Here is a 72089-nt window from a genome sequence, read left to right as displayed (position 1 = left end):
TGTTCCAATTTCAATTCTCAGTTCACTTCCGTTCGTACTGAGTCAGCGTTTAAGTCACACCAGTTCATAATTCAAAGCAGCTAAGGCAGCGAATACCAGCTGTTAACGATAGTTTCTGGAGGAGGAGAAAAGATTCGAATACTGCCCCATATAAACACTATTTTTAACCTCTCACCAATTGCTACATGACCCCTTCCAAAATTACTTAGACTTAAACGCCCACTTGGACTACAGAGTTGGACTATCCGATAAAGTTGATTCAGTTCTCGAGCACTGAACAGATTCAAAGCAACAATTCATTTTATTTAGCGAATTTATCCCAATTCCAAGAAATGGAATTGTAAATATTTTATAGAGATCTATAAAATATCTATATTATCTTTTTATCACAGAGAGCTCTTTTTGAAAGGGTACCAGGAATAGAAATCTATTTGTTGCCGAACTGAATCATTTTAACTTGGGAGTTAACTTGTGATTGGCGAAAAGAAAAAGGAACTCTTGCTGGAAGCTCGCCAGGAAAGTTCGATTTCCATTTTAGGGGAAAAAATGTTTGTCTTCTCATGGTAAAAGTGAGTTCAATTTCTATCATTTTCTAGCTTTTTCAAAAATTGTATTTTAGAATTTTATTAGTAGTTCTGAGCAGAAAGGAACTTTTAGTGTATCTCAAAATTACAGGAAAATAAATCAATTTTGTGAGTCAGTGTCTGATTGAGTCAATCATTTCTATTCCATTCACGTTCGATTCTTTTCGCTCCAGCTTCTCTAACCAGTCCCTATATCGGCAAACCTGCGAGTCTTTCCGCTTCATTCTCGCTAACCGCTTCTGATTCACTCATCGTTCGGGATCTTTTTCATCAAGGTTATTGTTAGTAATCGGTAAGTCATAAGAAAGAACCTATTAATTTCAGTGAGCGATCCGTTCTGATATGATCCCAGAAAACAGTGGTTTTGTTCATCACTGTTTGGCTACTTTTAGGCCCGCTAGTGAGGGGCACCGCTCACTTAAGAATTAGTGATATAAAGCAATGTTTCTCAAAGTTTTTCAAGAGAGGAGCACTTCACACTCGCCCCTTTCGAAAGTAAATTTTTAGATATATTGCTATCAGTACACTTATATTTTAAAAGAAAAAGTAATTAAAATCCGTTTGATTTTGTATTAGTATTTAGTAACTAAGATAATAAGAAAATGTGTATTTGTTTTAACAATTGAAAGCTATTGGTGTTTGAATAATCTTATTAAGTAAAAATCAAATAAATATTGATAGTTGCATTAATGCGGTGGATGAGCCTGCCAACGTTTGAATAGCTGTCCTATGGTTGAATATATATACTAGCATCACACAAAACTAGAGCAATAGGTCCGTAGGTAGGGTAACCGGTAATGCATTTCACGAAATATCAGACTCTGTTGAAAACTTGATAGACATAGATGCCATGTATAATTTTCAAACTGTGAGATTTTTCAGCTATAGCTGTTATTTGAATTTGATTTTTTTTTTAAATCTGAAATCACAAGAGCAGGCTTAGAAGACCATCTGTTGTCCGCGAAGCATAAACTGGGAATATTTTCACTTTTATTTATTTTATGCTTGCATAGAAATAAATCTAATTCCATTTACGTAATGAAGATATAAAACTGAAAATAGGTTTTATGTCTTATTTCTAAGAATAAAAGTGAAGGATCAAAAAGAAATTCATATTGAAATATTTCTACTTGAAACTTCTCCAGAATCATTTGCCTTAAATTTTCATTTCAGACATTTTAAAAGCCAACAATTAAATACAACTAATAATCAAATTTTATTGTATTTATTCATAAAAGCTTCGTTTAGAACCATTATTTTCATCTGAAACTATTTGACATCTCAGATTTTAGGGAACAGACTAACGTGTTTAAAAATTATTTGCTTGAAAATGCTTTAACGTATTAAGTGTTTTTAAAGAATTTACAGAAAAAGGACAAATTTTTCAGCAAAAGAACATGTGCGGTAAAAGAGTGGATCCGAGAAACTGTATGCGCATGTGTTCAGAATGTTCCACTGAATCCGAGGTATAAAAGTGCTGCAATACTGACACTAAATGCAGGCTTTAGAGCAAGCATAATGATTTTATTTTGTTTATAATTTGTTGTTATGCTTCAATAAATATTTAGTTGGAGTTCAGACCATCTATCACGTATTAAAAGAAATACCCATTCTTCTTGATAATAAACGCAGATAATAAACATAATAAACGCATCTCAAATGTACATTTGAACCAGAGAAAGTTCCTCATAATACCCTACTTGCTCAAAAGACGATTCATAGTTGAGTATTAATATTTAACTATGAAACAATTTACAGTGCTTGCACCAGTGTGCCATATTTCGCTACGATGTTTATGATGAACTACAAATTACTATATTATAAATGCTTCTCGACTGTCATGTTGATCAGCTTAAAGGCTTTTTCATTAAAATGAGTTTTTCCTCAAGCACTGGGTTTTCTGAATCATAACGCAAAGCACTGGTGAGCAATACGATCTAAGATATTTTCGTAAAGAAAATTAACGGTTTGTCCGAAAAAAGTCATTCTGAATTATTGAACTGACAAAAAAAACTTAGTGATCAATAACAATCAAGTTATAGTTGATACAAATTATCAAATATAAAAATACAACTTTAAGCAAACAAAAGAATCGTCCACAAAAGAACTGGACGAAAATATTTTACTGAAAAAGTGGGGATTTGTACTTAAATATAACGATGTATAGTCCAAACATCGATACAATCAAACACTTGAGGATTTAGTTCGCAAGAAGAGAAATGATAGTTATGTGTTTCTGCACTAAAGTTAATGAGGCTCTGAATCAAACTCCAATGGACCTTTATAAAGATAAAAATCTGGTCTTTCAGGCTAAGAATGTGAAAAATACTTCATGACAAGTGAAGTGAAAAAATTTTTGATAAATTTGAAACTATATTATTTCGCAAAACGAAAGAAAATAAAAGGATTGCGAAAGTTTTTTTCTACTAAAAATAAAAAAAGCAAGTTCTCCAGCAGCCGTTCTAAAAGGTTTACGGCAATAGCGAATGATTTTTCTTTCAAACATAGTAAAGATATGATAGCTTTTATCTCGTTTATAATGTATTAGGAGAAAAATTCATTATTATAAAGATAGGATTAGCTCCGATGATTCTAGAGATGAGAGGAAATTCTATAATTTTTAAGATGCGATGATATAAAGATTTGTTATTGATTACTTAAAATATACCCATAGGGTATGAGACTAATAGATAAACTGACGAATGTGCATGGATATTTCAGAATGTTTTTTTTAATTCTAAGAAGCTTTATTCTTTGAAATATTTTTAAGGAAAAGCAGATATTTCCTACAGCAGATATAACGAAAATGCATTAATATTTGAGAACTGATTTTTTTACAAAGCCTAAAAGCTTTCATTCTTTAACATATTTTTGATCATATTAGTATTTCAAATAAAATTCTGCTACAATAGAAACAAAAAGTTAATTCTGAATGAAAAAAATAGCTTGGATATTATGTTTCTTTAGACAAGGAAACACTCCATTCATATTCTATTTAATATTCTTAGATTATATTTTGGGTGTGGGTAATACTAATAAATAAGTCAAATATTACTCTGTCCATTAATTGCCGTAAATTTCGTATGACAGCACTTAATAATATGATGCACTACCGGAATCATATTAAACGTCAAAACTAACGTAACGCAATTAACACAAATTTATATGTGTTAACGCAAACCAGACAAAGAAAGGGAATACTTATGACCGTTGAGTGGCTCGATTTAAAGGTTAAGTGCGTAATTAGCCTAGATGGTTTCATTACTATTGGTAAAGTTCAATAACGAACAAAAAAAAAGGAAGAAAGTCTAAAAGTATTCAAATTTTCGGAATCGCCTAAAAGGGTTCTTTCAAAGTTTAATCTGGTTTATCAGTAGATATTATCGACAGAGATAGCCTGGGTAGAATAGGAAATCATTCGATAATAATGTTAAATGAATATATGTAGACTAAAATGGGAACATTATATATCTTCTGTATATTTAAAAAGTGAAAATATACGTGTTATGATCCTATAAAAATGCATAATATTTTTAATTAGGTATACCATGAATTAAATGCATTTTTATTTAAAACAACGAGATTAAAATGCAAAAGAAATAATACTCTTACGAATTTCATGTATTAATTTTAAAGGGTTTAGTTTGCTAATTAATAAAGGTAAATTTAATATAAAATAAAGTAAATGAAAAGTCAAACAATACATGAAAGTAAAGCAACGCAAAATCATGTTTCGAGACTAATAGCCCTTCTGGACATTTTTTTTTTTTTTTTTTTTTTTTTAAGTAAATCAAAAGGAATTCAGATTTTAAATTAGCACCAGAGAAATTTTTTAAGTACTTTTATGCTGTCGCTGAGCATCGCATGTTACCAATCTGATCACTCCTAATAACACAATGTTCTTATCTTTTTAACTGTAAGTGTCGCTTTCTTCGCACTTAAGCCACATAAAATTTAAGAGCAAAATCACAAAATATTTCAAACCAGCGTTAACAATCACCTTTAGAATTCCCGATAGAATGTTAAGGGTTGCCATACAGTTTTTCTTTTAAATATTCCCTGTATTATTTCTTAGCCGATCGAGTGGCAAGCCGCTTAAGAGATTTACTACAAAAAAGAAAAATGTTTATAATGATTTTGATAAGTTTAAATAGTGTCATTTCATAAAAATATTGAATACTTTTAATTTCATATCATATGATTTAAATGCACTTTTATTTAAATAAGTCGGATTAAAAAGTAATAAAATAAGAAACGCTTTTATTGCTTTTCAGCCACTTTGTTTTCTACTCAATAACAGAAAGGTTAAATTTGAAATTTAAATATCTTTAACTAGTAACAAGGTATTGGCGGGATAATTTTACATGTTATTTTATTCTGAAAAAAGCTGTAACTGTAGGGAAAAATAGTATCCAAGGTGAATACAAACACTGCCTGTTTGAAACCAACCCTTGACGAGCAGGGGTCCTCAAAGCTTCCTTACGACAGCAAATAATGCGTTGATATTGTTTCAGATTCGAAAGGTTAATTCAACAAACCCTTCGAAGATTTCAGGAGGATTTCAGTTGTTGCACAGAATGTCAAATCGCCTTGATGATGCTGTCAAATCGTCTTGATGATGCTGTCAATTCGCCTTGAATGATACTGAAGAGCTCTGTGCTTGTATCATGGAACAGTTTGAATTTCAAAAAGACAGTACTGCAGTGGAGTTGGAACCGATTGATTTTCAAAATGATTTATCTACAAAATGTCTTTCCTCAAGTTCTGAAAGTATTTGGCCTCTTGTTCCTAAAGAAAAGTAACCAATTTTTGTCCAGGTTTGTCTCAAAGTTTGTAGGGTTTATATTTATTTTAACTAACATTTATTTTAAGTTTAAACTATCTTTCCTGTCAAGCCTTACTTTCCCCTGGAATTACAATGCCAGAGTATGTAAATTTTAGTAGAACGCGCAAAGTATTCAAAATAGTCAGCGGAAGTATTCTGAGTTAAATAGAAGGGAAACGAGTTCGATAGTGTGCTTTCTTGCTTCACGAGCGTGGAGGTGGCTAGTTAAAAATTGATGAACCACGCGTTTCGGCCTGTGTGCTTGCCTCGGTAGATAGTTAAATCTTTCAACGTAATATTCAGAAGTTTGCTGAATTGTCAGCAGTATCTTAGAACGCGGTTAGGTTAGTTACGCTTTAGAACCGGGTCAGCGTAGTTTGTGAGCGTCAAGAGCACGCATCTGTAATTTCTAAAGTTGAATAAAAAGGGACTTAAACCCTTCTCAAGACTCTGTCTAATTTCCAGTTTCAGCAGTCACCACTTGGTTGCGTGCAGGTTGGAGGCGCGCAACTTTACATTGGCGCCCGAACACTTGTCGAACTGAAATGACCGAAAGTCGGGTGGAAGCTGCTGGACAACAACAAGAAATGGCAAGCCAATTGGAAGGATTTGGATACCTGGTCCAAACGATGAGAGCGTCAATCAAGCCAAATGTCAATTTCGACGGATAAAATTCGGTGGCGATATTTCTAGAAAGCCTCGAAAATCACTTCCAGCTCTACCCTGTGCCTGAAAGCCAAAAAGTTGCCATCGCCACATCTGCACTAAGAGGACAGGCCTCGCTATGGTGGAAGAATATAGGCAAATTTTTATTAGGGGAATTCGGAGGCCAGACATATACATTTGAAAATTTCAAAAAATCATTATTAAAGGCCTTCCCCATAGTGAAAGACCGAGCAAGGCTAGAAGCCGAACTATATAGTTTTTATCAACGGGATATAGAAGAGTTGACGCACTTTATTCTGCGAAAAATTAAGCTGACGGATATGCTGTATGGGAAGAAACCAGACGCGGAGATTATTGAAATAATCTTACCAAGATTGTTACCTGCTGTTCAAGACTACTTTGAAATTAGAAACCCAAGCACATTGCAGGAGCTCTTCGAATTAGCGGTCAAATTTCAAAATCGCATAACAGCGGAAAAAGCTAGAGGGGCATCGTATTCTCAAAGTACCCGAAGGCAATCTTCAAATGAGCAGACCAGAAATGCAAACCGCTCTTATGGGGGAAAGAGCTATCAAGCTAACTCATCGAAGCTCGAAGGTCAAGGCCCAAAAAGGAAATTTGAAAACAACCGTCCGCGTACCCAGAAGGTCCAGACCCCGGAAGTTTTGAAAAACCCTCAAGAAGATACTTAAATACGGTCATCCTAAAAAACTCACACTTACCAATTATACAAGTCTTGGTTGGCGATGTACCAGTAAAAGCCCTCATCGATACAGAAGCAGAAGGTAATTTTATGAGTGATATTTTTTTTAAGAAGAATTTTAATAGGTTACGATTATTTAAAAATAAAAACACAGAAATCATAGCAGCGCAAGGACAAACTTGTCACTGTATTGGAAAACTATCTTTAAAAATACAGGTTCAAAACGAAAGCCTTAAAGTATTAATTTTTGTAGTAAAAAATTGCAAAGTCCATTTATTTTAGGTATGGAGTTTTTAAAAGCCGCGAAGGCCAAACTGAATTTTCAGGAAAGTTCTATCGTGCTGGAGATGATCGGAGGGTGGTGGAACCAGTGGAACAACCGCAAGTCGAACTTAGCCATTTAAATGACCATGAAAGTCAAGCCATCCAGCAAGTGGTGAGTACTTTTTCAAACTTGCTTTCAGAACGGCCTGGTAATTGTCAAATAGTTACGCATAAGATACAGTTAACTGCCGACAAACCCTGTAGGACTAAACCTTACCGCTGTGATAAACAGAAAGAGCAAATCATAGAAGAACACATTCAGGAAATGTTAAAGAACCAAATAATAACGCCCATAAATAGTGAGTACGCGAGTCCAGTCGTACTATGTAGGAAAAAGAACGACTTCCCTCCTTCGGATAAAAGGGCTTGGAGGTTTGCTATCGATTACAGGAAACTTAATGGTGTTACTAAATTCCCAGTTTACCCTTTGCCGGTTATAGAGGAAATTATTAGAAAGATTAAATCTACAAGATACATGACTACGTTGGACTTAACGTCTGGCTACTATCAAATAGCTATGAGACCCGAAGACATACATAAAACCGCGTTTATAACAAAATCGGGCACTTATGCATTTTTACGCATGCCCTTTGGGTTGTGTGGGGCCCCATCAACATTCCAGAGAGCTATGGACATTGTTCTAAAGCCTGTCCTAGGAAAATCGACTTTAATCTATCTAGATGATATAATTATAACGAGTAGTACGTTGGAAGAACATATTAAAGACCTAGAAGAAGTTTTTAAATTATTAAAAGAGGCCGGTCTTACAATTAACACCTCAAAATGCAAGTTCGCAACTAAAGAACTTAAATATTTGGGTTATAAAATTTCGCAAAAGGGTATAGTAACTCAAGATTCAAAAATAAAATAAACGAGTCTTAGTTAAATTTTTCGTAATTAAAAAAAGGAATTTTAAAAAGAGTCGCAGTTTCATATCTGCCACAGAAACTGGTTGTATCCTCTAGGTTTGGGAAAATCAGATAATTATACAGTCATGACTTAAGTATCCAATAAGAAAGTGATAAGTCATACATTAAAACTGCTATAAAATTATACCAAATATTGAAAAATCTCGAGCACGTTAGTTACAGTTTCGCGTCAGGTAAAGTGTAGGGAATGCAATTCCTTTACATATGTAATCGAAATTTATTGGTAAACATATATTTTTTGTATTTTAACAACTCAATATTTTCTAGTAAATTCATGCCATGATTATTATGAAGGTGAGAAATTTTGATTCAGTTCTCATACCTCTGGTTTGTTAAGCTAAAACTTTAAAGATGTTCTAAAATTAATAGTGCGAAGTACGCGTGAGGTCCACCAGGTTTTGGGAACTGCTGTGACAGCCACATGTTACTCTACTCTCTCCCTGAATATCAAAAGAACGATAGTAACGTTTGTATAAAGTAATTTTACACAGATAGCTGAACCGCTGTTAAAGTTAAAAAGAGAAAAAAGGTCAGCTGAGACTAATTCGGAGTTTGAAGAGTTAAAAATTGGGTTGATATAAGCGCGAATATTAAAATTTTCTGAAGGGAACGAAAATTTTTAAATATCAGTTTATGCTTCAGATTACGCTGTAGGCTCAATTTTGATGCACTGTCAGCCCATCGCTTAGTTTAGCAATACACGCCACAGAGAGGAAAACGTTGTCTATGCTTTTATGAGTATATATCGGCCAGGCACCGATGACTATTTTCACCGATAATTATTTCAGCTTCTTTTCACGCTGCTGTGTGTCGTTTGTACTCTGGGAAAAACTTATCGCCAAGGCTTATTATATGGGCATTAAAACTACAAAAATACAATTTAACAATTAAGCATACGCTAAGCAAAGAAAATGTTGTGCCTTTATGATGAATAAAATTAGACAAATATAGAATTTATTTATCTGTATCAAGGTCATTAAAAGACCTTTTATTGACAGTAATTAAATTTTAGCCGGGAAAGATGTATATTACTTTTCTAATATTTGTTTACTTTTTTTATCCTTTTTCGTCATTTTTGTTTCTTTTGTCTTTCCTCGCCAGGATGTAAATGAGTTAGTGTGAACTAAAGTGTGTTTCCACTGAAGAGGATAAAGGTTAGTTAGAACATGTTTCGCTATGGGGTGCGCATGTTGTTGTTTCTACCAGCTGTTTGAATTCTGAATCTCAACTTCGCATTCTTGCCGCCAAACGTTAATATAACAATCGTGTAGGTTCCTCAGTCAACTGCTAGGTTAAATTAGTTTGAACTACCAGCTTATCTTTAAATTTAGTTTACCATTATTTTTAGTTTTATCGCCGCAAGTGGATGGTGGGTTTATAAGCCCAAAAGCTGTGACGTCTGTAAATAACTTAAGTTCAGTTAAAAGGGCCTTTTACACCTGTTTTGTTGTGTTTATCTTCTAGTCTTAGTGATAAGTCGATTACAGACTTTCAATTAAATAGGTCTAATAGCAGTTTATGCTAGCAACAAGCCTATATCTCCCAATTTTCTTTTATTTTTATACTGTACCAAAGCTAGAAACTGATAGAATAAGGATAAAAATGGACAAATAAAACATCTAAAGCGGGAAGGTTAAAAAACTATCTGTTTAGTTCGGAATCCTGGGTCCATCTGAAAATAAAATGGGGATTTCGTATGACGAAATCCGAGTATCTGTGATAAAGGGAGTAAATCAATAAATCGAGCCTGAAGAATAGAGTTCCCCAAGCCTGAAGGATAGAGGCAGAGCTTTTCATTCTCTATCTGTCTTTCTCTCTCTCCATTGAGTAGTTTCACAGAATGTCTGAACTCTGTGCAGATTTTCCTGGGATATATTTTTTATATTTGCATGTCTCAGAATTTTAGAAGAAGAAAGAAAACATTTCATCGGTAACGGCAGAATAAAAATTCCTGAGAATTCAATAACAGAACGTGGGGCTTTCACCTAAGCTTCTAGGCCAACAAATGCATATGCACATAGATATGTCCGCTTTCAACCCAGTTCAGTGTGAAATCACCCACGCTGCATAAATCGGAAGTCAGGTACAGCTATTTTTTACGCTACATTCTGATTTTTGCAGTAAATAAAGTAATTTTGACTTCTGCCAGCATTCCAATTTTGGCATTACTTTTAAATTTAATCAAATAGCTTTATTATCTTGATTATTCGGTAATTTTTTCTAAATCTTCAATCTGAAATAAAGTTGAAATTTATTCTGAAATTTACAGAATTTCAAGTCTTTTTTTTTTCTTTTTTGATATTCTACTTCTGTTAACTCTCACATAACATCATATTAGTCCTTTTAAGACCTTTTCAGTTTTTGTTAGATTATTTGTTCTTCCTTACTAGATTCAGCAATCATCTGGCTTGTGCATTAGAAAACGAAATTTTTAACTCTCATATGGTTTTACAAAATTTTATTCTTAACAGAATCATTTTCATGTCAGACTGCTGTAAATCTAAAGAAAGTAAATAAACCAAAAGGTGCTTATTCCGAAGCCAGAAACAGATCTTTCATCAATCTCACTGGCTCAGAAAGGCTGTTTTGCCAAAAGTCTAATTTTCTCTTTTAGATGTTCGAAGCAATAAAAAAAAGCTCTTAGGTTGAAATTGCTTAGCACTTTTACTAGTCTTTCCCCAACTCAAATCTCCATTTTATTGGAAGAAAACTATGTTTTTCTGCATATTTGCATATTCCTTTCGAAGCCCAGTCACTTCATTTCTCTGGTTTGAAGAAGCGAAAAATATCCCTCATTACAGACATTTACCTTCTGTATTTATTCCCTGCAATGCCATATTGTTTTACTACTCCGGCTTGAATAAATGCGGAAAAACGTGTCATCATAGATTTGAATTAGCTCAAAGCCATTGATTATCCAGCTAGGTTTAAAGTTATACCTTTATATAACGGTCTTGTTTAATTAGGGAAGATTTTAAGAAAGGTCTAAACAAATGTTGTTAAAACAAATGCTTCTTATGATAAGATCGTACTGTACCACGTAATATTTCAAGAAACTACTCAGTTAATTCAGTTTTAAGAATGTAGAATTTTTAAAATGTATCAAGTTTTAATTCTTACAGAAATTTTTCTTTGTTCATTATTGTCTCTAATTGTTTAAAAACAAATGTGTGAATAAACATTAACGATTAAAGGAATAGTTAATGTTTATATCTTTGAATTATTAAAGGAATAGTTAATGTTTATATCTTTAATTTTGTTAATGAAATATATCTTTGAATCCATGTTACTCGAAGTTACAATTAAAGAATGGAAACCTTTATGTGGTGACAAAATATAAAAAATAATATCAGTATAATATCAGTCTAGACATTTGCGTATAATTCTAAGTTTTGTAATAAAAAGCAAAAGCTTAAAAAATATATAATAATACTTTAATTTGCTTAGGTATGAAGCTCGAAACAATTATATACGCACACTATATATTGGCGTTCTTAAGCATCTAAACTACGGTTAATTTCAATATTTCAAAGTTATACTCATTAACACCCTTTAATCTTTCACGATGAAGTCGCTCGTCACGCCCATGCATTCAGACATCTGCACGTCGTTCGAACGCTTACCTCCATTTTCTATCTGATGCTCCCCCCCCCATCGCATTGGTGCATGGCTCATTGGTCTCGCTAGTTGTTAATGAAATGCCAATCATTCTTTGAAGCGATTTTTCTCTTCAGCGTGAATGTTTAACTTTTGATCCTCGTACTTGCACTCATGCCCTAAGAGGATTACACAGGTATACAGTGGGTAAAACACACGAAGGTTCCCAAGAGAGAAGTAATCACTCCACTTAAGTAGGTTATTGGTAAAGCTGTAGCATTTGGCAGGGGAAGGTGGATATCCCTTTCAGCAGAAGTTATTATACATGAGCGTTTTAGATGTTTGAAGTGAATAGATTTTGGCCTCCCTCCATGCGAAAGAGTTAAAATTCTAGTTGCTGCAATTCTTTGAACAGTGTTTTTTTCTGTAGTTATGGTAATAATAATAATAATAATAATAATAATAATAATAATGTTTGTCTAGCATGCTCAGCCAATCGTCACTACACGAACCGGCCCCAATTGAGCAGCCCCATACTAAACAGGGAATGGGTTCCCCAAGATGTGAAATGTACGCTAATCATGCTACTGTTCCGGAACCCTAATCCGAGGAAGCAGACTTAAAAGTTTCTCTGTAACCGCTGCTACCTCTTGGGATCCAAGATTCACCACTCCCGGTTCACACATTTCACAGAGGCGGGGAACATACAAGCCTGAAGAGCTGACTGGTTGTCAAAACTTTTACCCGATAGTACTAAAGGGATACCTTATCCCCGCCTTGGGTCTAACACAGGCCTTACTCCAACTTTGGTCTGTGGGCCAGTCGAGTTAAGTCGAAGTCAGGATTACTTGCTTATAACCTACACCAGGTAACGGGAAGCCGCAGTCTCTTAATTTTTAGTCCCCCGTGACAAAGACTGCCTAGGTACAGATCCTAGTTAGTAGCGTCAGAGATTTCCCTAAGTCAAACCCTCCTTAGGGGTTAGTTGTGGTAAGAAATGTAATAGCAAAAATTAATTGTTAACTTTTTCTACATGTAATTGTATTTCAAATTATAAGTATTTTTCTTATTATTTCACCAATGGAATATGGAAAATAAGTTCTTAAATCTTTGATCATGACTATGTACCTATAATCATTCGTAATTATTTTTTAACCTTTCGTTTCGGATAAAAATCTATGAATATAATTTCGCTTCTTAAGTATTCATATTAAGAATTAGATTTATGCAGTAAATAAAAAAATTTTTATTTTTAACTTTTTCCAGCAATCTAAATTTCTGGCATAAATTTAAATTAGGAGTTTCGGTATTTTTCTAAAATTTCAATACTAAAGATTTTACAAGGTTTTGACAATATACATTGTAAGGAAGACCTTACAATGTATATTGTCAAAACTCCTTCATAAAAGTGACGAGAAAGCATTTATTCAAACATGTCTAAGAATAATTCTTCTTTGTCAATAGTCCCAAAACATGACACCTGAAAATCGAAAAAGAAATCACGCCTTTCGCAAATATAAGTTCTGCCTGCCGTTGAGGAAATAAAATGGAAAATAGACACCATTTTATTTGCCATTGCGTACTCGAATAGATCTGAAAAATGTTTTCCAAAATTCGATAACAACTTTACTGTTAAAATAGTTCCCATACTTGTGCTTGGCTCACCTGTCGCTGTATCTTTTTGATAACTTTACTTCAGTATTCACTTTAAACTGTACATTGAGCGCATAACATACAGGAAGGGGTTTAAAATTTCATCAAGAATTCCATTTCTATGCCAGATTTACATGCACTTTTCTAAACATTGTTTTTACATATTCTCCAGATCCAAGAAAAAATATATATCCGAAAAATTTTATAGTTTAAATATTATCATAAAATATCTTACACTTGATATTACACTATATATTACTGAATAAAATATGCAAAATATGAATATGTTATTTCTAACAAAAATATATGAAAAAAGGCTTCTAACTGAAAGATTGATATAATAATTAACATTATTCTACGTACTTTGCTCAAAAAAAATAGGACAGTGCTATATCTCCCGTTCTACTGGGCCGATTGACAAAATTCAAACTGTGTTTTTCGTCTCGAAAGCGCAATTTAGGATATATATTAGATTTATATATAGCACTATTCTTCCATATGTATTTTGACACAAAATCGGACTTTTTCTGAAATAACATACCAATTTTTTTCCATATTTCGATTCTACGACTCAAATTATGCCAGAATGCCAAGTTTTGTAAAAGTCGTACAAAAAGTTTTTAAAATATCAGCTCTCTAAATTTTAGCTCCTGAATATTAATTAATCAAAATTTTAGCTCCTCAATGTTGGCAAATATTTATTAATATATCTTTTTTCATTAAACTTTTTTGATTTTGCCTTTCACATTTCGAAATTTAGGTTCATTCCAAATAAAATTTACCTATTTTTTGTGTTTTATTTTTTAAATTTCTATTTTTAAGTAATTTTTATAAATTTTCCGAAAAATATTTTGAATTATAACCTATAAAACTTTTACCGGCATCTTAAAGTAGGTGTATTTCTAAGAATACGTGCAAAAAATTAGACTGTTTTATTCAAAATTTTCTAAGATATACACGAATTTACATATTTTCGCGTTTTGAAATTTGGCATCCTTTTTTTTTGAGCGGTAATAACGCCAAATGTGATTTATGGATTTTTCTTACAGTGAAGTGCCACAGCTATTTTTAAATTTAAATTTCAAATAAAATTTTACGGAGAATTAAATATATGAAATTTTTTCCCTCAATGAGGCGTAATAAATAGTTATTAATACTATATGAAAAGCTACTTTTTAAAATTATGGATGATATTATTCAAATTTTTAACTATTTTTTAAAATTTCTCTCTATTTTCCTTTTTTTAAAAAAAATACTTGTAAGAGTAAATTTTTATCTTCCGCAGATTATCGTCTGCTACTTTACTTTAACTTCGTTTAAATCGAATTGTCTAAAACTGAGAACTTTTGTTTGATGTTTATTTGAATTTTATGAAAATATTTTATGACATTAACTGCATAATTAATTTCTAAACAAGCTGTTGCTTACGAAGGGGTTGAAAGAGCGGCGGATACTATCATTCATATTTTTAAAGCACAGTATAATTTTATATAAACATAAGATTTAGAATAATCATTTTTATAAAGTCAAATTATGATATAAACATACAACCCTCTAGAGACCGAATTAATGGAAGTTCAATGGTTATGTAGAAATGATCTGCAGTTACTTAATGGCTGGATAAGTCAGCAGATTCTGTGGACAAGTAAGAATAATTATATAAACGACACCCAACATTCTGGATTCAATTAATAACGAGGGTACCATGTTTATTAAATGAATTTAAGATGTTATTAAACATAAAAAATCAACTCAATTTTTATCCTAAAATGTATTTTTATGTGTAGCGTATTTTCATTATATCCTTAAAATTATAATTTAAAATGTAATTCTCAAGAAGTGAATTCTAATCACCAGTAATATAATATGTGTGTGTGTGATTATGGCAAAGCCTCGAAGGCTATCTGCCTAAGGGGAGGGATGCCTTCGTGGAGGACTTTCTAAGGGGAACTGGGGAAACACATGGGGAAAGCCACGAAAACGCCCATGCAGCCAGCCCGTTCGCGGGATTCGAACCTCGGACCGAACTACCAGTGTTCAGCGACTTTACCGCTCGGCCGCTGGTGGGCCCAGTAATATAATAAGTAATTATTACAGTTATTAATAAATCCTTCTTATAAAGTAATTGCAAATATTTCAAAAAAACTTTCTGTCTGAATGCAAATATTTTTCTATGCAGTTTTTTCTAATTTTATATTAATCAAGATTGCACACGATATTATTTATTTGCACTTCAATTCTTACCGTCAGCTCTAGCAGAAGTTACAAATCAATTATATTTAATCAGGGAATGTCCATCTAAGTTTAGAAACAGCGTACCGTAACAGGAATTCAATTATTGGCCCCGTATCTTTCATGTTACTCCCGATTGCCAAGCTACATGATTTTTAATGAATATTCGGGTTTTGCTAGCTACTTAACTTGGAAATCGCGCTTAAACTAGGTTAATTGGTTATTTGAACACAGGAAGAACATGGGAGCTATTTGGTTAAGATGCTTTCATAGAGAACCTTTGTAAAGAGAACCTAGAAAACTACGAAAACCAAGCATGTAACCTGGGCTAGATTTCGCAACGAACAATTAGTATTTAACAATCTTCAAATGCTAGGCAACTGGTGAGGCTCCAATTAAATCTCCAATTTAATATTTTATTTGTAAATATTTAAAATATTGTTGTATTGTTAGACACAAAAAGCAGAATTTTTGTTATCTCAGTAGTAAACTGCAAGCCGTAGTGCAAATGAATATTCAATTTCTTTTGCAATAATTGTATTCACTAAATATTCTTGGAATATGAGCTAAAGAAGGAATGTTCTCGGAAGATTAAAGAAGTGTTTAAATCCAGTGATATTAGATTTCTCTTACAAGCTCAGGATCAAAACGATTCTGCAATTGCCCGAGTAGTTGACTTGTAAATGGCTGTGAATTAAGCAGATGACTTTTAATCTTACGTTATTCAGTCAAAAAACGTGTTCCAAATGTTTTGTATTGCATGACAATGCATCTTTACATTATTCAATAACCAATCGGAGAACCGCTTGAGTTCCGAAAATAAGTATGTGTACTCAATCGTCCTGCATGTTCTTCAAATTTGTCATCTTGTGATTCTTTTTCTTTTTCAAAAACTAAAGTTGCCTCTCAAAGGAAAGTATTTTTACATTAAAGAGACAAACGGAGTATGATTTTTTTTAGAGGCATGTCAAAAACAGACCTTAACAAGCTTTTTCTTCCATTACGCGTTGTGCATTCAGACAAAAAGTTGCATCAGCGTAAATTCTATAATATATTTTTATTACACTCTGATTACTTTATTAACATACAGTGAATATATACTAAACCTTTTACTTCTTCAGTAATTCGGAATTTTTGACGGAATTGTTGTCGGAACTAGGACTTAGAAGATAAGTCAATTTGAATATTTCAATAATCCAATAAATTCAAGTTCGAAGTTTCAACATTTTATTTTCGGAGGGAAAGGAATTTTTTTCCGTTTTGGTCCATTATCCTAAGTATATTTGCTTCGATTCTTTATTTTTTCCGTACAAGCTAAAATCTTACGCATGGTATACATATAACGCATAGCTTCAAATTAAAATTTAATAATATACAGGGTGGTTTTAATTAAAGTTCCACTTTGAAACGGTCATAAAAGGATCAAATGTTATCAAACTTGGTAACCGTGTAAAGGAGGTCATGGGAATTTATTTTCCGCGAAAAAAAGAAAGTTCGAAACCTTACCACCAGGGGGGAAATGGTGCTGTATGTTGTTATATATATGTAAAATATGGGTCGGAATCTAACTTAACCTTTTGTTACACGGGTTTAATATGTTGTATACCCTTAAGAAACTTTGAAGTAAGCAAATTACCTTTTAAAGGCGTTAAATTCGATAAATGTCGATTGCGCCATCCGTGTAAGGGAGAAATTCGTCAGTGAAGACCACAAATTAGCAATTAGAAAAATGTGAGATCGTAAATCACTCGCATAAGTGCGTACAATATGGAAATCGTTTTCTTACAGATCGCTAATTTGTAATTTTTGAAGCCTGAATTCGGTCCTAAAACATGAAGATACTGATTCGAAACGCGTTTAATCGATTTGAGCCAAAGAAATCCCTCATGTTATCTACCTAGTTCCATTGCATTATCCTACTGCATTCGATTGCATAGCAGTGGAATGGACCATAACTGAACCATTTTTCTCTGAGGAGCAGTCGACAGCTGGACCACTGTGATTGCAACTCGCTTAGATTTTGCTTGTATTTTATAGTGATTATTTTTTTTGATTTATTTTAAGTTCTGTATAAGATTTTTTTTATTTACTGCTAATTTAATTTATTAGCCCAAAGCGGCGGTAGCCTAGAAAGGCTGTTAGTTTCGAAGCGGCATTTTGCGCTGTTTTACTATAAATGTCCGTGTTTCCTTGCAAATTGTTGTTACCAAATAGTATCGCCCTATATTATATTTAAAGAAATTAAATAATGAAGAATCTGCATTAATGCATGTATGTTTCTCGCACTGTGACAAAAACGACAGTATCTAGAGCCATCAAATTTTGAATAATGTAATCCTCCACCCGAACATGGGCATCTGAACGGTCGAATTCGAATTTGTTTTAATCTATTTCATATTTTGTAAAATGTTAACGAATATTTGATTAACAAACTCAACGAATTCAGAGCTAGCACTGTACGGAAAATAACAGTTTTATCTCCAGTGCGGAAATTCTAAAGATATGCTGTTTTCAAATGTATGTGGTTTACGGGCGAAGAACATGATATTCAATAAACATAGGTAACATACAAACCTTTAAAAAAATGTTCCTTTTGGACGTAATATAAAATGAGTGCTTCTAGATTTTATTTTATCTTTTTTCTTCCTTGTACGATGTAAAAAGGAAGTATTGTAATCGCGAAAAGCTTCAGGCAGCATATTTCAACGAAAGTATCCACTTTGACCGCTTTCGAATGCAATTTAACGATCTTTTTGCGTAATAGTTTTTGCGTAATATCTATACGTAAGGACAGAATAAAAGACTCTTTTCCTCCAAAAAAACTAAAAAACTGCTTTAAAATGAATTCTGAAGAGAATTTTTCTTGGCGTCTGTACGAACGTATGTACGTAAGTGCGTGCGTACGTACGTATCTCGCATAACTCAAAAACGAGCAGCCTCAGAACGTTGAAATTTTGTATATAAGACTACTATAACATGTAGATGTGCACATGTAGATGATAACATGTAGATGTGCACCTCGTATTTTGGTTTCAATCGGCCGCGCCAAACGTATATAAATATATTTATAAATATATCCACTCTGTTACCCGGCTCAGTAAGCTCAGTTTCTTTACTCTTACATATTTGTAAATTGTACATTTTTTGCTTTAAAAATGATTGAATTATGTTGTTTTTATCTTCCGGTTAAAATTTTTATGCCTCTCGTAATTCTGGAAGCAATATTTGTACCATTATCAACAATTTAAAAGCTGTTTAAGTGCAGTTAAGTTTTAAATAGGAGAATAGCATTTGAAACAGCAGAATTGTAGATTTGTTGCCAATCTAGAGAGACTAAGCTTCGCAACACAAAAATAACGCCTTCATTTATTATTGCGAATTAAATCGTGCTTAATCCTTTCTGGAATTTTTTCGAGGAAATAAGTATTTAAGTTTTACTTCGTAATTTTTAATACAGATATTTTGACTTTTTATGTATTTTTGCCTTGTCACGAAGTGAAAACTGAATTAATTGAATGAGAAATACTCAATCGTCTGTGAAAAACTGTTTCTTTTTCGTTTTGTTTGCTTAATTTCTTTTATACATCGTTCTAGCTTTGTTATAGTATTTGAATAGAACATGTAGCAACGATTAGATAATTCTTTAAATGATATAAATATTGAGCATTCTGAGTTATAATATGAACGAAATATAATACTCTTAAGTAAACCTAGTGCCAGAGTGTCGCTATGGTAAACAAAGTGAATTTTAAAGAATGTATTTATTCTATTGTGGTTTATACGCTGTCGGCGAAGTAGGTTTAATTCAATCTAATAAGTTAAATGAAATGCAAGAAAAAATGCGTATAATTTAATATTCTGTACAAGGAAGTCATGTGGTGTACACATCAGATTTTTTCTTTTCCTGCATTACGCTCAGAAAATTTTATGCTCCGAAATTTATGAATTATTAAAATAACTAATCCACTTTAATGTTAATAATTTAATTATCATATAGTCAAATAAATATGATCGTTTCGTAATGTTATTATAGTTTGGAAAATCACTGCCTGAAAATGTTTATTAAATTTTTTAAAAAAATTATCAGATCTTGTTTAATATTACCTATTTATTTCAAAGCATCACGTACTATCAATCTTATTTAATTTTACTTTATTTTTACGCAAAATTAAATTCATAAATTGTGTGCTTCATAAATTTTGACGTTTTACCAAACTAAAGATGTTTGTACAAGAATTACAGGTGAAAAAAATGTGCGAAATTCAGTAAAAAGTGCTTTAATGAGATATATTAAATCCTATTTGGAAAAAACTGTGGCTTTCATAATCTCATCACTATACAACTTATCACATTTAATAATTAAAAAGAGTTATGTGATACAAACGCCATAGGTTTCAATGTTAAAGTGAACCAGATCGTCCCTACTCTTTCTTGCCGACATGTCGGTGACGCGCGACCCTCCCACTGGGTTAGTCTATCTCTTATAAGTTCCATAGTATTCTCTATAGATATAGAAATAAGTATAATAAATATTTTAAGTTATAATAATGCAGTAAGTTAATTGTACCAGTTATTATAACGGTAAACAACGTCGCAGTCTCTCATATTTGTATTTCATACAGCTTCAGTATTTTCAAAGATTTTTAAGCTTTAGAAGTTATACAAATAAAAAAAGATTTTTATTATTAAATTTATTGCGGCAATTATATCAGAATGTTGCAAATTATTGCGTGTCTTTTAAATAAAATAGTATATACTCCAATTTGAGTTAAATCTATTAATATAAGGGCTTAATACATTTCAAAACTTACCCCTTTGATGATTTTTTTTTATGCTGGAATATATTCCGGATGGCTACTAGAAAAATACTAACTTCTTCTTTTTTGAATGATTCAACGTAAAATAAATCATACACATGATTTTGATTTTTTTGGGGTGTTTATATTGACATAATATTATTTACGTTTTTAGTTTAAAAGGATAATCATTTAAAGAACAATATCCGATTACAGCCGATTCAAAAACTACCAAAAATCGAGTTCAAATTCTAAAAAAAAAATGCTCGTTCTACGGTTTTCGTCTGGTTTCCCTCTGTTGCCAATACGCTCAAATCAAAAACTATTTCCCTCTTTTTTTTTTTTTTTTTTTTTTTTTTTTTTTTTTTTTTAACCGGAGTAGTTGCCAACAAATTTAAATTTATACTATCGAACATTTTAATCTTATCAGTTTTACAAATTACCTTGTTGCTACGTAACGACACAATCCCTTAGGATAAGTAGACAATCTTCATTAATTAAAAATTCTTCATAATAAAAAATCTTCATAATCTAAAAATTTTAAACTATACATTAATAAAAAAATAAAAAATATTTTATTGCAGATCAACATCATACACAGCTTTCATATCACTCTTTCTTAAATTCTTAAATCACGTCATATTCTATAGTCATACTAAATTCTATACATTCTACAAATAAAATAAAAAAATATAATTTCTCACAATGAAAGAAAATAAACAAAAGCAATACTTCATGCACACACACACATATTATCAATGAACTCATATTATTAAGTGCAATTGCGATAGCAAATACTACGTATTAAAATAAAAAAAAGTATAAGTTATTATTAGGGTCAAAGTTAACACTTTTGCTACTATTGAGTAGATCGTCGGATTATCGATATTTTTCGGAAAGCATTATCAACATATCAAAAACAAACAATTAAAACAAAATGTCTAAAGTATAACTTGCAATTAAAACAACAATGGAAATTTAAAATACACAAATGACACATTAAACATTGCATATAAAATACGTTACATTACAGCTCGGTATAACATACAGCCTCGCTTTGTCCATGTGCACAACGATCTGTATTTGCTCGAAAAACATCAATAAATTGCAAAAACTCGGTTTCGATGTACATATTATTCTATTTCCATAAAAAAAAAAAAAACAGAGAATCGCACAAACTTGGCATTGCGCACTGCCTTGGCTTTGTCCATGTGCAAGGTCGATCTATTTTTACTTAGAAAACATTAGAGAATTGCACAAACTCGGCATTGCGCGCTACATTGGCTTTTTCCATCTGCACATCGATCTATTTTCACTTAAAAAAACATCAGAAAATTGCACAAACTCGGCATCGCGCACAACCTCGGCATTGCGCACTGCATTGCCTTTTTCCATGTACACATCGATCTATTTGCACTTAAAAAACATCAGATAATTGCACAAACTCGGCATCGCGCACAACTTCGGCATTGCGCACTACATCACATAGATTTATTTTCACTTAAAAAAACATCAGAGAAGTGCACAAACTCGGCATTGCGCCCTACATTGGCTTTGCCCATGTACATATCGATCTATTTTCACTTAAAAAACATCAGAGAATTGCACAATATCAGCTTTTCCTACCTTCTAGAATTGAACCAAAAAGAAATGCAAAATATTAAAAATAAGCAACTTTAAAACGAAGCATACAAGAAATTTTTTTTCCTTTTCAGGAAAAATGTAAAGTCTTTTTGAGGGGTTTTTATATATGTATATTGAATTTATCTCAGGGTGAAACCCTTTCGGAACCCCCCTCATCTTTAAATAAATTTAATAACGTTTTATATGCCGTTTCCGTAATACCCACAGGGGGAAAAAACATTCGATTAAAAAAGGAACCACCACATAAGAACATTCAAACCGCAACAGAATTAACTGCTCAAATTAACAAATAAAAATTTCAAAAAAAAAAAAAAAAAAAAAAAAAACTTTGAGATTTTAAATTACGGTTTTTTTTAATGTTTTGTGTGTTATTTTTCTTTATCAAATATCTTTACACTTAAACCATAAATTTCAGTTTAACAGCAATATCGCAAAGTAATTTTAAAATGAACATAGCTTTAAATTTCCGATACACAGTTTTGCGCTCTGCACATAAAAAGTTTTTTTTCCTCATACTGTTTTGCCGTTGCTCGCTTTGAAATCTTTGAGTTTGTTAATCAAAAATTCGTTCAAGTTTTACAAAATGTGAATCATATGATAAAAAAATTCCAAGTTTAGGCTTCCAGATGCCCATATTAGATTGGAAACGTACGTTATTCGAAATTTGATGGCTCTATGTACCGTTTTTTAATCACAATGCGAGAAACATTTATGCAGATTTTTCAATATTTAATTTCTTTAAATATAACGCAGAGCGATAACATTTATTGGCAACAGAATAACAACACAGCTTCAAAGCATCGGGTTAGCCACGTTGGCGCGTTTATTGCCCATTGAAAAACAATCGCCAAGCAGTGGGCGAAACCGCATTTCAACTGATGCTATTTCAAAAATAAAATATTTGACTAAAATATGAATAACATTTTAAGAAACCAAATGTAGGATAAAATTGTGCAAAGCAATGGGCACAATATTTAAACTGTTTAAAGCAGTGTATGCAAGTCATCCTAAGTTACAATGTCGCTTATGCATCACTCTTATTCATATATATTTTTTTCTGAACGGAACATTGAAATGCGTCTTAACTGTGCTTTAATGTATTTTCTCTTTTAATATATGCAGTGTTTAAATGCATCGTAGTCTGGGTTACAAAATATTCTTCCGAAAGAAACGCAGTTCAAATAAATAAAAACAAATTCTGGAATATTTATATTAATAAATATATTGTTGCGTTCGTACGGGTTCGTTACGAAATGAATGCACAAATCCGATGAAAAAGGAACAAAATTTATTATTATCACAACAAATAATGCTTAAATTTTCTCAGATATTCGTGCAGTATTACAAAATCTCACAATAGTTATCTTTTAACTACTCAAACGTTCAAAAGCACTTAATTCAAAACAGCTAAAGAAAGCTAATCCGCGAAGTCGCTACAATCAACTAGAATCGAACTATGTAAAAGAGACATAGAACAGTTTTCTAAATAAACTCTTAAAACAACAACAAACTAACTAAAATCACTACGAACTGAGAGGTTTTCCTCCTTTTATAAGATTTTAAATCGCGCGCAAGAATTTTCTTGAACTTTCTCGAAATCAAAACGAAAGATTTATTTATTAAATGTTAAGTGCACGTACTGTTGTATTTTTAATTCTCCGGCTTAGCTTTCCTATAATATTCGTCTCACGCTACACTGCACGGGGAATAAAACAATTTAATTTATAATTCAACTAATATTAGCTATTTAAATACCAAATCCGTAACACTGCCCCCTTCCCAAGGAATGTACGTCCCGGGCAGTACAATTCCTTTACAGGATGCCAAACGTACAACTAAGGCATAAATACAATAATAAGCATTACATTACAATAACAAACAACATGAACAATAAATGCAATAAATAAAACAAATCAAATACAAAATACAAATAAATACAAAATACAAATAAAATACAAAATACGAATCAAATACTAAATACACATTTAGAAACAAAAAAGACCATGGTCTTACATTATTTACAATTAGTTACACTACGTACTATGTCCATAGTAATGAGCTAAATTGTCGTAATGAACGACTTTAGGTTTAGAGTTCAAAGACTTACGGATCCGAACCACGACGTCATTCAGCCTGTTTAGGACTGTGTACGGATCATCCCAAGGTGACTGTAATTTCGGACAGAGTCCCTTCCGTCGAGTCGGATTCCACAACCACACCTTGTCTCCTTCGTGGAATTGATGTTCAGTAGCTCTTGTGTCGTAACGAGTCTTCATCTTCTGCGTCTCCAAGTTAACTCGCTGTCGTGCAAAGTTGTGCATCACTTCAAACCGGGCCTGGAGATCTTGAATATATTCCTCAGGCGATGAAGGAGCATTTGGAGGGCGACGAAACAAGAGATCACAAGGCAGACGAAGGTCACGACCGAAGAGCATCTGTGATGGAGAATAGCCGATAATCTCGTGAACAGCACTGCGGTAAGCCAGTAAAAACAGCGATAATTTCTTGTCCCAGTCCTGCTGGTTTCTGGAAACCACTAATGAGAGGTTATTAAGGATGGTTCGATTGAACCTCTCTACCATGCCGTCCGACTGGGGATGTAATGGCGTCGTTTGGGTTTTGTCAATGCCGAGTAGTTTGCATAGTTCTTTGATTACTGCCGAGGTAAAATTCCTTCCTTGATCGGAATGTAACTGAAGAGGCACTCCGAACTTGAAAATCCAGTGCTGTATCATCACCTCAGCTACTGTAACAGCCTCTTGATCAGGAATAGGATACGCTTCAGGCCACTTGGTGAAGTAATCAATGACAACGAGTATGTATTTGTTACCATCAGCAGTTCGTGGCAGAGGTCCTAAGATGTCAAAAACGATACGTTCAAAAGGCGCACTTACGTTGTAACATTGCAGCTTGCCTCGGCTGCGTTTTCTGGTCTCCTTTTCGACCTGCCAAGGCATCGCAAGATCTGCACCACTTTTGCACGTCATCCTTTGCATTATTCCAGTAAAAGCGCTCACGAACTCTCTGTAAGGTCTTCATTATTCCAAAGTGACCTCCTGTAGGACTGTTATGTAGTTCTTTAAGGACATCAAGAATCCGGTATCGGAAGTATCAGTTGCCATCGGAACGTTTTCCCATCATCCGATTCGAATTTCTGGAATAAGACGCCGTTTCGAATGTGAAGTGAATCCCAGAGTGCCCAGTATTGCTTTCTTGTGGGACTACAGATAGAAATGTCCTGCCAGGGAGGTTTTCTGTTTGATGACTCCATTAAATCAGTTATGGGCTTAATGTCGTGGTCTTCCAGCTGGTCTTTCCTGACTTCATCTTCACTCCACGGGTCTCGATCAGCCGGTGTTGATGTTGTAATTTGTTTTGCGAGTCAGCAGCTCGTAATTCGCTTCCACACTGGAACAATATCGGCAGCTTTCTGGGCAAGGTCTTCTAACCAGGTCGTCGGTGTTCCCGTGTGATGATCCCTTACGATGATGAATAGTGATGTCATATTCTTAGAGTCTCTGTATACACCTGGCTATTTGACCCTCAGGATTCTTGAAATTTAAAAGCCAGGGCAATGAGGCATGGTCCGTGCGGAGGAGGAATTTTTTGCCTTATAGATAATGATGGAAATGCTCTATGGCTTTAACTATGGCGAGCAACTCTTTCCTAGTGACACAGTAATTCCTCTCCGGTTTAGACAGGCACTTGCTCCAGTAAGCTACTACTCGTTCTTGGTTGTTTATTTCTTGAGACAAAACAGCACCGACACTTTCATTGCTCGCGTCCGTGTCGAGAATAAATGGTCTCTCGAGCTGAGGATACTTCAAGATTGGAGCAGATGTTAAAGCTTCCTTTAAGTTGTTAAATGCATCCTCGCATTCTTTTGTCCACAAGAACCTTTGCTTGCTCTCTGTCAGCTTGTGAAGGGGTCTTGCGATGGAAGAAAAGTCCTTCACGAATCTCCTATAGTATGTGCAAATCCCTAGTAAGCTTCTCAGCTGAGGGACATTTTCGGGACGTTTCTAGGATTTAACGGCTGACACCTTTTCAGGATCCGTGCACACACCTTCTGCAGAGATGACATGTCCCAGGCAAGTCACTTCCTTTCGGAACGAATAGCATTTAGCGGGACTCAGCTTCACATTGGCTTCTTTCAGTTACTGAAGCACCTTTCTAAGATTTTCTAGATGCTCTTCAAAACTCGTTCCGACGATGATGATATCGTTCAGGTGTATCAGACAGGCTTCGTAGGAAAGACCTTTCAAAACAGTCTCCATAAGGCGTTCGAATGTTGCCGGCGCATTACACAGTCCAAACAGCATCACCTTGAATTGCCAAAGCTTTTGTCCCGTAGTAAATGCCGTCTTTTCTCGGTCTTCAGGATGTATTTCTACTTGCCACTACCCACTCTTTAAATCAAGTGTTGAGAACTACTGGCTTCCAGGAAGAGTGTCTAGAATGTCGTCAATTCTAGTAAGAGGGTAACTGTCTTTCTTCGTAACCTCATTCAACCGGCGATAGTCAACGCAAAATCTCGTTGAGCCGTCTTTCTTTCTGACGAGGACTATAGGAGATGCCCATGGACTTGCTGAAGGCTCGATGACATTGCCTTCTTCTATATCCTTTAAAAGTGTTCGTACCTCTTCCTGTTTAGCAAACGATAGACGTCTTTAATGTTGCTTGATCGGTGGATGATCGCCGGTATCGATTCTATGTTGTGTCAAACTGGTTCGACCCGCGTTAGAAGACGAGCAGGAGAAAACAACTTGAAGATCTTTAATGACCGATCGGCAGCATTCCTCTCTTCATCGTTTAATTCCGCATTCTGCAATAACTCCGATGTAATACTCTCTGAGGACACGGATTCCGGGATGTTACTCTTTCTTTCAACGCATGTTACTGGAGGACATGATGCAACCACTTAACAGTTCTCGATAGGTCGACAAGTGTTGAGGCTACTAATACTCCTTTCGGGCTATTACAGTTATCGGGATATTCTATGATGCCGTAGCGGAAATTTCTGTTTTCGGCTATGGATCCAGGAAGTAAAATTTATGTTCTTGCCGGTGTTGTGATATTGTCTTGTGCTATGAATTAATGTACAGATTTAACTTCATCATTAATTCCAATTAACGCTATGTCCTCAGAGGCAGAATGCAGTTTATTGTTTTTGAAGTCTAAGGAAAAAATATATTTCTTAAAAAGTCCAGTCCGAGTACGCATGGATCTGCAATATCCGACACATATGCCGTGTGATGGTAAGCGGCACTTCCAAACGTGATGTTCACGTTTACTTCCCTGTCGCTGTCAATCTTCTCACCGGACACAGTCTGTAGGGTAACGCAGGGCGGCGTCCAGATAAGTTTGCTTTCCAGTTGTTCAGCCAAATCTTTTCGGATGATGGTAACATTGGCTCCTGTATCTATAGTCATATTGCAGGGAACTTTATTAATATGTCCTATTATAAAAAGTCCATTACTGCCTCCTCTCACTGCAGAAATCTGAAGCGCTTTAAACTAGGGCTTTTCATTATCGGGCAACCTCCGCCCCGCGAGATGGCCACTAATTAGTTTCCCTGATGCTTGCTATGAGCGGTCTTTACATCTGTGCCCTGGGGTGTTCTGCAGTTTCGTCGTATGTGTCCTTCAGCACCGCAGTTCTAGTACTTTACGGTCGGTTTCTTGTCACCAATATTCCGTCTCAAAGCGTTCAGTTGTCTAGTTAAATCGTCTAGACGAGCAGTGACTTGATGCCCTGGCTCCTGGACTTGAGCAGTTCTGATTGGGTGGCGGTCTCTACGAGTTGCTTGCTGGGCTGCCTCGAATTTCATGGCGTACACTAGAGCACTTTTAAGATCTTTAACATACACCATTCGCAGAGCTTTTTGTATTTAGGGATCACGGATGCCATCGGTGAAATATTGCAACGACAAAATGTCTCTTGTTTCTGTCGAGCATTCCGAAAAGGCGAGATGGGACAGCCTTTCTACATCCGTGGCGAGCTCCTGGAGTGTTTCCGTGGGCTTCTGTTGGCGGGATTTTAATTGAAGCCTACTGTAGTCTTTCAAACACTTTTCCCCAAAGCGCAACTCCAAAGCGCTGGATAGAGCTTCAAAGTCTAGTCTCTGGTCTTCGGGAAGCGTCTGCAGGATACCTGCTGCGTCTGCTCTCAGAGAAGCGGCGAGATGATAGGCCCTAGCTTGGGAATCCCATCCATTCATTTCCACCACTATAGAAAATTGTGTTTTATACACTTGCCAAGAGGTCTTCCCGTCATATGTAGATATAGTTTCAGAACGGGACGAGCAGGCATCGGTAAAAATTTAAAACCATCCGAATTGCTCAATGCCGTCGCTACGAATTTCTTTAAATTATCAACTTCTCTCTCATCTGCAGAAACCCTGTCATCAATTTGTTGTTCGATATATTCTTGGACGACATATACTTTTTCTTCAATTCGTTGTTCGATTCGATGTTGGACGGCCGAAACTCTTCCTTCGATTTGTTGCTCCACAGCAGAAACTCTCTCTTGAATTTTTTCAACTTTTTTTCAACGGCGTCTATTCTGCCTTCCATAAAATTGTAAAGCTTACCGGTTTAATTATAAGGAGTAATGTAATATGCACTTTCGTATAAGTTAGTCAGTATAATTTATCCTGCGTAATGTTTCACCAGTGCATAACAAATTCCCCTGCGTGTAACTTAACACGCATCATGTATATACCCCCTTCTGTGCATAATGTTTTTCCTACGTATCACTAATTTCCCTGTGTATAATTTAATGCGCATCCTGTGTTGAATGCGCAGCCAGTGCAAAACAACGTTATTACAATCTGATGATAATGTATCTGTTACCAGTATACGGTATATTAGGAAAGAAAATTAATGTAATAAGTATTGGGAAGTTAATGTAATATTAAGATAAGGCGTTATTTTGTGTTGTCAATCTGATGTGTAGAATATAATGTAATGTGTAAACCATGTATCGCAATATAAAATATGTAGTGTAGTATGTACTGATAAACTATCTTGTTAATTTGATATGTAGTACATTATCTAATACGTAAGCAAAGTATCGTAATATGTAATGTAATCGTAATAGTGTCATATGTATCATAATATATAATGTAATATGTAATGCAATCGTATTAGTGTCATATGTATCATAATAAATAATGTAATATGTAATGTAATCGTAATAGTGTCATATGTATCATAATATATAATGTAATGTAGTCGTAATAGTGTTATATGTATCATAATATATAATGTAATATGTAATGTAATCGTAATAGTGTCATATGTATCATAATATGCAATGTAATATGTAATGTAGTATGTACTGATTAATGAGCAACATGACACAGAATGCAAAGCCCAACTGAAGAAATGTGAATGCAAACTTTATAATAGTATTATGCATAACGATGTAGGCAGTGTATCGAGAAGCCTATCATGTGAATAAGTTATCCTGTATAATGCAATACCTGTGTATAACTAATTTCCTGTGAACAATCTAATCCGTATCGTGCTTATAACTTCCTATTGCGTGTAATGTTCCTATGTATCATTAACCCACCGGGCGGCTCGCATTCAAATCTATTTACGTCTCGAAAACTGCAGTAAAATTTAACCATGTTTACAACTTTTTTTTCACTTAGAGTGAACCAAAATTGTCCTGAAAACGGCCTTTGTTAGATTTTCTTCCCCCCTCCTTGTAGGGTGATCAACAAGTCGTTTCACTTAAGTGATGGCTTCCTACTGTCCTTTGATTACCGCCTAGAGGCGATTAAGCAGATGGGCTGCTTTTGCCCTTACGGAGGAAGGAACACGTTTTGTGTCCATGCTTTGGTTAGACGAAAAAAGATATTTTTTTCTGGAAATTCAAAACAGAAAAGGAAGTTTTGTATTGCATTGTTACTAATTTTGTGCATATTTCTAATCTTAATTGCTTATCAGAGCCGTGCAAAGATATTTTTTCACCTGAGGCAGAGATGTCAATGCGCGTCCATATAAATATAAAAATAGCTACACTTGTATTAAGCAAAAGTAATTGTATTAAATCAAAATGTCATAACTCTTATAGCATAATTATACCATAATTCTTAAAGTATTTTTTAATCGTAGTTTTATAAATTCAGAGAAATAATGTAGCCAATTATTTATAATTTTCAAATGAAAACGTTAAAAAATTCGTTTTTGATAAATAAGAAATAACACTGAAATGTATATTGCATTAATTTCCAGGTTTCCTTGCAATTTTTTTGGTTTGTTTTATTGATTTAAGTTTGACGAAGCTTATTTCCCCTAATAATTAAAGTAATTTTCGAAAGCGTATAGCCAATTTGGCGCCTCTTCTAGTGATTCACATGAGCCCGGCTTTGTTGCTTTTTAAGTATAAATGTTATTAATTTTTATTGCGTTTCGGTATTTTAATGTACGTTTATAGAATGGTAATTTGTTTTTATATGCATATTTCAGTAATATAATCTTACGACTAGTGAGACAGTGTAGTTTAACTAATTTTCTGCTTTTGATTCATGTTATCGAGCTTTAACGCTAAGAAAAAATTTATAAGAGGCTTAAAATACCTAATTCCTATTGAAAGCTACATATAATTGTTAATTAAATTACTATTAAAATAACAAACACATGCTCAGTGTCAGTCATTTCGACATAATGTTTGTAATTCATTTTACCACAAATTTATTTCGTTTATCTTGTTTCATATTTATAAAAGGGGAATTTACCTTCATCGCATTTATTGGTTGATTGAATATTTTGAAACAAATTTCAGTCATAATAACCTTATTAAAAATTTTCTACATATAGACAAGATGTCACAGATACCTCTCACTTTCCGAACTAAATTACATGGTTCTGAAATTCGGTGCATTTTCATATGATTATTTTTGACAGAAAGAGTTAACTTACGTAAATCACAAAAGAACATTGTTTTAATTCTTAATTAAATATAGCACTTGTATTAAATTGCTAAAATTCATTGTTAGGAAAATCTCGCTCTAAAAAATTAGACACTTTTACCTTTCAAAGTGGAATTTTTGTGGTTTTCTCTGTGCATAATGTGGGCGCGAGTAAGTTTTTCTTAGAATGTCCTCCACGGAGGCATTCCTTCCTTTAGGCAGATAGCTCTCTCTTGCTTTGAAGGAAAAATAAAGCAAACCAAAACAAAAGCTTCAAAATTGGTGTTTAAAATTTTTTTGTTTTCAAATACGCAAATTACTTAGAGATCTCAATTCACATTATCAAATGTTATTAGTTAAATAAATAAAAGCAAGCAGAGGATTTCCATTTAAATTGTTTGTTTTAAAATAAAAAATAAGAACAGTCAGTTTTGAATAAATCTTGTCAACATCAAGCAGGGACAGGAACATGCCAATGTAAAATTTAATATTAGGCCAAAAAGAAACGCTTTGACGTAGATTTTGGATAAAACTTAATCAAATTCGCAGGTAGTCAGAGACAGGCCTTTCTTCAGTAGAGAGAAAAAAATGTTTCTGAAGTATTTGTGTATTTATTACATAAATGTTTTAATGCTTCCATAGCACTGCTAATCGATAAAATTTATTTGATGAAAAGTAGGAAGTTTGTTTTTAAAATTCCGATTTTTCAACCTTTTTCAGTGACATATGTGGCATCGAAAAGCACGTCTGGCCAGGAGGCAGATTAATGGCTGAAAAATTCTTAGAATTTAAAGAGGCATCGAACAAGAAAATTTAGAGATGGCGAAATTCTAAGAATTTGGCACTTGACAACGGCAAAAGTTTTAGAATGTAGAGAGCTACAGAATTTAGGCAGGGCAAAATATTTTAAATTTATAGAACATCGGTCAGTAGAATTAAGATACCACAGCGATTGCACTGAGAAACAAATCGACCTGCTTCTCGATTATGCGGATGGACGCAGATTAACTTCCTAAAGCTCAGTGAAGCAAGAGCTATACATAATGCAGCTATTTACGATTTCTGCTATAATAAACTGAAATTTAATATAATAATTTAACACTATATATCAGTTTACGAAAACATGATGATACTTTTGAGAAATTTTCTTTAATTCCCCAGTACACTAAAAAAAAAAAAAAAAAAAAAAAAAGTACAATAGATTATATAATGATATTACTAACAAAATGATGCCGATGACGCATTTAATTTTTATCTTTTTATTAATCTAAATAAATATGTCATAGAGTTTTCCATAACTTATAGTTTTGCAAATTAAAAATGTTCAATAATATAATATGTGATTATGGTATTATTGGTATGGTACTATTCAAGGCAAAGCACACGAGGGTTATCTGCCTAAATGGAGGGATGCCTTCGTGGAGGACTTTCTAAGGGAAACTGGCTCGTATACACGTTACATATGGGGAAAACCACGAAAACGACCATGCAGCCAGCCCGTTCGCGGGTTTCGAACCACGGACCGAACTACCAGTGTTCAGCGTCTTTACCGCTCGGCCGCTGGTGGGTAATATATGATTATGAAAGCTGTATAAAAAAAGAAAAATTCTTGCATATTCGTCAGGCAGCATACGATGGGCACCTGCTTGAGGAAAAGGATGCGTTTGTAGATGACTTTTTCAGGGAAACTGGTTTGGTATATTCAACCTAAAATTCACCAAAATACCAAGCAACGAACGCCTTCGCCGGAATTCAAACTTAGGCAAAACTACCAGTCTTCAGTTGCAAAAGAGAGTTAACAACATAAACAGGTAACATGTCTGAAATTAGTATTTATTGCATCCAACAGTGATATGATTTTCTGATATAATTTAACGGAATATGACTGTAAAAGAATGGGAATCTTTTTTTTTTTCTCCTTTTGCAAGGAGATTTTTTTCCGCTTTGTTTTCAACATTTGTTTGAAATGCAAATTAAATAAATATTTACAAATGCAGAATATTGGATAGTTATTGATGATTTCGAGATTCAGTTTCTGAAATCCATTTCATGTGTCATTTCCTTAAAAAGGTGATACTGAAACCAACTTTCGAGGAGTAAAATGATTACTAGAAAAGAGTTTCCGATTTCTTTCATTCTTTTATTCCCATTATAAATTTATCCCGTAGTTCTTAGAACATTCTTCTATCCGTAAGTGATGATTTGCTTTCCGAGAAAATTTTCTGAAAGGAATAAATTACTTAGTCTTCAAACCATGGGAAAATCTTGCCATCGCCGGTACTTAATTCCCTTCATTTACTCAGATAACCTGCTTTGTTATAAGTATGGTACTTCTTTTCTGATTTTTACTGAATTTGCATGCTCAAAGCTATCTAAATAAAGAAACGCTATTGTGAATATCAGGGTATGAGTACATATATGAAAGGTTTATATATTTTTCAGAATTCCCCTATGAGCTGTTTATTCTTAGGGCAGAAAGAGGAGAAAGCTTGCATACATCGCCATTCCGGGAAACTAGACAGTACCGAAAACATTACTAGACAGTCCGGTTTACCAAACAATAGAGTTTATCTGATTCCAAGTTGTAAAAGCTGACAGTTATAAATTGTTATGTTCATGGCGACCTTCAGAAGGCATCAAATTACTTCAAAAGTTCCGCTGCTATAAATTTTCAGACTGCAATTTTGTTCCTTTAAATTTTCGAAAATACCTATTTTTTAAGTATTTTTCGGTACTTATATTAATATTGATACAAATAATATAGAAAGCACCAAACGTAGTTATGATGTATTTTAATTTGTCCTTAGTATTTTCTCACATATAAGTACTAACACTTTGTCTACACGTTTCTAATGTTTCACCATAGTAAGCCTTCTCTTTCCGAATGTATTCAGTTCCTTTTCGCTTTTGTTTTCTGCTTCTTCTTTTTTTTTTAAATTTTATTTATTTATTTATTTAATGTTACCATATCCTGAGTTTTATTCTAGCTATTAGCTAGAGTAGCTACTAGGTAGCATTCATTATAGTACATTCATTATATTCATATAGCTACTAGCTAGCATTCATTATAGTACAAAAACTAATATAGCTTGTCAATATCAACACATTTTTATCTTCAATAAAATCCACTAATTCGATTGATGCTGTAAAAATTACAATTTAATACTTTAGCCAATTATTCTGATTATAGTGATTTAAATTCGATTTTAGGCAACATATGCATTCTTTCAGAAAACGCGATATATTGAGCACCGCTGTTACAAGTAAATACTGTACATTCAACCATTTCATAATATGTAAATGTAGCATAACTTCTTTTCGAGTGCTTGCATTGAGAGTCTCCTTCAAGTATACCTTAATGGAACTTTATTTCATGAAAATTTAGAAGTATTATAAAAGCCTCAGAATTATTTCCATTGCAAACATTTATGAATTATGCAGAAAAATATATAAGAAAAACATCAATGAGAAACTATTATTGAATATACATTTCATGACAGTAGTAAAACATTTTTTCAGTACCGACGGTGTTAAAAAGCTCGATATTGTGATAAGCTAAATAAAATAAAACGGTATTAAAAGTTTAATATTGTGATAAGTATACTAATCTATAACACTCATTTGATATTTTTGCCATTAGGAACTATAATGTAATTCTAACCGTTAAAGTAACATTGTATTTGTATTAACTATAATTGTAATTGTAATTTCAATTAAATTTATCAGTACTCGTTGCACCTTGAGGGAGACGCATTATTATTATTTTTTTTCTATTATATAAAATGTCCTCAGCAAAAAATGTCTCTAGACATGATTCTGTCTCCAAAATTAATGGATGAGGTGAACAGAAATAATCTTGGAACAGCCTTTGGGCAAGTGCTGCGAGTATGCGAAATGTAAGACTGTAATTAAACTTCGACCATCCTGGAGACTACACTTTCTTAGAATATTGCCATTCGACAAATTATAAGACCTTCCATTTATCTTTAAAGTTTAAGCTATCTGTTATTGACTGAGAAAAGCTGGTAATTCATTGTAGTTACTTTGTAGTTAAAACTACAACTAATGCAGTTATAACTGTAATTGTGCCGCCCAGATGGTACAGTGGTTAGGGAAGCCAGACTGCGATACCGAAGGGCCTGGGTTCGAATCCCGGAGAAGGCATGGCTTTAACTGTTCGTCCTTTCATACCAGGCGATGGTGGCCCACATATTAGATGCCTCCATAATAAAGTGACTGCAACTTCTGGCCTTGTATAGACTAATGGACTGTGTTGCACTGTAACTGTTCCCAATCTGCCATTGGGGAAAAAATAAAATAATAATAATTGTAATACAATGATTGTTCGAATTACAATATAACTTCAAAAGCAATTAGATTTTTCGCTCAGCAGAGTAATAAATCGTCTTTTGAATACTACTAGTTCAAATCGGATGCCCATTTTGGCAAACAATCTAAGTGTTTAGATAGATCCGTGGATTTCCTTATGTGTAACATGAATACAAATCATTTTATTTTAGAAAGTTCTCTATGAGTACATCATTCTTCTTAAACGTTTCGTTGCATTCAATTAAATAAAGATCTTTTCCTGCTTTTATTAACGGGTGATGTGAACATGAGCCAGTTTCCCTTAGAAAGTTCTCCATAGAAGCATCTTTGCAGTCTTTACCGTAATCCAAATAATATGACAATCACAGGTGCATAAGAAAATTGTACTTTTATTTGTTCTTACGTGAAACAATGATGGAAAATAGTTCATGCAAGTACTTTCACTTGTAACTGAATAATGCATTTTAACTATTTATGGAAAATGTGTGTTATGTTGAATAAAAGACCAATTCGTAATTTTTTTTTCCAATGGCAGGGAGTAGCCGTTTATAGACATTGATCACTACTAAGGCCGGTCATGTTATTAAGGAGGGAACTAATACGTTGGCCACCGTTGCCACCTATGAAGAGGACGAACAAATTACATTCATGCCCTATCCGGGATTCGAACCCAGGCTCTTCGGTACGGCAACCAGAGTCACGAACCGCTTTACTGTCTGGGCGGTAATTCATAATAAATGGATTTAGTAAAATGTCTAATACACACAGCAATTAAGCATACTGATTGTTGATCAGAATCCTTTTTTACCAGCTAAAGCAATAGGTTGGACAAGCGTCCCGTAGCAAATCCTTTGCGGAAACATCCCTTTGCACTGGCATAAACTCTTTGCTTGCTTTCCCTTAATCTTGTAATTTAAGTTCACATGTATATCGAAGATCATAAACATACATATTTGCTTACTAACGTTATGTGCATTTCGGTCTATATAAAATATTTCCTTTAAATAAACTCCTATTTATGCTGGTACCACATACTACAATATATGTAAGATGATTCAGAAGACATGACAGAAAATATTAATATTTTTCTCATAGGTGATTATCCCGTTGTATTATTTAAAAAATCATTATCCAAAATGCAGAAACATTTCGAATATAATATTATTGACTGTAATTTTCAAATATTATCACGATTTCCTTAGCCTATGTCACTGAAATTATAAGGGGCAGTTGTTTTTCTGATTAAATAGTTACAATCATCTGCTGCGCAATTTTAATTAAGAGGTCATTACAATTGCTTTGTAATTTTTATTAGATAATATAATTACAGTTATACCGTTTACTCAATTAGATTTCACAATTAAAATGCAATTATAATTAAAATGCATTTGAGTAAATTGTATATCTAATTAAAAATTGTTACATTGTAATTACAAGATAATTGCATAATATTATTCCAATTACTATGTGTTTTCAATTGCATTCTGCAATTACATTTGCAATTAAGATCATGATTTTCCTGGGCTACGTAACTGCTTTTATCAGAAACAATTGCTATCCTAATTACATTATTATAATTACTTACTGGAGTTACAATGACAGTGTAATTGTAATTATATTATATGTTTGCAGTTGCATTAAATATGAAATTGGATTTCACAAATATAGAGTAATCGTAATTTAAATGAAATTACGTAAATTGTAATTGTAATTAAAAAAACAGCTACTTTTTAACTATAACTACTTAGTAATTGCACAATTTTATTACAATTGCATACTACACTTAGAATTACAATTATGATCATAATTTCACTATGTTAGGTAATTCTAATTATCAGAGACAATTAGTTTCCTAATTACGTAGTTATAATTAACTACTGAAATTGCAGTTAAAATTACGTTGTCATTAGCTAATATTAAAGTAGTTGTGATTAGATGCAATAAAATTTGTAATTGTAATTAGATTATATAATTTTAATGTTTGTGATTATCATTGCATTGTAATTGTAAGACTTAAAAATTAAAATGCAATTACATACATTATTGTTGCATTTAAAAAGTACTTATTTTCTAAGTGTAATTGCGAAGCTAATTACAATTGCAATATAATTGAAATCACATATTTCAAAATATTGTTGCAGTTTCTTGCAATTTTAATTTTAATTCCCATTACATTTTGCCAAACTGCATCTAAAATTTGGAGAATAATTAGGCTGGGAAATGAAAATTCTCTTTACAAACATAAACATTTAAGTTTACTATAGCTGGTATAAGCACAGAACAGCTGGAACAGCTGGAAGTTTTGAACGAGCTATTTATTCCGAGCTGTCCGTCTAATTAACCCCGGTTGTGGGGGAGTTGGTAGTAGACAGCTTCCTGAGCCTCGTAGTAGAAAGCTCTGCCTTAAATTCTGCTGAGCATCTTTCCAAATTAGTATATCTTACTATTGAGGAATGTAGAGGATTGAAGTTTTATAGTCTATTCACTCGGTTTTGCATGTTCAGAATGTCTGTTATGATGGTCGTATGAAATGTCGTCGCCTGGTATGATGTCAGAATGTCGTCTGTTGTGATCGTTCCGTATGTAAGCATATGATTGATCTTATTATTTATAGCCGTTCCTAGGGATAAATACATAATTAAGGAAATATTCAAAACCTAACGATAAAACCCATTTGCCCCTAGCGAATAGATAGTTTCCTTTCCTCAATTATCTCCCGCAGAGAAAAATTATCACCTGTCAGTTTACATTAAGAGCAGAGAGGGGAGGGCACTCTGAGACAGGCCGTATATATGCTGTTTGCCGTTTCGGGCCAAAATTTAAGTTTACGTATATATGCTGCCTTGCCGCCATGAGGACCAAAATATTTGGACGCATATATGCTGCCTTGCCGCTATGAGAGCCATTATTTTCGAACGCATATATACGGCCTTGCCGCCCGGAGGGTTAACATTAGACAGTGTCAAGTGCATACCGAGAATGCACGGATGGCGGGAAAACGAACTAGCGATGGGACAAAGTTCAAAGCACAGTTAACTTAGAATAATCGTCGAGTGAAACGTCTCAGCCGTATTGTACACGGTCAACGAAGTAAACAATAGCTCAAATTACCCCCTAGCTGAAGCAGGCGACAGTCGTACAGCAGTAAAAAGATCGTGTATCGCTCCCTTCAACATATGGCCTTCGGAAGCCGTAGACACACGAGGGTACCTTTCTTAAATACATGCCATCGAGTTGCCGTTCTTACCTGGGCAGGAAAATATAGAGAATAGACACTAGTGGAGTTGAAATGTGTAGGAGCGATAAGTCTCGATCCGTCTAATTAACCCCGGTTGTGGGGGACCTGGTACTAGACAGCTTTCTGAGCCTCGTAGTAGAAAGCTCTGCCTTAAATTCTACTGAGCATCTTTCCAAATTAGTATATCTTACTATTGAGGAATGTAGAGGATTGAAGTTTTATAGTCTATTCACTCGGTTTTGCATGTTCAGAATGTCTGTTATGATGGTCGTATGAAATGTCGTCGCCTGGTATGATGTCAGAATGTCGTCTGTTGTGATCGTTCCGTATGTAAGCATATGATTGATCTTATTATTTATAGCCGTTCCTAGGGATAAATACATAATTAAGGAAATATTCAAAACCAAACGATAAAACCCATTTGCCCCTAGCGAATAGATAGTTTCCTTTCCTCAATTATCTCCCGCAGAGAAAAATTATCACCTGTCAGTTTACATTAAGAGCAGAGAGGGGAGGGCACTCTGAGACAGGCCGTATATATGCTGTTTGCCGTTTCGGACCAAAATTTAAGTTTACGTATATATGCTGCCTTGCCGCCATGAGGACCAAAATATTTGGACGCATATATGCTGCCTTGCCGCTATGAGAGCCATTATTTTCGAACGCATATATACGGCCTTGCCGCCTGGAGGGTTAACATTAGACAGTGTCAAGTGCATACCGAGAATGCACGGATGGCGGGAAAACGAACTAGCGATGGGACAAAGTTCAAAGCACAGTTAACATAGAATAATCGTCGAGTGAGACGTCTCAGCCGTATTGTACACGGTCAACGAAGTAAACAATAGCTCAAATTACCCCCTAGCTGAAGCAGGCGACAGTCGTACAGCAGTAAAAAGATCGTGTATTGCTCCCTTCAACATATGGCCTTCGGAAGCCGTAGACACACGAGGGTACCTTTCTTAAATACATGCCATCGAGTTGCCGTTCTTACCTGGGCAGGAAAATATAGAGAATAGACACTAGTGGAGTTGAAATGTGTAGGAGCGATTAGTCTCGATCCGTCTAATTAACCCCGGTTGTGGGGGACCTGGTACTAGACAGCTTTCTGAGCCTCGTAGTAGAAAGCTCTGCCTTAAATTCTACTGAGCATCTTTCCAAATTAGTATATCTTACTATTGAGGAATGTAGAGGATTGAAGTTTTATAGTCTATTCACTCGGTTTTGCATGTTCAGAATGTCTGTTATGATGGTCGTATGAAATGCCGTCGCCTGGTATGATGTCAGAATGTTGTCTGTTGTGATCGTTCCGTATGTAAGCATATGATTGATCTTATTATTTATAGCCGTTCCTAGGGATAAATACATTACCTCTAATGATATATAGGTCATAGGGCTTCGCTTATTTAATAGGAACACGACCCTGAAATCTTTACCTATCCATATCTGTCCTTAGTGGGTATCATAAAAGTGAATAATAAATCCAAATGATGGAACAAACCTGTGCGCTTGAAGATCAGAATCACATACAATGTGGCAATATGTAACAGTGGCAAAACTTAGGTAAAATAGCGATTTAAATATATCTGAAGCATAACTTTCAAATCGTAAAAGCATATTAGCACATCTGTAGTATAAAAACTTTGGCATATCGTTCTCCTCGTAGGTGCTACAGTTGTAGCGTCTTCCTACTTCCGTGTCTTGAAGCTAAAGGAATAGCGTAGGGGTAGTTGTTGAGGCATACAAAAGGAGTGGGCGGAGCATAGTTGCACAGACCAGTTGTTGAAATTTTTAACACATAATACACATCAAAGTGCTGCCCCAGAGGGCGCAAGATCCATATCGATTTGCCAGCACTAATTAAGGAAATATAATAAAGAATAAATAATGAAAAGTAGAAAAAACACTATATACACTATGCACATCCATCACCAAAACTCATTTTGGTGTATTGTTCTTGCTAATTATGTAACGCAAGTTAACGTTACGCTAACCAGTTGATTTTATCTTAAAGAGGTGGATATTAAAGAATTAAAAATATTTTGATATATTTCTGTATTGTGTTTATATTTAGATGAATTTTTACCCAGCCGAAGGTTGATGAAGCCATTTTCATGATAGTGTAAGGATAACATAATTTCTGTGCTTTAAAATAATAGGTCAAAGAAAAATACATGTTATTAAAGTACTTTTTTTATTGATAAATATTTTCTCCATAGTATTCACGTATTTTCGTTCTAATAATAGTAATCTCTGGTTATATATAAGTATTACGTTTATGTTTTGTATAGCAAGAAGCCCCCCCAAAAAGAATTATTTATTTGAATATGTATGGCAGCGGTAGTTTAGCGTTGGTTCGTTTTCCACTTTTCCGCTTACACTTTTATCCAAAAAATAGCAAAAATCAGAGACATTAATTAAAAATTCTTAAAACGCTAATTTTCGCCCTCAATTTTCCGAATGGCAACAGGGATACAACAGCAACAATGGCCTCGTGCCATTATTGCCTATGTAATGAAAGAGAATTATCGATTTAATGCGATTTTATCAAAGACAAATGAATAAAACAAAAATTAAAAAAATAAAATTTGAAACCTCATTCAAATTTTGGAAACCTCGTTTCGAGGTGCACTGGCTCTTGTCTAGATGCACCTATGTAGCAAATTCGTAGCCATGGGTCTATTAGCTTACACTCAGCCCAAACGAAAGACAGACACATAGAATCTTCCTTCTATTATGAGTTATATATCAGAATACCTTTCATTGTTACATATTCAAGGAATCCTTTTAATAGCGTTCGAAACAATGAATTTACCAATAATTGTTTTAGGCTTTTGTTGAATTACAACAAAGTTAATGTATACATTTTTAACAATGCTTATATACCATAATCATTAGAGATACCGAATCTAGTGGTGCTAAAAACTTACGTGTGGAGCTTATTTGCTTAAACTTGTTATTTTAAATGCTGAAATCGAATTGGAACCATTTTTAGAAATGGAGTTCTTTTTTTTCGCAGTATTGTGCTACGTTTTTATACCAACACCCTTTATCGACAGCCTATTGGGCATACTCATTTGTTTTGCTACTGTGTTTCTTTTGTTTCCTGGAAGAGAAGAGAAAACTCTTAAAAATAATGATGAAAACTCTATTAACCGTAATGAACACAAGTTTAACACCGGAAAGAAGGTACGTAATTTAGATTTCCTTGATTCATATGATGATATTAATGAATTTGCAGGGTTTATATTTATTTTAACTAACATTTATTTTAAGTTTAAACTATCTTTCCTGTCAAGCCTTACTTTCCCCTGGAACTGCCAATGCCAGAATATGTAAATTTGAGTAGAACGCGCAAGCATTCAAATTATCAGCGGAAGTAATATGATTTAAATAGAAGGAAACAAGTTCGGTGAAAGAGAGTTATTCTCTCTTCGCGAGCGCGGAGGTGGAAAACGAGAATTAAAGAACCCCGCGTTGCGGCCTATGTGCTTGGCGGGAAGTAGTTGCAATTGTTCCAGTGAGCTTCAAGTCTGCTGAATTAGCTGCGGTATTTGTAAAACGCGGTGAGTTAGTTATTTTAGAGAGCCTCGTAGTTAGAATCTTGTCTTTATTTTCGTTTCAGGTTATTATTTTATTTTGACTGCCTAGTTGGCAAAGTTTGTAAGCGTCAAGAGGACGCAATTGTAAATTAGTACGTTGAATAAAATGGGACTTAAACCCTTTATAAGACTCTGTGGTTTATACAAGCTTTCACAGTCACCTCTTGGTTGCGTGCTAGTTAGAGGCGCGCAACGTTATATTGGCGCCCGAACACTTATCGAACTGAAATGGCCGAAAACTGGATGGAAGCCGCTGGACAACACCAAGAAATGACAACGCAGTTAGAAGGATTTGGATACCTGGTCCAGACTTTGAGAGCATCAATCAAGCCAAACGTCTATTTCGACGGAAAAAATTCGGTGTCCGTATTTTTAGAAGGTATAGAAAATCACTTTCAGCTCTATCCTGTGCCTGAAAGACAAAAAGTCGCCATCGCCACATCAGCACTAAGAGGACAGGCCGCGCTATGGTGGAAAAATATAGGAAAATTTCTACTAGGTGAATTTGGAAGCCCGACGTATACGTTTGAAAATTTCAAAAAATCGTTAGTAAAGGCCTTCCCCATAGTGAAAGATCGCGCACGGCTGGAAGCCGAGCTATATAGTTTCTATCAACGGGATACAGCACAATTGACGGACTTTATTTTACGAAAAATCAAGCTAACGGATATATGTTGTATGGGAAAAAACCCGATGCGGAGATAATTGAAATAATATTACCAAGATTGTTACCCGCTGTCCAAGACTACTTTGAAATTAGAAACCCAACCACATTGCAGGAACTTTTCGAATTGGCGGTGAAGTTTCAAAATCGCAGAATCGCGGAAAGAGCGAGATGGGAAACATATTCTCAAAGTACCAGAAGGAAGGAGGAAACAAGAAATGGAAATCACTCATATGGGGGAAAGAACTATCAAGCTAACGCATCGAAACTTGAAGGGCAAGGCCCAAAAAGAAAATTTGAAAATAAGCATCCGCGTACCCAGAAGACACAGATTGAAAGGAAAGCTTTAAACGACTAGAGGGGCCTGTGAAAGGGAGGGTCCAGACCCCGGAAGTTTTAGAAAAACCCTCAAATAGACATCTAAATACAGTCATCGTAAAAAACTCACAGCTACCAATTATACAAGTCCTGGTTGGCGATGTACCAGTAGAAGCCCTCATCGATACAGGAGCAGAAGGAAATTTCATGAGTGAAAAGTTCTTCAAAAAGAATTTTTATAGGATACGACTCTTTAAAACCAGAAATACGGAAATTATAGCGGCGCAAGGAAAAACATGTCACTGCATCGGGAAAGTATCATTAAACATACAGGTAAAAGAGGAAAATCTCAAAGTATTAATTTTTGTGGTGAAACACCTCCAACACTTTCTTATTTTAGGTATGGACTTTTTAAGGGCCGCGAGGGCCAAATTAAATTTTCAAGATAGTTCCGTGGTGCTGGAGATGGACCAGAGGGTGGTGGAACCTGCGGAGACACCTGAATTGGACCTTAGCCATTTGAATGACCAGGAAAGTAAAGCAATACAGCAAGTGGTGAGTAATTTTTCTCATTTGTTTTCAGAAAAACCGGAAAACTGTCAGATCGTGACTCACAAGATTCAATTAAATGCCGAAAAACCTTGTAGGACTAAACCTTACCGCTATGACAAACAAAAAGACGTAATCATCGAAGAACATATTCAGGAGATGTTAAAGAATAAAATAATAACGCCCATAAATAGTGAATACGCGAGTCCAGTCGTACTATGTAGGAAAAAGAACGAGTTTCCTCCTTCGGATAAAAGGGCTTGGAGGTTTGCTATCGATTATAGAAAACTAAATAGCATAACTAAATTCCCAGTTTACCCTTTGCCAGTTATAGACGAGATCATTAGACAGATCAAATCGACGAGATATATGTCTACTTTGGACTTAACGTCTGGCTACTATCAAATAGCTATGAGACCCGAAGATATACATAAAAGCGCGTTTATAACAAAATCGGCACTTTTGCATTTTTACGCATGCCTTTTGGGTTGTGTGGGGCCCCATCAACATTCCAGAGAGCTATGGACATTGTTCTAAAGCCTGTCCTAGGAAAATCAACTTTAATTTATCTAGATGATATAATTATAACGAGTAGTACGTTGGAACAACACATTAGTGACCTCGAACAAGTTTTTAAATTATTAAAAGAGGCCGGTCTTACAATTAACGCCTCAAAATGCAAGTTCGCAACTAAAGAACTTAAATATCTCGGTTATAAAATTTCGCAAAAGGGTATAGAAACGCAAGATTCAAAAATAAAAGCTATTAAGAATTTCCCACCGCCCAACACCGCCAAGAAACTTTCGTCTTTCCTTGGACTATGTTCTTACTATCGATCTTTCATAAAAGATTTCGCTAATATTGTTGAACCACTCTTAGTAATCAAAAGAAAAAAGAGTAAATTTACGTGGACAGCGGAAGCGAACACAGCTTTTGAAAGATTAAAAGAAGCGCTTATTAATGCCCCTGTTTTAAAATTCCCTGAGAGGGACGAAAACCTGGAAATTGCGGCAGATGCATCAGACTATGCGGTGGGTGCGATTCTTATGCAAAATAACCATCCGCTGGCATTTTTTAGTAAAACATTGAATCAAACACAAAAGAATTATACAGCTACAGAAAGAGAAACATTAGCCGTATTAATGGCTGTACACAAATTTCGAGTTTATTTCGGCAAATCGCCAGTAACAGTCTTTTCGGATCATGCGGCTGTTGGTAGACTTTACTCGGGAAAAAACCTAACGCCCAGGTTAATAAGATGGGCTTTAAAACTCCAAGAATATAATATCACAATAAAATATAAACCGGGTAAGGAAAACAATGTAGCTGACGCACTTTCTCGTATAAAACTGGACGATGAAGGTAATGAAATTAAATGCGCTGTGTTGACTTCAAAAATTTTAGATTCTAGAGATACGGTTATTACTGAACTGAAAGCTGATCCTGGATTTGGAAATATCTATGCTTATTTGAAAGACCCCGAAGGCTTTGAGCATACAGATATCGATGCGATAAGAAATAGAGCAAAAAACTATGAAATAATAGATAATTTATTATTCTATACGAAAACAACGAACGAAAATCTTGAGTATAAGCCAGTCATCCCAGCCTCGCTTCGATTAAGCATTTTGAAGGAGTTGCACGAAAAAAAAAACAGCAGGCCACCTCGGGGTCAGAAAGACTTTAAAAAGGGTACGCGAGGCGGTATATTTCCCGCAATTATACAAAATAGTAACGGCGTATGTCAGGTCCTGCAATCAATGTCAGTTAATAAATGATATTAATTACAGCCCGGCCGGGTACTTAAATAGCATTCGCGCTACATTTCCGAATGAAATTTTAGGCATAGATCTCCTTGGTCCCTTCCCCCAGAGCGAGTTAAATAAAAATCGTTTTCTTTTAGTAATAGTAGATCATTTTTCAAAATGGATAGAAATTGTTCCACTTAAACGCGCGTCAGCCAAAACAGTCGCAGATGCATTCTTACACAGATACATTTTAAAATACGGTGCACCGATAAAAGTCATTAGCGATAACGGAAAACAATTCATTAGTCAAATATTTGAAAACATATGCAATGGACTTGATATACGCCATATCAAAATGGTTCCGTATAGACCACAGGCTAACATAGCAGAAAGAGTTAATAAAAACATAGTAAAAATAATTCGCAGTTACGTGAGTACACATCACAAGCGCTGGGATGGCTACATAAATGAATTAGCTTATGCTTTAAGAACGGCACATCATGATACTACGGGAAAAACTCCAGCAGAATTATTTTTAGGCAGAAAGTTAATTACACCTTTAGATAAATTATTCTTTGTGCAACAAAGAGAGCAGGAATTTAGACAAAAGGACGTGCAAAAGCTAATTGATCAGGCGCTTAAAACCTCGGATACGGCAAGAAATAGGCAGAAAATTTATTATGATAAAAAACGCCGTGAAGCAGATTTTAAAGTTGGGGATAAAGTATTGAAACGGAAATTTTCTTTATCAAGTGCCCCAGACAATTTTATGGCAAAGCTAGCTCCAAAGTTTGAAGGCCCCTATGTAATTCAGGAAATCAAAGGAGTAGTCTTATATCTTAAAAACGAGAGAGGGGAAATCTGTAAAGCAAGTCCCGACCAGGTGAAAAAATACTATAATCCCAATGATTTTGAAATCCTTAAAAGTTTCTTGCAGGACTCAAGTCTAAACGAAATAGAAGGGCCAGAGACTGCAACAACTATTCCACCACCCAAGAAACGGAGAACTGAAGAGAGACCTAGCACTTCTACAACCCGGACGTCGGTATCAAAAAGAAAAAATGATTTTCAAACTCCGGCGTTTAAGAAAAACAAAAATACAGATGAACCGGGTAAAGAAACCGTGGTAAAGACGAAAACACCACCTACAAAAGATGGCAGGAGAAATTACACATCAAGGAGAACGCGCACACGGCCACAGAGTCAGGTGCCAGCAAGGCCGCCGTTCCGGAAACTGAAACGCCAACAGGAGGCACAGAAGTACGAGGAACAGAAGAAATTCAAGGACTCCAGACCGGAGGACGTCAAGACCAGCCGTCCCAGGCAGAAACGCAAAGGACAACAACCAGACGATTACTCCGTCAAGAAGCCAGCATGTAGAGGACGCAAAAGAAAGAACAACGGGGACGACAATTGGAGATCAACAAGGAGAAGATTGACATCCATGACACCTCTAACTTGGGATCAATTTTGTCAAAAACGGATGACGGAGTTTCAAGCATCGAAAACTCAAAGATAAGTTAAAACCTTCTATAAATTTTTTTTCTCTTTTGTTCCGAAATGTTATGCATAAGTACGAAGTTCTATGTTTTGACGAAAGTCAATATGTCTCGGTTGAGACTTAGTTTTGTTTTACTTTATTTAGCTAAGGCAAAAGTATTATTTTCTTTAAGTGTAAAAGCTAAAAACAAGCATTTTCTGTTGGTCGAAAGACTAATTCTGTTATGTTAAAGCCAAAATTTGGCCGGAGATAGAAATAACTTCGTATTCTTGTACTAATAAGAATTTTAGTTCCAGTGCCGCCAGCTTGGCGAAGTATGAGTAAAGTAAAAATTTATTTTCTCTTATTCATTTTATGGTAAATTGTAAAAAGCATATGTATTAAACTTTTGTAAATGTATGTAAAGACTTGCATGTTATGTAAAAGTAGAATTTAGTCTAGAAGCATAAAATTGTAGATGCTAAAAGTGAATGCTTAAAAGCAATGAAGTCAAAATTTCAGTATTAAACTGTAAAGTCATGCTTTAGAGCGAAAGCCTGCATGTTTAAAGATGAATGAGGGGGAAGCTAGAATGAATGTGTTTTGTAGGGTTCTCCACCTACATTTGAATTTTTAAGACTGTTAAAGTAGCTCATTGAGTTGTAGAATGTCGAGTAAGGTGTGTCTATTTGGTTGTAGAATTCTAACAAATCATGGTGGTTAGGGGAAGTGTTGTAAGTCTAAAACACGAATATTCCCGTTTGACACCACACACGGTGGAGAGCCAGGGTAAAGTTAAATTAATGCTTGAAAAATTGAATGAATGTGAAGTAAGCAATAACTAAGAAAAACGAAACGTTAAAAACAAAAATTTATTGTGTCAAGAAAGTGTAAATTATAATGTATGTAGAAAGATACTGATACTTATTCCTTCCAGATGCTGGAAGGAAAGACCAAGATTGATTGATGAAGTCCAGGAAAAGTTGCTGTAAGAAGAAAGCTTTGTAACGACTAACAGAATTTTAATTGTTACATAAGATTTTTTTTGTGTAAACGAGGCTTTCGCCAGTTAGTTCAGAATTAGATAAACTTACAACAGGTCGTTTGTAGGACCTGCTTCCAAGTTTTCCAAATTCTGGCAGCGGCAAATGTAGGGTTTATATTTATTTTAACTAACATTTATTTTAAGTTTAAACTATCTTTCCTGTCAAGCCTTACTTTGCCCTGGAACTGCCAATGCCAGAATATGTAAATTTGAGTAGAACGCGCAAGCATTCAAATTATCAGCGGAAGTAGTATGATTTAAATAGAAGGAAACAAGTTCGGTGAAAGAGAGTTATTCTTACTTCGCGAGCGCGGAGGTAGAAATCGAGAATTAAAGAACCCCGCGTTGCGGCCTATGTGCTTGGCGGGAAGTAGTTGCAATTGTTCCAGTGAGCTTCAAGTCTGCTGAATTAGCTGCGGTATTTGTAAAACGCGGTGAGTTAGTTATTTTAGAGAGCCTCGTAGTTAGAATCTTGTCTTTATTTTCTTTTCAGGTTATTATTTTATTTTGACTGCCTAGTTGGCAAAGTTTGTAAGCGTCAAGAGGACGCAATTGTAAATTAGTACGTTGAATAAAAAGGGACTTAAACCCTTTATAAGACTCTGTGGTTTATACAAGCTTTCACAGTCACCTCTTGGTTGCGTGCTAGTTAGAGGCGCGCAACGTTATAAATTTAATGATGATTCCCTTGATGTGGATATAAACAGTGACACCGATCTCCTCGAAGTTAATAACGAAGCTTTTGATAATAATCTTCTTAATTTGCATATTGATAGTGATACTGACCACATCCACCATTTTGCCAAAGATTTCGATAATAATCCTTATGATGTGCACAATATCAGCGATGAAAACAAATTTAATTACCTCAAATATGAAACAGAAAAGGATTTTGATTTTCCAAAACCTGATACCTCAGGTCATCAAATACGCACGAATAGCAGTATAACCATGTTGAACCAAGAAGAATGCAGTTTGAATGCCTGTTTTAAATCATTGGATGCTGAATGCATTGTATCGCATAACGATCTTGGAGCACAAACTGACATCGATTCTGGTAAACTCCTTAACACAAATAATGAACCAGGAATGAATGGCAAATTGGATCAAATAGAGAGAACAGAACTCAAACCAATTCAAGATTCTCAAGAACACCCTGTTGATGCCGTCGTTGGTTCCGTCCCTCTTATCTATATTGATGACGAATACACTCAACATCCTTCTTCGACTCATATCAAGCGTTTCAAAATTTCAAACCTAAGAAAGCCATTACTAAAATATTTCTGCTTTCAAAAATTTAAAATAAACAAAGGACTTATAGCATATTATCGAGATCTCAGATAAGTTTACACAATTTCAATTCATATTGGTCAAAAATTTGTTTGCCATGACACCAATCCCTTCTACGTATCATAGCAAGCGTTTCAAAATTTCAAACCTAAGAAAACCATTACTAAAATATTTCTGCTTTAAAAAATTTAAAATAAACAAAGGATTTATAGCATATTATCCAGATCTTAGATAAGTTTATACAATTTCAATTCATATTCGTCAAAAATTTGTTTGCCATGACACCAATCCCTTCTACCAATCATAGCAAGCGTTTCAAAATTTCAAACCTAAGAAAACCATTAGTAAAATATTTCTGCTTTAAAAAATTAAAAATAAACCAAGGACTTATAGCATATTATCGAGATCTCAGATAAGTTTACACAATTTCAATTCATATTCGTCAAAAATTCGTTTGCCATGACACCAATCTCATTGACTGACCAGTGACTGCCTAAAAATTGGACATTGACTGAGCAATGACAGATTAAGTGACGATCTCATTGATTGACCACTGGTAGACTAAAAATTGGACATTCACTGAACAGGGACCGAGAAAGGGAACAACTCCATGCCTGACCAGTGACTGAATAAAAATTGGACTTTGACTGAAAAGTGACTGACTAAGTGACGATCTCATTGACTGAGCATTGGATTTGAACGGAAAAAATTGCCTTATTCGATGAGAGAGAGGAAGGATGTTTTCAGTCCAATCGATTTCGCTACAGCTGAAATGCAAACAGAAAGTCAGTTTAAAATTCTTTTTGCAGCTACATTTCAGAACTGTAAAATAAAAATGAAATTATATCTTAACCTGAAATTAAAATGATTATTTGCAGTTAAATGCAATTGCTAAATTACTTTTTGTGTTCTTAAATTAATTTACTAGTTTACACACAATATTCAGTTATGATTTACCAATATGCTCTATTTTTAACTATAACTTCTCATTGAATTAAGGAAAGCTGTAGCTATTATTGAAATTTTTCTTAGGCATATTTTGCCTTGTTGTCTGTGCTCCCAATTCGAAGTGACCGTCAGCCACTTCCTTTTTGTTTTTCGTAAGTGATTTGTCGGCATTTCGCATAAAAAATCTCCAGATTATCATTAAAACACGAATAAGGATGTTATTTTTTATTTTAGATTTTTTTCTCTCTGTGGCCTTCATGTCAAAACGTACTAGAAATAATAAATGAGATTATATTGCTTTCTTTTCAAACGAAGTATTTTCAATATATGTTCCATAGCAATATGCTCTGTCATTAAGATTGCTAAGAGTTTTACCCTGTTTCATTCCTCGCCAACGTGCTGGCTGCATGGTTGGCTTCTGCAGTTTCCCTTATCTCAACGTATATGAGGCAATTTCCCTTAGAACGTTCTCCGCAAAGCCCTTCCTCGCGCCAGGTACGTAACCATCCTTTTCTTTGCCTTTTTCAAATAACCTGACTTTTACTCAAACAAATCAGTCACGACATGGAATTTGGAAGAAATGGATTTAAATAATTTTTTATGAAAATGTCTCGATTGAATATATACTGGATGTTAAAGAATTTACAAACCAGAGATAGAAGAAAAACAAATATTAAACTGAAAGCTTTCATACTTTGTATTACGCGCAAAGGGATCATTTTTTTTCATTTGCACACATACACATTTGATCAAAATTCGGGCTAATATCCCTCTGGGTTAAAAATATTTAAAAACAGCGTATTTTATAAATTACAAAATGAAATTTTCATATATTTGAATAAATATTTATGAGGCATTATTAATAAAAATGAGAATAAAGGAAACACTATGAATAATCCTCAAACGTTCAGTCTGAAATTTAAAATTCAACAAACCTATCGCAAACCACTGAGTACAGGGGGTGTTCAGGTATTTTTTTAAGGATTTTGCAAAGATTTAGATATATAAACACATCTTATAATCTCATTTTCTAATATATTCCGTCTGAGAGTCCTCTTGTTGAACCATCATATTACATATTGATTTCCAAGAGTTCCAAGTTTTAAACGTACAAATGCACATTAATCCATGGGAGACACATCAGGATATTTCGAGGATATGCATCTAGAGGGTACAGCTTTAATTCCGGTTTCATATCTTATTTTTTCAAACCATAAAGCAGTAGATTTAGAGGTATGAATTGTAGCCTTGACCTGATGGAACTTAATACATTCAAGATCTTTTGGATAAAGAGATAACATTTCGTCTTTTAATATAGGTGTTTAATTTTTTTTCTGATTGTAATCCGAATTAATTTTGATATTTGTTTCTACTTTCCTTACTTTAAGTTTCTCTTTATAAAAGAATCCAGTAAGAACAATTAAACATTTAGAAAAAATGTCCTTGATTTTTCTGAACCAATATACTGCGTCTTTTTCTCCTCTTTTTTGTAGTAAATTAATCTTTTTCTATTGCAATCGTTATACGTATGTCCAAGCTTCATGTGTTGTAACTGCACTAAATTAGGGATAGAAATGGCTATGAAAATTGAATAGCGCTGCGCCGCATCTGGGCTTACGTGAGGAAGTTGTGCTAAATGCACATAGAGTTGTGGTTGTTGATAATCATGGTTTCACATACCAGTATAGGTAAACTTTATGACATAGACAGCTTCAAAATCGGGCAGATAGTAGTCACTCGTCGCATGGGAAATACAATTTCAAAAATCCTCAGCGGGACAGCATTTTAACATTAGACAGTGTGAAGTGCATACCGAGAATGCACGGATGGCGGGAAAAAGAACTAGCGATGGGGCAAAGTGCAAAGCACAGTTAACTTAGAATAATCGTCGAGTGAGACGTCTCAGCCGTATTGTACACTGTCAACGAAGTAAACAATAGCTCAAATTACCCCCTAGCGGAAGCAGGCGACAGTCGTACAGTCAGTAATAAGATCGTGTATCGGTCCTTTCAACATATGGCCTTCGGAAGCCGTAGACACACGAGGGTACCTTTCCTAAATACATGTCATCGAGTTGCCATTCTTACCTGGGCAGGAAAATATAGAGAATAGACACTAGTGGAGTTGAAATGTTTAGGAGCGATGAGTCTCGATCCGTCTAATTAACCCCGGTTGTGGGGGAGCTGGTAGTGGACAGCTTCCTGAGCCTCGTAGTAGACAGCCCTACCTTGAATTCTACTGAGCATCTTTCCAAATTAGTATATCTTATTATTGAGGAATGTAGAGGATTGAAGGTTTATAGTCTATTCACTGGGTTTTGCATGTTCAGAATGTCTGTTATGATGGTCGTATGAAATGTCGTCGCCCGGTATGATGTCAGAATGTCGTCTGTTGTGATCGTTCCGTATGTAAGCATATGATTGATCTTATTATTTATAGCCCTTCCTAGGGATAAATACATTACCTCTAATGATATATAGGTCATAGGGCTTCGCTTATTTAATAGGAACACGACCCTGAAATCTTTACCTATCCATATCTGTCCTTAGTGGGTATCATAAAAGTGAAAAATAAATCCAAATGATGGAACAAACCTGTGCACTTCAAGTTCTGAATCACATACAATGTGGCAATATGTAACAGTGGCAAAACTTAGGTAAAATAGCGATTTAAATATATCTGAAGCATATATTTCAAATCGTAAAAGCAAATTAGCACATCTGTATTATAAAAACTTTCGCATATCGTTCTCCTCGTAGGTGCTACAGCTGTAGCGTCTTCCTACTTCCGTGTCTTGAAGCTAACGGAATAGCGTAGGGGTAGTTGTTGAGGCATACAAAAGGAGTGGGCTGAGCATAGTTGGACAGACCAGTTGCCGAAATTTTTAATACATAATACACATCAAAGTGCTGCCCCAGAGGGCGCAAGATCCATATCGATTTGCCAGCACTAATTAAGGAAATATAAAAAAGAATAAATAATGAAAAGTTGGAAAAACAGTATATACACTATGCACATCGATCACCAAAACTCATTTTGGTTTATTGTTCTTGCTAATTATGTAACGTAAGTTAAAAGTTACGCTAAATAGTTTATATTATCTTAAAGAAGTGGATATTAAAGAATTAAAAATATTTTGATATATTTCTGTATTGTGTTTATATTTAGATGAATTTTAACCAGCCGAAGGTTGATGAAGCCATTTTCATGAGAGTGTAAGGATAACATAATTCCTGTGCTTTAAAATAATAGATCAAAGAAAAATACATGTTTTGAAAGTACTTTTTTTATTGATAAATATTTTCTCCATAGTATTCACGTATTTTCGTTCTAATAATAGTAATCTCTGGTTATATATAAGTATTACGTTTATGTTTTGTATAGCAAGAAGCCCCCCCCAAAAAAGAATTATTTATTTGAATATGTATGGCAGCGGTAGTTTAGCGTTGGTTCGTTTTCCACTTTTCCGCTTACACATTTATCCAAAAAATAGCAAATATCAGAGATATTAATTAAAAATTCTTAAAACGCTAATTTTCGCCCTCATTTTTCCGAATGGACAGGGATACAACAGCAACAGTGGCCTCGTGCCATTATTGCTGATGTAATGAAAGAGAATTATCGATTTAATGCGATTTTATCAAAGACAAATGAATAAAACAAAAATTTAAAAAATAAAATTTGAAACCTCATTCAAATTTTGGAAACCTCGTTTCGAGGTGCACTGGCTCTTGTCTAGATGCACCTATGTAGCAAATTCGTAGACCTGGGTGTATTAGCTTACACTCAGCCCAAACGAAAGACAGACACATAGAATCTTCCTTCTATTATGAGCTATATATCAGAATACCTTTCATTGTTACATATTCAAGGAATCCTTTTAATAGCTTTCGAAACAATGAATTTACCAATAATTGTTTTAGGCTTTTGTTGAATTACAACAAAGTTAATGTATACATTTTTAACAATGCTTATAAACCATAAACATTAGAGATACCGAATCTAGTGGTGCTAAAAACTTACGTGTGGAGCTTATTTGCTTAAACTTGTTATTTTTAATGCTGAAATCGAATTGGAACCATTTTTAGAAATGGAGTTCTTTTTTTTCACAGTATTGTGCTACGTTTTTATACCAACACCCTTTATCGACAGCCTATTGGGCATACTTATTTGTTTTGCGACTGTGTTTCTTTTGTTTCCTGGAAGAGAAGAGAAAACTCGGAAAAATAATGATGAAAACTCTATTAACCGTAAAGAACACAAGTTTAACACCGGAAAGAAGGTACTTAATTTAGATTTCCTTGATTCATATGATGATATTAATGAATTTAATGATGATTCCTTTGATGTGGATATAAACAGTGACACCGATCTCCTCGAAGTTAATAACGAAGCTTTTGATAACAATCTTCTTAATTTGCATATTGATAGTGATACTGGCCACATCCACCATTTTGCCAAAGATTTCGATAATAATCCTTATGATGTGCACAATATCAGCGATGAAAACCAATTTAATTACCTCCAACATGAAACAGAAAAGGATTTTGATTTTCCAAAACCTGATAACTCAGGTAATCAAATAGGCCCGAACAGCAGTATAACTATGTTGAACCAAGAATTCAGTTTGAATCCCTGTTTTAAATCATTGGATGCTGAATGCATTGTATCGCATAACGATCTTGGAGCACAAAGTGACATCGATTCTGGTAATCTCCTTAACACAAATAATGAACCAGGAATGAATGGCAAATTGGATCAAATAGACAGAACAGAACTCAAACCAATTCAAGATTCTCAAGAACACCCTGTTGATGCCGTCGTTGGTACCGTCCCTGTTATCTATATTGATGACGAATACACTCAACATCCTTCTTCGACTCATAGCAAGCGTTTCAAAATTTCAAACCTAAGAAAACCATTACTAAAATATTTCTGCTTTAAAAAATTTAAAATAAACAAAGGAGTCATAGCATATTATCGAGATCTCAGATAGGTTTATACAATTTCAATTCATATTCGTCAAAAATTTGTTTGCCATGACACCAATCCCTTCTACCAATCATAGCAAGCGTTTCAAAATTTCAAACCTAAGAAAACCATTAGTAAAATATTTCTGCTTTAAAAAATTAAAAATAAACCAAGGACTTGTAGCATATTATCGAGATCTCAGACAAGTTTACACAATTTCAATTCATATTCGTCAAAAATTCGTTTGCCATGACACCAATCTCATTGACTGACCAGTGACTGCCTAAAAATTGGACATTGACTGAGCAATGACTGATTAAGTGACGATCTCATTGACTGACCACTGACAGACTAAAAATTGGACATTCACTGAACAGGGACCGAGAAAGGGAACATCTCCTTGCCTGACCAGTGACTGAATAAAAATTGGACTTTGACTGAAAAATGACTGACTAAGTGACGATCTCATTGACTGAGCATTGGATTTGAACGGAAAAAATTGCCTTATTCGATAAGAGAGAGGAAGGATGTTTTCAGTCCAATCGATTTCGCTACAGCTGAAATGCAAACAGAAAGTCAGTTTAAAATTCTTTTTTACAGCTACATTTCAGAACTGTAAAATAAAAATGAAATTATATCTTAACCTGAAATTAAAATGATTATTTGCAGTTAAATGCTATTGCTAAATTACTTTTTGTGTTCTTAAATTAATTTACTAGTTTACACACAATATTCAGTTATGATTTAACAATATGCTCTATTTCTAACTATAACTTCTCATTGAATTAAGGAAAGCTGTAGCTATTATTGAAATTTTTCTTAGGCATATTTTGCCTTGTTGTCTGTGCTCCCAATTCGAAGTGACCGTCAGCCACTTCCTTTTTGTTTTTTGTAAGTAATTTGTCGGCATTTCGCATAAAAAATCTCCAGATTATCATGAAAACACGAATAAGGATGTTATTTTTTATTTTAGATTTTTTTCTCTCTGTGGCCTTCATGTCAAAACGTACTAGAAATAATAAATGAGATTATATTGCTTTCTTTTCAAACGAAGTATTTTCAATATATGTTCCATAGCAATATGCTCTGTCATTAAGATTGCTAAGAGTTTTACCCTGTTTCATTCCTCGCCAACGTGCTGGCTGCATGGTTGGCTTCTGCAGTTTCCCTTATCTCAACGTATATGAGGCAATTTCCCTTAGAACGTTCACCGCAAAGCCCTTCCTCGCGCCAGGTACGTAACCATCCTTTTCTTTGCCTTTTTCAAATAACCTGACTTTTACTCAAACAAATCAGTCACGACATGGAATTTGGAAGAAATGGATTTAAATAATTTTTTTATGAAAATGTCTCGATTGTATATATACTGGATGTTAAAGAATTTACAAACCCAGAGATACAGGAAAAACAAATATTAAACTGAAAGCTTTCATACTTTGTATTACGCTCAAAGGGATCGTTTTTTTTCATTTGCACACATACACATTTGATCAGAATTCGGGCTAATATCCCTCTGGGTTAAAAATATTTAAAAACAGCGTATTTTATAAATTACAAAATGAAATTTTCATATATTTGAATAAATATTTATGAGGCATTATTAATAAAAATGAGAATAATGGAAACACTATGAATAATCCTCAGACGTTCAGTCTGAAATTTAAAATTCAACAAACCTATCGCAAACCACTGAGTACAGGGGGTGTTCAGGTATTTTTTCAAGGATTTTGCAAAGATTTAGATACATAAACACATCTTATAATCTCATTTTCTAATATATTCCGTCTGAGAGTCCTCTTGTTGAACCATCATATTACATATTGATTTCCAAGAGTTCCAAGTTTTAAACGTACAATTGCACATTAATCCATGGGAGACACATCAGAAGATTTCGAGGATATGCATCTAGAGGGTACAGCTTTAATTCCGGTTTCATATCTTATTTTTTCAAACCATAAAGCAGTAGATTTAGAGGTATGAATTATAGCCTTGACCTGATGGAACTTAATACATTCAAGATATTTTGGATAAAGAGATGGCATTTTGTCTTTTAATATAGGTGTTTAAATTTTTTTCTGATTGTAATCCGAATTAATTTTGATATTTGTTTCTACTTTCCTTACTTTAAGTTTCTCTTTATAAAAGAATCCAGTAAGAACAATTAAACATTTAGAAAAAATGTCCTTGATTTTTCTGAACCAATATACTGTGTCTTTTTCTCCTCTTTTTTGGTAGTAAATTAATCTTTTTCTATTGCAATCGTTATACGTATGTCCAAACTTCATGTGTTGTAACTACACTAAATTAGGGATAGACATGGCTATGGAAATTGAATAGCGCTGCGCCGCATCTGGGCTTACGTGAGGAAGTTGTGCTAAATGCACATAAAGCTAGCACTGTGGTTGTTGATAATCATGGTTTTACATACCAGTATACGTAAACTTTATGACATAGACAGCTTCAATATCGGGCAGATAGTAGTCACTCGTCGCATGGGAAATACAGTTTCCAAAATCCTCAGCGGGACAGCATTTTAACATTAGACAGTGTCAAGTGCATACCGAGAATGCACGGATGGCGGGAAAAAGAACTAGCGATGGGGCAAAGTGCAAAGCACAGTTAACTTAGAATAATCGTCGAGTGAGACGTCTCAGCCGTATTGTACACTGTCAACGAAGTAAACAATAGCTCAAATTACCCCCTAGCTGAAGCAGGTGACCGTCGTACTGTCATTAATAAGATCGTGTATCGCTACCTTCAACATATGGCCTTCGGAAGCCGTAGACACACGAGGGTACCTTTCCTAAATACATGCCATCGAGTTGCCATTCTTACCTGGGCAGGAAAATATAGAGAATAGACATTAGTGGAGTTGAAATGTTTAGGAACGATGAGTCTCGATCCGTCTAATGAACCCCGGTTGTGGGGGAGCTGGTAGTAGACAGCTTCCTGAGCCTCGTAGTAGACAGCCCTACCTTGAATTCTACTGAGCATCTTTCCAAATTAGTATATCTTATTATTGAGGAATGTAGAGGATTGAAGTTTTATAGTCTATTCACTGAGTTTTGCATGTTCAGAATGTCTGTTATGATCGTCGTATGAAATGTCGTCGCCCGGTATGATGTCAGAATGTCGTCTGTTGTGATCGTTCCGTATGTAAGCATATGATTGATCTTATTATTTATAGCCCTTCCTAGGGATAAATACATTACCTCTAATGATATATAGGTCATAGGGCTTCGCTTATTTAATAGGAACACGACCCTGAAATCTTTACCTATCCATATCTGTCGTTAGTGGGTATCATAAAAGTGAAAAATAAATCCAAATGATGGAACAAACCTGTGCACTTGAAGTTCTGAATCACATACAATGTGGCAATATGTAACAGTGGCAAAACTTAGGTAAAATAGCGATTTAAATATATCTGAAGCATAACTTTCAAATCGTAAAAGCAAATTAGCACATCTGTATTATAAAAACTTTGGCATATCGTTCTCCTCGTAGGTGCTACAGCTGTAGCGTCTTCCTACTTCCGTGTCTTGAAGCTAACGGAATAGCGTAGGGGTAGTTGTTGAGGCATACAAAAGGAGTGGGCTGAGCATAGTTGCACAGACCAGTTGCCGAAATTTTTAATACATAATACACATCAAAGTGCTGCCCCAGAGGGCGCAAGATCCATATCGATTTGCCAGCACTAATTAAGGAAATATAATAAAGAATAAATAATGAAAAGTAGGAAAAACAGTATATACACTATGCACATCGATCACCAAAACTCATTTTGGTGTATGGTTCTTGCTAATTATGTAACGTAAGTTAACGTTACGCTAAATAGTTTATATTATCTTAAAGAAGTGGATATTAAAGAATTAAAAATATTTTGATATATTTCTGTATTGTGTTTATATTTAGATGAATTTTAACCAGCCGAAGGTTGATGAAGCCATTTTCATGAGAGTGTAAGGATAACATAATTCCTGTGCTTTAAAATAATAGATCAAAGAAAAATACATGTTTTGAAAGTACTTTTTTTATTGATAAATATTTTCTCCATAGTATTCACGTATTTTCGTTCTAATAATAGTAATCTCTGGTTATATATAAGTATTACGTTTATGTTTTGTATAGCAAGAAGCCCCCCCAAAAAGAATTATTTATTTGAATATGTATGGCAGCAGTAGTTTAGCGTTGGTTCGTTTTCCACTTTTCCGCTTACACTTTTATCCAAAAAATAGCAAAAATCAGAGATATTAATTAAAAATTCTTAAAACGCTAATTTTCGCCCTCATTTTTCCGAATGGCAACAGGGATACAACAGCAACAATGGCCTCGTGCCATTATTGCTGATGTAATGAAAGAGAATTATCGATTTAATGCGATTTTATCAAAGACAAATGAATAAAACAAAAATTAAAAAAATAAAATTTGAAACCTCATTTAAATTTTGGAAACCTCGTTCCGAGGTGCACTGGCTCTTGTCTAGATGCACCTATGTAGCAAATTCGTAGCCATGGGTCTATTAGCTTACACTCAGCCCAAACGAAAGACAGACACATAGAATCTTCCTTGTATTATGAGTTCTATATCAGAATACCTTTCATTGTTACATATTCAAGGAATCCTTTTAATAGCGTTCGAAACAATGAATTTACCAATAATTGTTTTAGGCTTTTGTTGAATTACAACAAAGTTAATGTATACATTTTTAACAATGCTTATAAACCATAATCATTAGAGATACCGAATCTAGTGGTGCTAAAAACTTACGTGTGGAGCTTATTTGCTTAAACTTGTTATTTTTAATGCTGAAATCGAATTGGAACCATTTTTAGAAATGGAGTTCTTTTTTTTCACAGTATTGTGCTACGTTTTTATACCAACACCCTTTATCGACAGCCTATTGGGTATACTTATTTGTTTTGCGACTGTGTTTCTTTTGTTTCCTGGAAGAGAAGAGAAAACTCGGAAAAATAATGATGAAAACTCTATTAACCGTAAAGAACACAAGTTTAACACCGGAAAGAAGGTACTTAATTTAGATTTCCTTGATTCATATGATGATATTAATGAATTTAATGATGATTCCTTTGATGTGGATATAAACAGTGACACCGATCTCCTCGAAGTTAATAACGAAGCTTTTGATAATAATCTTCTTAATTTGCATATTGATAGTGATACTGACCACATCCACCATTTTGCCAAAGATTTCGATAATAATCCTTATGATGTGCACAATATCAGCGATGAAAACCAATTTAATTACCTCCAACATGAAACAGAAAAGGATTTTGATTTTCCAAAACCTGATAACTCAGGTAATCAAATAGGCCCGAATAGCAGTATAACCATATTGAACCAAGAAGAATTCAGTTTGAATCCCGGTTTTAAATCATTGGATGCTGAATGCATTGTATCGCATAACGATCTTGGAGCACAAAGTGACATCGATTCTGGTAATCTCCTTAACACAAATAATGAACCAGGAATGAATGGCAAATTGGATCAAATAGACAGAACAGAACTCAAACCAATTCAAGATTCTCAAGAACACCCTGTTGATGCCGTCGTTGGTACCGTCCCTGTTATCTATATTGATGACGAATACACTCAACATCCTTCTTCGACTCATAGCAAGCGTTTCAAAATTTCAAACCTAAGAAAACCATTACTAAAATATTTCTGCTTTAAAAAATTTAAAATAAACAAAGGACTCATAGCATATTATCGAGATCTCAGATAGGTTTATACAATTTCAATTCATATTCGTCAAAAATTTGTTTGCCATGACACCAATCCCTTCTACCAATCATAGCAAGCGTTTCAAAATTTCAAACCTAAGAAAACCATTAGTAAAATATTTCTGCTTTAAAAAATTAAAAATAAACCAAGGACTTGTAGCATATTATCGAGATCTCAGACAAGTTTACACAATTTCAATTCATATTCGTCAAAAATTCGTTTGCCATGACACCAATCTCATTGACTGACCAGTGACTGCCTAAAAATTGGACATTGACTGAGCAATGACTGATTAAGTGACGATCTCATTGACTGACCACTGACAGACTAAAAATTGGACATTCACTGAACAGGGACCGAGAAAGGGAACATCTCCTTGCCTGACCAGTGACTGAATAAAAATTGGACTTTGACTGAAAAATGACTGACTAAGTGACGATCTCATTGACTGAGCATTGGATTTGAACGGAAAAAATTGCCTTATTCGATAAGAGAGAGGAAGGATGTTTTCAGTCCAATCGATTTCGCTACAGCTGAAATGCAAACAGAAAGTCAGTTTAAAATTCTTTTTTGCAGCTACATTTCAGAACTGTAAAATAAAAATGAAATTATAGCTTAACCTGAAATTAAAATGATTATTTGCAGTTAAATGCTATTGCTAAATTACTTTTTGTGTTCTTAAATTAATTTACTAGTTTACACACAATATTCAGTTATGATTTAACAATATGCTCTATTTCTAACTATAACTTCTCATTGAATTAAGGAAAGCTGTAGCTATTATTGAAATTTTTCTTAGGCATATTTTGCCTTGTTGTCTGTGCTCCCAATTCGAAGTGACCGTCAGCCACTTCCTTTTTGTTTTTTGTAAGTAATTTGTCGGCATTTCGCATAAAAAATCTCCAGATTATCATGAAAACACGAATAAGGATGTTATTTTTTATTTTAGATTTTTTTCTCTCTGTGGCCTTCATGTCAAAACGTACTAGAAATAATAAATGAGATTATATTGCTTTCTTTTCAAACGAAGTATTTTCAATATATGTTCCATAGCAATATGCTCTGTCATTAAGATTGCTAAGAGTTTTACCCTGTTTCATTCCTCGCAAACGTGCTGGCTGCATGGTTGGCTTCTGCAGTTTCCCTTATCTCAACGTATATGAGGCAATTTCCCTTAGAACGTTCTCCGCAAAGCCCTTCCTCGCGCCAGGTACGTAACCATCCTTTTCTTTGCCTTTTTCAAATAACCTGACTTTTACTCAAACAAATCAGTCACGACATGGAATTTGGAAGTAATGGATTTAAATAATTTTTTTATGAAAATGTCTCGATTGTATATATACTGGATGTTAAAGAATTTACAAACCCAGAGATACAGGAAAAACAAATATTAAACTGAAAGCTTTCATACTTTGTATTACGCGCAAAGGGATCATTTTTTTTCATTTGCACACATACACATTTGATCAGAATTCGGGCTAATATCCCTCTGGGTTAAAAATATTTAAAAACAGCGTATTTTATAAATTACAAAATGAAATTTTCATATATTTGAATAAATATTTATGAGGCATTATTAATAAAAATGAGAATAATGGAAACACTATGAATAATCCTCAGACGTTCAGTCTGAAATTTAAAATTCAACAAACCTATCGCAAGCCACTGAGTACAGGGGGTGTTCAGGTATTTTTTTAAGGATTTTGCAAAGATTTAGATACATAAACACATCTTATAATCTCATTTTCTAATATATTCCGTCTGAGAGTCCTCTTGTTGAACCATCATATTACATATTGATTTCCAAGAGTTCCAAGTTTTAAACGTACAATTGCACATTAATCCATGGGAGACACATCAGAAGATTTCGAGGATATGCATCTAGAGGGTACAGCTTTAATTCCGGTTTCATATCTTATTTTTTCAAACCATAAAGCAGTAGATTTAGAGGTATGAATTATAGCCTTGACCTGATGGAACTTAATACATTCAAGATATTTTGGATAAAGAGATGACATTTTGTCTTTTAATATAGGTGTTTAAATTTTTTTCTGATTGTAATCCGAATTAATTTTGATATTTGTTTCTACTTTCCTTACTTTAAGTTTCTCTTTATAAAAGAATCCAGTAAGAACAATTAAACATTTAGAAAAAATGTCCTTGATTTTTCTGAACCAATATACTGTGTCTTTTTCTCCTCTTTTTTGGTAGTAAATTAATCTTTTTCTATTGCAATCGTTATACGTATGTCCAAGCTTCATGTGTTGTAACTACACTAAATTAGGGATAGACATGGCTATGGAAATTGAATAGCGCTGCGCCGCATCTGGGCTTACGTGAGGAAGTTGTGCTAAATGCACATAAAGCTAGCACTGTGGTTGTTGATAATCATGGTTTTACATACCAGTATACGTAAACTTTATGACATAGACAGCTTCAATATCGGGCAGATAGTAGTCACTCGTCGCATGGGAAATACAGTTTCCAAAATCCTCAGCGGGACAGCATTTTAACATTAGACAGTGTCAAGTGCATACCGAGAATGCACGGATGGCGGGAAAAAGAACTAGCGATGGGGCAAAGTGCAAAGCACAGTTAACTTAGAATAATCGTCGAGTGAGACGTCTCAGCCGTATTGTACACTGTCAACGAAGTAAACAATAGCTCAAATTACCCCCTAGCTGAAGCAGGTGACCGTCGTACTGTCATTAATAAGATCGTGTATCGCTCCCTTCAACATATGGCCTTCGGAAGCCGTAGACACACGAGGGTACCTTTCCTAAATACATGCCATCGAGTTGCCATTCTTACCTGGGCAGGAAAATATAGAGAATAGACATTAGTGGAGTTGAAATGTTTAGGAACGATGAGTCTCGATCCGTCTAATGAACCCCGGTTGTGGGGGAGCTGGTAGTAGACAGCTTCCTGAGCCTCGTAGTAGACAGCCCTACCTTGAATTCTACTGAGCATCTTTCCAAATTGTATATCTTATTATTGAGGAATGTAGAGGATTGAAGTTTTATAGTCTATTCACTGAGTTTTGCATGTTCAGAATGTCTGTTATGATGGTCGTATGAAATGTCGTCGCCCGGTATGATGTCAGAATGTCGTCTGTTGTGATCGTTCCGTATGAAGCATATGATTGATCTTATTATTTATAGCCCTTCCTAGGGATAAATATATTACCTCTAATGATATATAGGTCATAGGGCTTCGCTGATTTAATAGGAACACGACCCTGAAATCTTTACCTATCCATATCTGTCCTTAGTGGGTATCATAAAAGTGAAAAATAAATCCAAATGATGGAAGAAACCTGTGCACTTGAAGTTCTGAATCACATACAATGTGGCAATATGTAACAGTGGCAAAACTTAGGTAAAATAGCGATTTAAATATATCTGAAGCATAACTTTCAAATCGTAAAAGCAAATTAGCACATCTGTATTATAAAAACTTTGGCATATCGTTCTCCTCGTAGGTGCTACAGCTGTAGCGTCTTCCTACTTCCGTGTCTTGAAGCTAACGGAATAGCGTAGGGGTAGTTGTTGAGGCATACAAAAGGAGTGGGCTGAGCATAGTTGCACAGACCAGTTGCCGAAATTTTTAATACATAATACACATCAAAGTGCTGCCCCAGAGGGCGCAAGATCCATATCGATTTGCCAGCACTAATTAAGGAAATATAATAAAGAATAAATAATGAAAAGTAGGAAAAACAGTATATACACTATGCACATCGATCACCAAAACTCATTTTGGTGTATGGTTCTTGCTAATTATGTAACGTAAGTTAACGTTACGCTAAATAGTTTATATTATCTTAAAGAAGTGGATATTAAAGAATTAAAAATATTTTGATATATTTCTGTATTGTGTTTATATTTAGATGAATTTTAACCAGCCGAAGGTTGATGAAGCCATTTTCATGAGAGTGTAAGGATAACATAATTCCTGTGCTTTAAAATAATAGATCAAAGAAAAATACATGTTTTGAAAGTACTTTTTTTATTGATAAATATTTTCTCCATAGTATTCACGTATTTTCGTTCTAATAATAGTAATCTCTGGTTATATATAAGTATTACGTTTATGTTTTGTATAGCAAGAAGCCCCCCCAAAAAGAATTATTTATTTGAATATGTATGGCAGCGGTAGTTTAGCGTTGGTTCGTTTTCCACTTTTCCGCTTACACTTTTATCCAAAAAATAGCAAAAATCAGAGATATTAATTAAAAATTCTTAAAACGCTAATTTTCGCCCTCATTTTCCCGAATGGCAACAGGGATACAACAGCAACAATGGCCTCGTGCCATTATTGCTGATGTAATGAAAGAGAATTATCGATTTAATGCAATTTTATCAAAGACAAATGAATAAAACAAAAATTAAAAAAATAAAATTTGAAACCTCATTTAAATTTTGGAAACCTCGTTCCGAGGTGCACTGGCTCTTGTCTAGATGCACCTATGTAGCAAATTCGTAGCCATGGGTCTATTAGCTTACACTCAGCCCAAACGAAAGACAGACACATAGAATCTTCTTTCTATTATGAGTTCTATATCAGAATACCTTTCATTGTTACATATTCAAGGAATCCTTTTAATAGCGTTCGAAACAATGAATTTACCAATAATTGTTTTAGGCTTTTGTTGAATTACAACAAAGTTAATGTATACATTTTTAACAATGCTTATAAACCATAATCATTAGAGATACCGAATCTAGTGGTGCTAAAAACTTACGTGTGGAGCTTATTTGCTTAAACTTGTTATTTTTAATGCTGAAATCGAATTGGAACCATTTTTAGAAATGGAGTTCTTTTTTTTCACAGTATTGTGCTACGTTTTTATACCAACACCCTTTATCGACAGCCTATTGGGTATACTTATTTGTTTTGCGACTGTGTTTCTTTTGTTTCCTGGAAGAGAAGAGAAAACTCGGAAAAATAATGATGAAAACTCTATTAACCGTAAAGAACACAAGTTTAACACCGGAAAGAAGGTACTTAATTTAGATTTCCTTGATTCATATGATGATATTAATGAATTTAATGATGATTCCTTTGATGTGGATATAAACAGTGACACCGATCTCCTCGAAGTTAATAACGAAGCTTTTGATAATAATCTTCTTAATTTGCATATTGATAGTGATACTGACCACATCCACCATTTTGCCAAAGATTTCGATAATAATCCTTATGATGTGCACAATATCAGCGATGAAAACCAATTTAATTACCTCCAACATGAAACAGAAAAGGATTTTGATTTTCCAAAACCTGATAACTCAGGTAATCAAATAGGCCCGAATAGCAGTATAACCATATTGAACCAAGAAGAATTCAGTTTGAATCCCGGTTTTAAATCATTGGATGCTGAATGCATTGTATCGCATAACGATCTTGGAGCACAAAGTGACATCGATTCTGGTAATCTCCTTAACACAAATAATGAACCAGGAATGAATGGCAAATTGGATCAAATAGACAGAACAGAACTCAAACCAATTCAAGATTCTCAAGAACACCCTGTTGATGCCGTCGTTGGTACCGTCCCTGTTATCTATATTGATGACGAATACACTCAACATCCTTCTTCGACTCATAGCAAGCGTTTCAAAATTTCAAACCTAAGAAAACCATTACTAAAATATTTCTGCTTTAAAAAATTTAAAATAAACAAAGGACTCATAGCATATTATCGAGATCTCAGATAGGTTTATACAATTTCAATTCATATTCGTCAAAAATTTGTTTGCCATGACACCAATCCCTTCTACCAATCATAGCAAGCGTTTCAAAATTTCAAACCTAAGAAAACCATTAGTAAAATATTTCTGCTTTAAAAAATTAAAAATAAACCAAGGACTTGTAGCATATTATCGAGATCTCAGACAAGTTTACACAATTTCAATTCATATTCGTCAAAAATTCGTTTGCCATGACACCAATCTCATTGACTGACCAGTGACTGCCTAAAAATTGGACATTGACTGAGCAATGACTGATTAAGTGACGATCTCATTGACTGACCACTGACAGACTAAAAATTGGACATTCACTGAACAGGGACCGAGAAAGGGAACATCTCCTTGCCTGACCAGTGACTGAATAAAAATTGGACTTTGACTGAAAAATGACTGACTAAGTGACGATCTCATTGACTGAGCATTGGATTTGAACGGAAAAAATTGCCTTATTCGATAAGAGAGAGGAAGGATGTTTTCAGTCCAATCGATTTCGCTACAGCTGAAATGCAAACAGAAAGTCAGTTTAAAATTCTTTTTTGCAGCTACATTTCAGAACTGTAAAATAAAAATGAAATTATAGCTTAACCTGAAATTAAAATGATTATTTGCAGTTAAATGCTATTGCTAAATTACTTTTTGTGTTCTTAAATTAATTTACTAGTTTACACACAATATTCAGTTATGATTTAACAATATGCTCTATTTCTAACTATAACTTCTCATTGAATTAAGGAAAGCTGTAGCTATTATTGAAATTTTTCTTAGGCATATTTTGCCTTGTTGTCTGTGCTCCCAATTCGAAGTGACCGTCAGCCACTTCCTTTTTGTTTTTTGTAAGTAATTTGTCGGCATTTCGCATAAAAAATCTCCAGATTATCATGAAAACACGAATAAGGATGTTATTTTTTATTTTAGATTTTTTTCTCTCTGTGGCCTTCATGTCAAAACGTACTAGAAATAATAAATGAGATTATATTGCTTTCTTTTCAAACGAAGTATTTTCAATATATGTTCCATAGCAATATGCTCTGTCATTAAGATTGCTAAGAGTTTTACCCTGTTTCATTCCTCGCAAACGTGCTGGCTGCATGGTTGGCTTCTGCAGTTTCCCTTATCTCAACGTATATGAGGCAATTTCCCTTAGAACGTTCTCCGCAAAGCCCTTCCTCGCGCCAGGTACGTAACCATCCTTTTCTTTGCCTTTTTCAAATAACCTGACTTTTACTCAAACAAATCAGTCACGACATGGAATTTGGAAGTAATGGATTTAAATAATTTTTTTATGAAAATGTCTCGATTGTATATATACTGGATGTTAAAGAATTTACAAACCCAGAGATACAGGAAAAACAAATATTAAACTGAAAGCTTTCATACTTTGTATTACGCGCAAAGGGATCATTTTTTTTCATTTGCACACATACACATTTGATCAGAATTCGGGCTAATATCCCTCTGGGTTAAAAATATTTAAAAACAGCGTATTTTATAAATTACAAAATGAAATTTTCATATATTTGAATAAATATTTATGAGGCATTATTAATAAAAATGAGAATAATGGAAACACTATGAATAATCCTCAGACGTTCAGTCTGAAATTTAAAATTCAACAAACCTATCGCAAGCCACTGAGTACAGGGGGTGTTCAGGTATTTTTTTAAGGATTTTGCAAAGATTTAGATACATAAACACATCTTATAATCTCATTTTCTAATATATTCCGTCTGAGAGTCCTCTTGTTGAACCATCATATTACATATTGATTTCCAAGAGTTCCAAGTTTTAAACGTACAATTGCACATTAATCCATGGGAGACACATCAGAAGATTTCGAGGATATGCATCTAGAGGGTACAGCTTTAATTCCGGTTTCATATCTTATTTTTTCAAACCATAAAGCAGTAGATTTAGAGGTATGAATTATAGCCTTGACCTGATGGAACTTAATACATTCAAGATATTTTGGATAAAGAGATGACATTTTGTCTTTTAATATAGGTGTTTAAATTTTTTTCTGATTGTAATCCGAATTAATTTTGATATTTGTTTCTACTTTCCTTACTTTAAGTTTCTCTTTATAAAAGAATCCAGTAAGAACAATTAAACATTTAGAAAAAATGTCCTTGATTTTTCTGAACCAATATACTGTGTCTTTTTCTCCTCTTTTTTGGTAGTAAATTAATCTTTTTCTATTGCAATCGTTATACGTATGTCCAAGCTTCATGTGTTGTAACTACACTAAATTAGGGATAGACATGGCTATGGAAATTGAATAGCGCTGCGCCGCATCTGGGCTTACGTGAGGAAGTTGTGCTAAATGCACATAAAGCTAGCACTGTGGTTGTTGATAATCATGGTTTTACATACCAGTATACGTAAACTTTATGACATAGACAGCTTCAATATCGGGCAGATAGTAGTCACTCGTCGCATGGGAAATACAGTTTCCAAAATCCTCAGCGGGACAGCATTTTAACATTAGACAGTGTCAAGTGCATACCGAGAATGCACGGATGGCGGGAAAAAGAACTAGCGATGGGGCAAAGTGCAAAGCACAGTTAACTTAGAATAATCGTCGAGTGAGACGTCTCAGCCGTATTGTACACTGTCAACGAAGTAAACAATAGCTCAAATTACCCCCTAGCTGAAGCAGGTGACCGTCGTACTGTCATTAATAAGATCGTGTATCGCTCCCTTCAACATATGGCCTTCGGAAGCCGTAGACACACGAGGGTACCTTTCCTAAATACATGCCATCGAGTTGCCATTCTTACCTGGGCAGGAAAATATAGAGAATAGACATTAGTGGAGTTGAAATGTTTAGGAACGATGAGTCTCGATCCGTCTAATGAACCCCGGTTGTGGGGGAGCTGGTAGTAGACAGCTTCCTGAGCCTCGTAGTAGACAGCCCTACCTTGAATTCTACTGAGCATCTTTCCAAATTGTATATCTTATTATTGAGGAATGTAGAGGATTGAAGTTTTATAGTCTATTCACTGAGTTTTGCATGTTCAGAATGTCTGTTATGATGGTCGTATGAAATGTCGTCGCCCGGTATGATGTCAGAATGTCGTCTGTTGTGATCGTTCCGTATGAAGCATATGATTGATCTTATTATTTATAGCCCTTCCTAGGGATAAATATATTACCTCTAATGATATATAGGTCATAGGGCTTCGCTGATTTAATAGGAACACGACCCTGAAATCTTTACCTATCCATATCTGTCCTTAGTGGGTATCATAAAAGTGAAAAATAAATCCAAATGATGGAAGAAACCTGTGCACTTGAAGTTCTGAATCACATACAATGTGGCAATATGTAACAGTGGCAAAACTTAGGTAAAATAGCGATTTAAATATATCTGAAGCATAACTTTCAAATCGTAAAAGCAAATTAGCACATCTGTATTATAAAAACTTTGGCATATCGTTCTCCTCGTAGGTGCTACAGCTGTAGCGTCTTCCTACTTCCGTGTCTTGAAGCTAACGGAATAGCGTAGGGGTAGTTGTTGAGGCATACAAAAGGAGTGGGCTGAGCATAGTTGCACAGACCAGTTGCCGAAATTTTTAATACATAATACACATCAAAGTGCTGCCCCAGAGGGCGCAAGATCCATATCGATTTGCCAGCACTAATTAAGGAAATATAATAAAGAATAAATAATGAAAAGTAGGAAAAACAGTATATACACTATGCACATCGATCACCAAAACTCATTTTGGTGTATGGTTCTTGCTAATTATGTAACGTAAGTTAACGTTACGCTAAATAGTTTATATTATCTTAAAGAAGTGGATATTAAAGAATTAAAAATATTTTGATATATTTCTGTATTGTGTTTATATTTAGATGAATTTTAACCAGCCGAAGGTTGATGAAGCCATTTTCATGAGAGTGTAAGGATAACATAATTCCTGTGCTTTAAAATAATAGATCAAAGAAAAATACATGTTTTGAAAGTACTTTTTTTATTGATAAATATTTTCTCCATAGTATTCACGTATTTTCGTTCTAATAATAGTAATCTCTGGTTATATATAAGTATTACGTTTATGTTTTGTATAGCAAGAAGCCCCCCCAAAAAGAATTATTTATTTGAATATGTATGGCAGCGGTAGTTTAGCGTTGGTTCGTTTTCCACTTTTCCGCTTACACTTTTATCCAAAAAATAGCAAAAATCAGAGATATTAATTAAAAATTCTTAAAACGCTAATTTTCGCCCTCATTTTCCCGAATGGCAACAGGGATACAACAGCAACAATGGCCTCGTGCCATTATTGCTGATGTAATGAAAGAGAATTATCGATTTAATGCAATTTTATCAAAGACAAATGAATAAAACAAAAATTAAAAAAATAAAATTTGAAACCTCATTTAAATTTTGGAAACCTCGTTCCGAGGTGCACTGGCTCTTGTCTAGATGCACCTATGTAGCAAATTCGTAGCCATGGGTCTATTAGCTTACACTCAGCCCAAACGAAAGACAGACACATAGAATCTTCTTTCTATTATGAGTTCTATATCAGAATACCTTTCATTGTTACATATTCAAGGAATCCTTTTAATAGCGTTCGAAACAATGAATTTACCAATAATTGTTTTAGGCTTTTGTTGAATTACAACAAAGTTAATGTATACATTTTTAACAATGCTTATAAACCATAATCATTAGAGATACCGAATCTAGTGGTGCTAAAAACTTACGTGTGGAGCTTATTTGCTTAAACTTGTTATTTTTAATGCTGAAATCGAATTGGAACCATTTTTAGAAATGGAGTTCTTTTTTTTCACAGTATTGTGCTACGTTTTTATACCAACACCCTTTATCGACAGCCTATTGGGCATACTTATTTGTTTTGCGACTGTGTTTCTTTTGTTTCCTGTAAGAGAAGAGAAAACTCGGAAAAATAATGATGAAAACTCTATTAACCGTAAAGAACACAAGTTTAACACCGGAAAGAAGGTACTTAATTTAGATTTCCTTGATTCATATGATGATATTAATGAATTTAATGATGATTCCTTTGATGTGGATATAAACAGTGAAACCGATCTCCTCGAAGTTAATAACGAAGCTTTTGATAATAATCTTCTTAATTTGCATATTGATAGTGATACTGACCACATCCACCATTTTGCCAAAGATTTCGATAATAATCCTTATGATGTGCACAATATCAGCGATGAAAACCAATTTAATTACCTCCAACATGAAACAGAAAAGGATTTTGATTTTCCAAAACCTGATAACTCAGGTAATCAAATAGGCCCGAATAGCAGTATAACCATATTGAACCAAGAAGAATTCAGTTTGAATCCCGGTTTTAAATCATTGGATGCTGAATGCATTGTATCGCATAACGATCTTGGAGCACAAAGTGACATCGATTCTGGTAATCTCCTTAACACAAATAATGAACCAGGAATGAATGGCAAATTGGATCAAATAGACAGAACAGAACTCAAACCAATTCAAGATTCTCAAGAACACCCTGTTGATGCCGTCGTTGGTACCGTCCCTGTTATC

Source organism: Stegodyphus dumicola, chromosome 3, assembly GCF_044657685.1.
Source record: "Stegodyphus dumicola isolate Sdum_Otavi_A_Nest chromosome 3, ASM4465768v1".
Taxonomy (NCBI): domain Eukaryota; kingdom Metazoa; phylum Arthropoda; class Arachnida; order Araneae; family Eresidae; genus Stegodyphus; species Stegodyphus dumicola.
Note: the sequence above shows the minus strand (reverse complement) of the source record.